The sequence below is a fragment of the Chlamydotis macqueenii genome, chromosome 2, assembly GCF_036417535.1.
Source record: "Chlamydotis macqueenii isolate bChlMac1 chromosome 2, bChlMac1.mat, whole genome shotgun sequence".
Lineage (NCBI taxonomy): Eukaryota > Metazoa > Chordata > Aves > Otidiformes > Otididae > Chlamydotis > Chlamydotis macqueenii.
This window is the reverse complement of record NC_141557.1, coordinates 135,364,278-135,432,603: the sequence shown is the minus strand read 5'-3', so window position 1 is coordinate 135,432,603 and position 68,326 is coordinate 135,364,278. Positions and strand designations below refer to the sequence as shown.

Below are 68,326 nucleotides of genomic sequence, written 5' to 3'. Positions count from 1 at the left end.
AAAATAGTACTGCCCATCAGCTTTCTTACATTCACGGGATAGTAGGTAGGAGAAAAATTAAAGCAGGGTTCAAAGGAGAAAGGTGACACAAAATGGATTGTTTGGAATAAGACAAATCAGCAAGATTACTGTACATATACATCATCATCATCATCATCATTACTATTACTATTACTATTACTATTATTCCTGCTAACAATTCTAGCTGTTCCTGAGGCAGAAACAATATATAGCATACGGCAATGAAACATCCACCAGCGTAGTTCTTTTTAAGGTGTGTTATTTTTCCCCTCTATAATTAAAAGACAAATACTGCTTTGGTATTCATGAAGGAAAGATTAACTAGAGGGAGTATTATTTACATGGAATTTGTTAAATTTAACAACAGTGTTACCTACAAAAATAATAATTTTGTAACCCCAAAGCCATGACTCATTTTCAGCCCTTTTCCAAAAAAATTACTAGGAAAAAAGGTATATGGACTGATGTAATCTTTTCAGACAGCTGACTACTGTATTTAAGTCTGCACAACATTCAAAAATGGTTTTCCAGAAATATCCAATGATGTTTCTTGATACTTCCAGTACAATAACAGTGTATTTGAAAATACTGAAACATTCTAACTTATGTTGAATATGTATAATAATACAAAAATGTCAGTTAGCAAGACTATTAATTAAATAAAGAACTATGTTTGAGGGAAGAGGGTTGACTTGCATTTCTCAAATGTAAGTCTTTTGTTTTCTCCCCTCTTTCCCAAGATATATTACATTAAATTTGTTAAATAGCATGCTAGTATTGCTGTATTCAGGGAAGGCACAGACCAATTTTCTTGATTTGTCTTGGGATACTAGTTTATTTTTTGAAAGGAAAATTCAAAGAGAATGAGAGAGAAGTTAACAAAAGTGGAACTCAATGAAACAAGAGTAAAAGATTCATATAGCAACAAAGTGAGACTCATGATTTTGGGCACATTATTTTAATAGTAACTTGCCTTGCATCGGAATGATTTTATACACTTGTGAAAGTTCAAGGTCAGCCTCTATCTGAAAGGGAAACAGTAAGAAAAGCAGGAGGAAGTGTAGATATTTCTGTGTAAGTAATATCTCTTCTAAGGGAGAGATAATCCAGAGTTATTCTGAAACAGTTCGCTCATAGCAAACAACTCTTTGGGCTTTCTGCAAAGCCACAGCAATCTGTTCTTGTTCAATTACATTAGCCTCTTGGTAGTAATTGAATCAGATTTCTTTCCTAAAATGTTATACATAAGAGTGATCCATATACTTAGCCTTTGCTGTTTCCAAGGTATTACTTTTATGTTTTCAGCCACTGTGCTTGCTGCAGTACCAGTGGCCAAACAGCAAACACAAGACTTGGACAACAGCTAAGATGTTGTAATTGCATCTTCAGTCAATCTGGATTACATTGTAATGGAGATGAGAAGGCATTTACTTTTAGAAAGCAAAGCTTGAGCATACAGGTTTAGTGTAAAAGTTACAATTTTTTTTATATATTTAAAAGAATTCTAAAATTTCACTATAATTTTTAATGTACTGAAATACCTGCAAATAAATAGTTGATAACAAGATTGAACTGTAAGCAATATGGTGTTGTATTGCAACCAACATAACTGACAAATCTGGATAGGCTCCAGTCAGAAGACTCAAGTCAAATTATTTTTGTGAAGGAGTTTAATTTTGTAATCATTAGTTAGTGGCGTTGACTCTTTGTCTCATTATGATCAGTAATTATAATCTCTTTTGGTCTTTAGCATTGTCAGTATTTCAGTTGTGAAAGTATTGTTTTCTTGTACTGTTGGCCTGGAAGGTCTATGTGAGTTTAATACATTCTTTTTCTGCATATTTTAATGAAAAATCTGCTATTTAAAATTCCAAAATATTTAATTTTTTTATTGTTGTTTTTCCCTTATAACTAGAAAAAACTGAAAGTCACTGTTAGGAGATTGTAGAGTAAGTGAAGGGGGTCAGGGAAAGTCACTATATGGGGAGTTTTTCCGTTGAGTTCAGTCATTCTCATACTGAGGAAAAGAACTGACTTAGACCTAATAGTCTAAGTAAACTAAGTAAATAGCCTAGTAAACTGACTGGTTGTAATTTCTCTGATGGATGTAATCCACTCCATGGCAGGAAATGGTGACAATTTTATGAAGACTTCTGTGAGGAATTATCAAGATGCGCAGCAATAGTGGGCTTTTTAGATTTTGCTTTTAAGACAAAATTAGTTTCTTCTGGTTTGTTTTATTTTTTTCCCTTCTGTGTTTTTGCCAGAGGACTCATTTTCTAACTAATGCAGTTCTGTATGGCAAGGTAGTATAATTCCTGAACATCTAGTTTTCAAAAGCCAGAAAGATTAGTTTAGTTTAAATTAATCAAGTGTTATGCCTTCATTGTTTTACATACATTTCTAAGTTCATTTTTACGCAATGGTCTCTTTGAGAGAATAAGGGCATGAAGTATGATAATTTAAATTTTTCATTGCTTTTGGATAGGAGTAAGACACTTACAGCTTGGAAGCAGCTCATTAATTTATTTCATGTGGCTTGCAGCCTGGAAGAAAGTGGGAACAAGATATTGTATTAATATGGCAAAAAGCAACCCTAATTGTGCTTGTTATTCTTGATAATTATATTCTTATTCGTGTCTTTGTATAGGCCTTAAATACCTGAATATCTTACATAGGGAGGAGGTAAAAATTTTTTGCTATTGTTTTAAGAAGACAAAGTGGTTTGCTTCAAAACTTAAGTTTCATCTTGACAAAAGGGGTTTTTTTTTTGCCACAAGATGAGGGGTTTTTTTCAGCTTAGTAATAAATTTACTGTTTTCTTGTCTTCTTTCTGAGATAAGATCATTTCATTATTGATTATTTTCTTATATTAAGGATATAAGACAATGCCTGACTGTGGAGGGCAGGAGTGCAGCTATATCATGCACCATGAAAGTATACACAGATACATGACCCTTTCAAATTGTCAAAATGCCAATTAAGTTGGTGGATCCCATTTGTAACAGGGAAGTGATAGACTATTTTATGAAATTTTGGTATTAGTTATGTTAGGATTCATCAGTTGCTGTGTTACAGGTAAAGAAGCCATTGAGTTGAATGTGAGCATAATTTTCCTTAGCCAAGGAGAAACTGCACCCAAACACATTTGGACAAAATATGATTTGGTCTGCGTTACTGCTTATGTTGTAAAGGTCATCCTACTGCAGCTAGTATTAACTTTGTATATGTTGGCAAATACCTCCTGGAAAACAGCTTGCTTTTTTTTTTTTTTTTTTTTTTTCCTCAGATTCAGACATATTACTTGAGATAAATACAGTACTATCTTAAAGTGAAATTTCCATAAAGTTGGACAGTTCAGAACTGGTGTCAGAGTACCATTAGATTATGTCATTGTACTTTTTCAGTAAGAAGTTTTGGTATTGGTCTCTGTATTTCTGAATTTCTGATTTCATAGGGACAGATTGTCTAACTCTTTTTCTTTCAGTGGAATTAGATCATTATCCCCATTCTGGATGCTGTGTGACTCTGCCAGAATATGTCAGTTATTTACTCTTTCTGTAACTTCCAGTACTGTCTGAGTAATAATCTGACTTTGTTTACCAGCATCCTTGAGTAGGTGATAGAACTCTTCTGGGAGACTTAAATTTCCAAAAAGTTTTATTTATTTTTCTTTTCATTTATATTGTATACTTCATAAGTGCACAAACTGAAATGTTTTGAGAGAGTTTTTGGTAATCATCATTCTCATTAATGTGCCTGGTGCTGTGCCAAAACTAATCTTAATTGGTGCACTTCAGAAGATGTGTACTAATTGGAAAGAGTCCAGAGCAAACGAACAGATTTTATCGGACATCTAGAAAATGTGATCTACAAGGGAAGACTGAGTTTGTTTAGGTTGTTTAGCACAATGAAAGAGCAAACAGAGCGTCTTTTCAGGGTAGTTATTCTTTGGTGATAATTTGACCTACGCTTAGGGGGGTGAACTAGGCATTATTGGTAAGATTATTTGGGAAATAAATCCTCTAAAAATAATCTGCTAATGGAAATGCTGGGCTAGGACTTGAGAAATGTGTGCTCAGTTCTTGTCTCTTGCCAGAGCGGCCTTGGGAAATCACTCTGTTCTTTGATCCACCAGCACTAACGTGTTAATATTTTTCCACTCTGTGTTGTTTATAGGACTTAAACCAATTAGGACTTTGGCACTGAAAACAGAACTCTGGCATGCTTGGAGCTTTTGATTCTAAAATTGCTCCAAGCAAACCTTGTTCAGCCTCTGACTCTTCAAAGTGTCTAAATTCACCTGTCATTTGATTCAAAGTTTTCCAGTTGGTTTGCTGGATTTTTGCCTGTCTTTTGCCCAGCATTGTCTCAGTCTGAACAAGTTAGTGACTAAGTCTTGCTTAAATTTGCTTAGGAGCAGGAACTGGTGCAACTCCAAGTTATTTCCTGTCATGCAGACTCACTCTGTACGCGTGCAAGAAGTCTAGAGACCTAAAATCTGTTGGTTTCTGGGCCCGCTTTCATCTGGGTTCCCCTGTCTCAGACTTGCAAGTTCATGCCTTAAAATTATGCTGGTTAGGACATTTAATTGAGCCTGGGTTATTCAGCAGCCAGCCAAAACTATTTCAGCCTTTCACTGTTGGCTATAGATAAAGAAGTGGTTCTGGCAGCAGAGACCCATCCCAAGGTCTCCCTGCTGAGGGGTTTAATTGATAAGTTAATGCAGTTGTTGGCATGTATACCTAGGAAGAGCCTCCTTTTCCAGCATTGAATAGCCCACTTATGCTCCTGAGAAGTACAGCTGTGCCCTGCGCTTAGCATTTGCTGTAGGTCTGCAATATATCTCTCTTTGCTCAGTGTGCAGGATCCACTTTGAGTTGGTTAAGCTGTCCAGACAGTACATGGGAAAAAATAAATCTTAATGTCAGGGCACCCTGTGAGGTGGCCATGTATCTGGCAGTCTTTCAGTATTTAGCTCTTAGATTGTGTACTCTCATGGTGGGTAAAGGGACTCGTTATCTAGATTAAGAACTATAGGGATTGTAATACAAATTAAAACATACCTACTTACCTACCTACCTACCTACCTCACCTATTTTCTTAGTAAAATCAAAGAGTAGAACATATTTGAAAGCTCCTACATTTTAATTGCTATCACTTTATTAGAATACAAGTGAGTATTGTTTGGTAAATCTGTTTTGTCTGCAGCATTTCAGAGGCTTATTGCTCATAAGGAACTGTAATATCACTTTTATTCCCTAAGAGCACAAAGGCTAAGTAGAAGAAAAAGTGTTGTAGTAGTTTAAACCTGGTAGAAGGCAGAGAGCTGGGTCAACTTTGTCGTCTGTCGTTCTCCTCAGAAGGTACATTCCCCTTTTTATCAATCTCAGCATTTAAACACAAGCAGCAGCTGGCTAAAACTGAACCTAACCGTGATTAAGGTAATGCTGATTATAGTTGTACATGCATGGATCCTGTACCTCCTTGGTTGTTGTTGCTGCTTTAAACTCCTCTTTCCACCCTTCCCAGTGTGTATAGCTACAGTTACGACTAACTGCAGTAAACTCTTCAGCATTGGGGGTTTTGCTTAAAAATATTCCAGTCAATACTGCCCATTAGTAAACCACTCTTCCCACCTTCAGCTGGCTTTGTGTTTGATTCTAGTATTTGCAGTGGTTTTATAACCCTAGAGTTTAAATATCCCACTCCTAAAAATGCATATGCCATCCATAAAGTTGTTCCAGTGGATATGGAATACAGCAGTTTGCATCCTGAGTAATAGTTATAAGAAAATAACTTTCTAGTTTATTGATTTTCTGTTCACTATCCTGTTTTCCTGCTAGGTCTCAAATCCAGTTCTGAGCTGTACAGCTCAAAGTGCTCTGAGTTCTTGAATGAATGCTTGCAATCTGGTTTAGTAACTTTTTTTTTGGAGTTGGTTCCAAGAAATGTGGAGTTGCCCACTTCAAGGACAAGACTGGACAGCCAGATGGAATGTTTGTTCAAGGTCTGGCCCACACCTTTTGAAGACTTGTGCAGTGAAACGTTTGATTTGCTGAGAAACACTTAGGTAGAATAGCATGTCGTGCACATGTGATTAGAATGAGTAGGTCTGATTGGAAAGGCCGGCATTTTGATCAGTGAGCTAATACTTTTGGCAAGGGTTTATTTCAATGCAAAAGTTGGCTTGTGCTTTGGTAAGGATAAAATCCTGAGAGATAAAGATAAACTGCAAACTATAACTTACTTGTCACGATTCAATAGCAAGGCCTGATCTAAAAACCATAGGAGGAAAAACCTACACTGATACAGTTACATTTAGACTGGGAGCCTCTGTTTCGTGGTGGAGGTTGTAAATTGTTACTGCTCTTTTTAAGACAAAAACATTAAAGCTCACACTTTTAAATGACAGACTCTTTGCATTAAAATGATAGAAATAAGGCTTTGATATGTAAGTCATGACAATTTAATGCAGTCACTTCTACTAGCATGCTTTAATAGCAATGGCTTTCACTGGTCTCAGTGGCTTTCACTGGTTTCAGTGGCTTTTGCTGTTTGGTTTCTGCATGCTTATATTGGGCAAAATGAGGTTCCCAATATACTAAATTGAGTAGGTCTGTTTAATTAGTGAGATGGTCAAACCTCTGAACTTGAACTGAAATGCACCTACTCAGAAATGCTCTGATTGTAGACCATGAAGACCAGAGAGGGAAGCAGTGATAGTAGTGTTGGCAGAACTTCTCAGTTATTGTCTCCTGCCAGCGGGAAGTGGTAGAGAAATGTGCTCAAAGAAATCGATAGCATCAGCCATCAATACTAATGCATCTAAGGGTTCTAAGAAAATGTTATCTTTTTCAGTCAACTGCTCAGTGCTTTGTGACCTGTGCTGGGCACAGTGACAATGCTGGTTAATTCCCTGGCACAACAGTTCTTCAGCGTCCTGACTGCTGCAGGACACTGTACAGCAGTCTACCACACTGGGCTCTAAGGACAGGTTCAGGTTTTTCTCATAAATCTTGTGTATACAGCTCACACAAACACAGCAACTTATTCACTGCAGGCGTTCTAACCCTGCTTCCACTGAATTCAGTAGGAGCTTTGTCATTTTTTTTTCCGTAAGAGCAGGTTAGAGGGCTGTTACCCACAGTAGCTTTTACTGTATGTGTTTATATGCTTTTGTTAAATAATTTGTTTATTTTTTTTTGCCGTGAAATGATTTTATAACATACTGTTTAGAGTAATTTGAAATTTGGTTTTGGTTTTCATACATCTCCAAAAGTCATAATATTTGCTATAAATAAACTTCATCTGTTTTATTTTGCCTTCTGCACATTTGCAACAGTGTTAGTACTCCCTCTTTGTGTAACAGATGATAGATAAAACACTTTGGTTTTGTAATGGTTCAATCCTATCTTTTGCTAAAATATATATATATATATTATTAAGCCATTTCTGTTGACGCTCCGGTTGAGAGGGGGAGATTTTTTAAAAGAATAATTCCAACTTTTTGAATTTTTAAAATTTCCTTACTAAGAGCAGAGAATATGTGGCCTCCTTGTCTTTGTTTCTTGGTTTGTCCAGATAAGGGACAGCTTTTGTCCCCAAACTTTGCCATACTCAAGCTTGTTTGGGTTTTTTGGTTAACAGAGTCAGAGGTTGTAAACAACACTAGTGTAGGGCTCGGCTGAACTTGACTGAAGTACTGTTAAGGGTGTAAAGAATTTTTACGAGCTTAGATCAGGCCTGTAATTATTTGAGTGCTCTCATTTGCCTCTTGTGCTGTGTGGCATGAAGAGAATGCGGTGCTTTTCCCAAAGAACTGATGAGCTAAATCAGTTTACTTGAAAATGCAAATAGACTTTCCTTTGCTTTATTTAACTTTAATGGGTTTTATTACAGATCTTTCAAATGTTTTAATTGTTCTTTACATTTTCACTGGAAAAAAAGTGTTGTGAAGCAACTTTTTTAAATTTGTTCTAGATTGATTTAGCCACTGTTGGCTTTTTCAAATTCCAGCTGGTGTGTGACTCAGTAGAAAATTTTGTAGTGGATGCACGTGTGTCCGTGTACACACACATGTGCATATAACAAAACAAGTTTAAGAGAACAAGATGACACAAATGAAAAACAATATTAAATTCAATCTAATGAGATGAGAATACCTAGTTTTTCTAGATTGGAGAACAAGAAAATATGGCCATTATCTCATCAGGGACCTCGCAACTTCTACTTGCTCCTTTTCATGCTCGGTCTGAGTTGCTGTTACATGTTGTAAGTAGCAAGTTAGAACACATAATGAACTTCCATAGATTATATTTTTGTTAAATAATTAATTAAGTAACATTGCCGAGTTCCCTGTATCCCTGTGCCTGCACAACAGAACTCAGTGAGAGTTTCACTGGCTGCCGGGATGCTGGCAGAGATGAACATGTAGCAAATTGAGCTGAGTGTGAAAGGGACAAAGTTATAAGGTCCTTTGTGTGGAAATGACAATTTTCTTCCATTTCAAAAATATATCAATTAACAATTAGTTTCACCTTGTTAGTATTTTCTTGATAATAAATAACCCATACTGTTTTGTAGGGCATTTTCCTCTTAAATTTCACTGCATTCTGCCATTGCTACATGTCAGTATTAAGATAGCAAAAAAAAAGATTTCAGCAAACTTTTTAGAATGCTGGTGACAACAGATTCCATCATGCCCAAGAGTGAGAGCCACCCCTGGGTATGTCATTTGATGGCAGACAATAATTGCAAAGACGGAGTAAAAAAAAATTTAAACAGAAATCCTACAATATTCACCTCCTTACGAGACTGTACTTTTAAATCATTTTTAATGTTAGTTCTTCAGGCCTGTATCTTCCAAGAGACTCAGAACTTGAAAATTACTTTTTAGCAGATGAGTTATGCTATAAGAATGAAGCCTGCCAGTAGGCTTGTGACTTATATTTATTGCGGTTATCTGTTGCATAGTTTCGGAGCAATTAGTTTTTCTTCTTTTTACTCCTGGAGAACTCCAAACTAACAGAAAACAGGATGTTCATTTTTCTGGCTTGCACACCAAGGTGGGATTGTCAGTGACTGTGATCCACATCTGGAGTGTTTGCATTAACATTGCCAGCTGAGTTTCGTGGATTGGAATTTTTTTTTTTTGATTGAAAGTCCCAATAAATATGGATTCCAAATAGTCAATGTTTCTCACTGTGTGTCGTCAATATGAAAACTTTTACATGAGTTCTTTGAGAAGTTTGTCTTGCTGTTTCTTGAATCCCATTTCTTATTTTCCCTTTATCATTTGGGCTGTATCCCAGTATATTGAATGATTTTCTGTGTGTTTGAGATTAGTTTTTGTGTCACTAAAACTTTTAACTACCTGGCAGATATTACTGCCGTTTATCACATCTTTTCTGTGATTTGCATTACGCCATTTCTCCACACTCTTTGGTAAAGCAATCCAGGTGTTCAGCACATCATTGGACTTTATCTTATCTCTTCTTTAAACCATTATAGGGAAGTGCTTCAAACACTGCAGCCCAGTCCATCCCTAGTTCAGTGCTGCTCAGCTGTTTGTGAGCAGACGGCAAGTACTTCAAGCCTGAGCTACAGCAAATTATGGGAAAGAAAGATTCACAGAGCTCAGCAGAAGCTCGTTGCTGGTCCTGCTTTTCATCTCTCACTGAAGACACAGATGGAGGGGCATAGTCAGCATAATCATATTGAATAAATTTGTCTGGATATAGGCCTAGCCATTTCAGAGTGTGAACACAAGATCCTGTTGTTTGAGAGGTATAAGGAAGGACAAGAAAATAAGCTCATTTCCTCATGTTCCCCTATAGTACAAACTGACATTATCATTAAGAAGTTAATGATACTCGTAGTAGTGATTCTGTGATCTGAACTTTCACTATCTTGTTCGAGATCTTGTTAGAGATTATATTTGACCATATTTTTGTGTGTGTATATATATATACAGACCAGCATGCAGACTAATTTACTAACAAGAAAGGGATGTAAATTATATTCTTTATAGAAAAATGCTAACTGGCTTAGGACTTAAAACTTTAAAGTCCTAATTCTTCTCTTAGTCTGTTTCTTCTCTTGCTTATTTTGAAATTGAACATATTCAACGCCTAGTACATCCTGTTCTTACTTAGCAAATATCTAGAAACTTGTTTTGAAAAAAGCATCAATCAACTTTGGTGCTGTCCTTTGCATAGTCTGAAGACTAGTTCTGCTGACAACACAATCATGTAAGCTGGAATTCCTGCTCATTTCTTTCTGAGCCAACAGTATCTGCAGACTGTAGCAATAGCAGCTGCATATCTTCCCTGGCACAGAATGGTTTAGGGTGGAGAGCAGATTCTTTCCCCTTCAAATCACTTCAGAAAATTCTTGGCAGAAAGCCAGCTGATTTGTTTTGTTCAAATAGGGAGGTTTGATTTATCAGTACAGAAAAAGTACTCATGCACTGTGCTGAATTGTATTCATTCAGTTTCTGTGTCCCAGACCAGCTGACTTTGTTCTTGTTCTGCTCACAAAAATTTTTTTTCATGCAATTACTAAAAATTATAGAAAAATGCAAATTTGAGAAAATGTAGCCCTATTACTTTCTTCATTGCAGTTTGTGGTATAGTTTGTGACACAGTCTGTGATACAGATGTGAACTGGAAAGTGTTGGTCACAGGTTAGACTGGGAAATACAAATTAAGACATGCAAGATAGTAAATGGAGTGCAGGGAATCAACTACACATGCCAAAATGAAGTTGCAATCCACAAATCTTTCAGTTCAATTTCTTTTTTCTTTTTTTTTTTCTTCTGGATTACTAGATCTACTAGATCTACTAAACAGAGAAGCCTCAACATAGAAAAAAGATTTGTGTTATTTTCTTATACACTAACTTCTTTTTAGTCCATTTTTTTTCTAAATTCCTGCTAAATTATTTCTAAAGGAAACTCTCTGAAAGTATCTTTAAAGTAATAATGTAAGATTCTCTGTGATAAAGCAAAATATTCAAAATCGTCTCAATTCTCTGTTCTTCTTTGAAGAATCTTCTCAGTTCTCTCAAATCTCTGTTGAGATGTTCTGGGATATAACCCTTTGGTTACATTTACAAATTCAGAACTGCACTTTTAGCTATAAAAATGGTAACTTTTTCTGTTTTTCATGTATGTATCCATGTGCACTTGTGTGTATTATAGAGAGTTCTTAAAACCATGATGCCTGAATGTTTTCTATAACTCTGAGGTGTTGACATCAGATATATTTTATTTTTCTGTCTATTCAGCAGGAAATGGATTTTATTTCTGTATCGTATTACTGGAGGCATAGTCAGCTGAGGACTGAGATTTGCTGTTGTGCAGCTTGAAACTAAGGAGTCAAGCAGAAAATCAAGGTATGGCCTGTTTCAAAGATAAGAGGGCAAATATTTTGAATTAAGTAGGAAGGCAGAATGTTGATATGGTTTTCAAAATCCTTCCTTTTTCTTCAGCAGAATTAATCTTGTCCTGCTACAATCTGGCATCAACAGTTCACTCTATTTTTGGCTACTGATCTTAGCCAGGTCCTCAAATAACTCAGAGCTGGTGTTGTTTGTGTCTGATGTAAAACTGATACAGACTTGGCTGGTATTTTCATTCATGTTTCATAATCTTCCCTAGTGCATACATGAAGACAGTGTCTTTGGTGTGCTGGGAGGAGATATTTGTATTGCTGTGGAGTAGATCAGACACTCATTGCATGACATTTACAGTGCTCCTCGTGTGACCATAAAGGAACAAGTGAAAACATTTTCATGAAAATTAATTTACTTGTTTACATTTAGCTGCAGAGAGGTCTCACAGTTAGAAAGGTTAGGAAGCTCTCTCCTAAGGGCAATCTCAGAGTAACCCTCAAGTTTCTCTCTTATTTGTGAGTTAAGTCTTTTCTACAATCTTGTATGCCATGAAGAAACCATAAGTGTAAAGCAGAAGTAGTGGTTTAGTTGACCCTTCAAGAAAGCCATTAATTCAAAATTAAGCCATTAAAGAGCTTTTCAAATGCCACTGATAGAAATTTTGCTTCCACAAAAGACAAAGAATATGTATATATTGATCAATCAAATTAAAATGGGCACAGTGGGGAACAAATCTACCAACAAAAACTATGAATGAACCCATTAATATTTCCTTATAAAGGACTCAAATCTCTAATTACATTACTTTTTCTTATACTGCTCTATATAAGGAGGATCACTTATACAATTTAAACCATCTGTTAGGAGTTAACTTTTGAAATATTTTTCTCCTTTCCTATGAAATAATGCATCTTTTCAGGCATTGTAGGATTGTGAATTCTCAGATTTAGAAAATTGGAATATAGTTGTTAATTTTGGTTCTGTGCCGCTGAGAAATGCATTCAGCAATCCATACAATATTCCTGCATTCTTGTTCCTTTAACTTTACATAGGCATAGAATACTCCAAAATGAAACTGGTTGTTGAATGCAAGCACATTCAGCTTTACCTGTGGAAAAGATGAAACACGTGTTATGATAAAATCTTTAAAAAGGCAAATGTGATTTTTATATGGTAGCTTCTATAATCAAGATTTCTATGTAAGTTTACAACCATGACTGTATTTAGGAGTCTCTTGAGTATAAGTATAATTGAAATGTCATCTCTAGATTAATTTTGGTGATAGACTGCAGCAACGTTACAGGTAAGTAAAGGACAGTGATGAAATACTTTCCTCAGTATACTGTTCAAAAGAAATTTCATTAAGCAGTTTATATGAGATGGCTTTTGGATCGGCTATCAGAGTTGACAATTCTATAACCAGTCTTCAGAAGAATGTCTGGGCATTTATTGTGTTTAAAAAGGTAAATCCTTCTGTTTTAATTCAGCCAAACGTTGACAGCCATAGAAGTAGTGTTCTTGAATACAAAGTTGAATAATGCAGTACAGTAGAATCAAAAGCCTAGTATCTCATTCTTGTTTTAAATGTTATTCCAGGTAAATAACTTTCATTTTGATCTTCTCTTACCTCATGTTCAAAAAATGCATCTTCCAGTGTCTTTTCTCCAGTGCCACTCCCTACACCTTCAAACACAGCTTTGTATTCCTAGAAGCATAGACAACCACTCGATGAAAATAAGGTACTTTTGTATTCTGTGCAGCACAGACACCTTACGTTACTTTATTAATTAGTCTATGTTAAGTAATCTTTATGTATAGAAGAGCTCATGTATAGGTTAGAGTTCTGCATAAATCAAAAGTTAAAAGCATATAGTCAGCAAAAGAACGAAAAATCACCTTCTTGTATTTCTTACCATCATTTCCTACAACTTAAAGTAATTTACTGGAGGCATTAAAAGAGACTTATTGTAGAAGGACACATGACCTTTCACTCCTTTGGACAGAGAGCACTGAACTTCTTGTACAAATAGTATCCATCAGAGCCAGAGCTGTAAATGGAGCCAAAACCCTGAACTCTGATCCTCATGTGGCTGCTCATTTTATTTCCAGTAGTCAGCTGAATTTGCTTTATCTGCGCTAGTACTGTATCTAAATCCATTAGTCTGATATGTCATCCTGGAATATTCTGCACAGATATATTTGACTTCATTTCTTACGTATTACATTTCTGTGTAATTTGCTTCTCTGTGTATTTGTTTTGTTTTTTCCTATAAAGTAGCAGTGCAGTATAGGTCTAGTACAATGGTTCCCAAATTCGTCTATGTAGCCCACCATCACATAAATAAACTTCATCTGTACCACATTGCCATGGTGACACATGCTTCTGACATTTTGCTTATGCACAGGAACAATGTGCATCTCCAGCTTTGTTTCTTCTCTGGAAAAAGCAGTAGACTAGACATCATTTTTTTTTTTTATTTGGATGTAGCTTAAATATTATAGGGGGTTAGAGTAACACAGTTAATTCATAGAGTAAGTGTTGCATATTGATTAATCTTTAAAGATCCTCCTGGAAACTATGCTAAGGCACATGGAAAATAAGGAGGTGATTTGTGACAGCAAACATGGCTTCACTGAAAGCAAATCATGCCTGACCAATTTGATGGTGTTCTACGATGGGATTACTGAATTGGTGGATAAGGGAAAAGCAACTGCTATCATCTACCTGGACTTGTGCAAAGCACTTGACACTGTCCCACACAACATTCTTGTCTCTAAACTGGAGAGACATGGATTTGAAGGACAGACCACTCAGTGGATAAGGAATTGGCTGGATGGCCACTCAAAGAGTTGCATTCAATGGCTCAATGTCCAAGTGGAGACCAGTGATGAGTGGTGTTCCTCAGTATTGGCACCAGCCCTGGTTAACATCTTTGTCAGTGACATGGACAGTGGAACAAAGTGCACTCTTGGCAGGTTTGCCATTGAAACAAAGCTATGTGGTGCAGTCAACACGCTGGAGGGAAGGGATGCCATCCAGAGGGACCTTAACTGGCTTGGGAGGTGGGCCAATGCAAACCTCATGAAGTTCAACAAGGCCAAGTGCAAGGTCCTGCACATGGGCAAAGGCAATCCCAAGCACAAATACAGGCTGGGTGGAGAATGGATTGAGACCAGCCCTGAGGAGAGGGACTTGGGAGTGCTGGTGGATGGGAAGCTCAACATGAGCCAGTAATGTAAGCTTGCAGCCCAGAAAGCCAATCATATCCTATGCTCCATACAAAGAAGCATGACCAGCAGGTTGACAGAGGTGATTCTGCCCCTCTGTCTTCTCTCATGAGACCCCACCTGGAGTACTGTGTCTAGTTGTGGAGCCCTCAACATAAGAAGGACATGGGCCTGTTGGAGCAAGTCCAGAGGAGGGCTACAAAGATTATCAGAGGGCTGCACGTCAGAGGAGCACCTGTCCTATGAAGATAGGCTGAAAGAGCTGGGGCTGTTCAGCCTGGGAAAAAGAAGGCTTTGAAGAGGCCTTATAGCAGCCTTCTCGTACCTAAAGGGACTCTACAAGAAAGCTGGAGAGGAACTTTTGACAAGGCCATGTAGTGATAAGATAAGGGCTTTAAACTGGAAGATAGTAGATTTAAGTTAGATATAAGGCAGGAATTCTTTACTGTGAGGGTGGTGAGGCACTGGAACAGGTTGCCTGGAGAAGTTGTGGATGCCTCATCCCTGGAGGTGTTCAAGGCCAGGTTAGATGGGGCTTTGGGCGACCTGGTCTCGTGGAATATGTCCCTGCCCAGGGCAGGAAAGTTGGAACTAGATGATCTTTAAGGCCATTTCCAACCCAAACCATTCTGTCATTCTATGATTGTACTAACAGCACTAGTCACATCAGTATTAACAGCTTCGTGTACTTCTTTGATTCAATCAGTGATTTAGAGAAAAACTTTCAGAAGGGCATTTTTACGGTACACTAGCAATAAATCAGATTTGCACTCATCTGTGACATCAATTGTTTGGTCAACTAATTTTAAAATTACTTATGCTTTTGCTCCAAATTCTTCGAGGCAGCAGCTGTGAAGTGAAACTCAATTTGGGGAGAGTTAATGAAGTAGGAAGTATTTTGTTTACTAGAATGTGATTTGGTCTTATTTAAATGTCACTGTAAGAGGAACTTTGTATTTCACTAAAGTAATAATGTATATTACATCTTGACATCAAGTGTCTTTGGTCCCGTATAGTCTTTTTGCGATCTTTTGTATCTTGGCTGATTTTTTTCTCTCTCACAAATGCTTTTAATTTATGTGAATACTCTTTAAAATTTTGCTGACATCAAAAGATGTTAAGTATTTGTATTTTGGCTTTTTGTTTTAAGAAATTAGATTACGTACCGCATAGTAATCTGCAACACACTTCACTTGCTCGTAGTCATCTGCATTGGCTAACAGGTGTAAGCCTTCTGGATGCAGTTTTCCACAGGTTGGATACAGCTTCTCTCTGTCATCTTTACTCAGCTCAGTGCCAAATGAATTAATGGTGATGATAAAGGCACGTCTGTCTGCCTCAAACTTAACATACCAAACAAAGAATAAGGAGGTGTTATTAAGATATCTCATTCTAAATCAAGGCGGGGATATGGGGTTTTTCAGTAAGATAAACTATGGAAACTTAAAAAGAAAGAGGACTTCAGAGCATTAGAAACGTATCTTATTTTAAAAATTGTAAATCTTTGTTTGCAAATACTTGTTAAATTTTAACTGGAAAATCAAACAGTGTTTTGCAAGCACAGCTTTTATTCTGTGATTTTTGTACTGAAAATATCATCTCTGCTACTTCCTCATTTCCCTACTTAGTTACCCAGATGTTGACAACAAAAAAAATCTCCTCACACACCCTTCTGAAGTTATTGAATAACACTCTTAATAATAATATAGGAAAGGGCCAAGAATCAATAGTACTCTTTTGAGGTAACTTAGAGTGCTGTTGAGAGTAAACATTGAATGGAAATTCTGAAAGAAAAAAGTTTCTGAATGCACGTATTTGAAAGGATAATTTATTAAGGTGGAGGGGGCTGTTTACTTACCAAGTTAAAGTTTTCAAGTGTTTCAAATAACAGTTAATTTTTAACACATAAAATCAAGGGTTATATTTCTTCTGCCAGGTTTAGGTGCCTATAGTATCTGCATTTTCCCGGCAGCAGTAGACTGAAAGTCATTCTAATGTCTAGGTCTCAGGCTGTTCTTATGCACAAGGCAAAATTTCACTTGCCTTAATTCATATGAATTTAAAATGTAATGGTAAATACAAATAATCTTACTCAATTCTGTCTGATTTAAATCTATTCTTCTGTCTTGACATGTAAATTGACTATGGTTTTCTTTCTTTCCTTTGTTTATTGCTTTCATGTTGTAAGAACAACAGAGCCCTTGCTAATTGCAGGGATTACACAGGAGAATCTTCCAAGTGAAGCATATACGGTATACGCACATTCTAGGCAGCTTGCAAAATTTCTTGTGTTGTGAATTTTTGAACTGTTTTAAGCATAAAGATACTAGTTTCTATTGACTAATAAGGCTGCAGTTGCAACACAGTTCTACAAATTTAGTGGTTAAGTATATATTCATAGATACTGTTCCTGTGTACTGGGACACAGTGTAACAGGGACCTAGCTGCCCTCTGGCACTGACTTCAGAGTAAGGAAAACAAATAAACAATAGAGAAATAATGAGAAGAAAATAAGTGTGCTTGAAAAGATTTCTAGCTAATGAATAACAGGGCCAAATTTCACTTGCCTTATTAATATGAACAGGCATATCAGCCCTAGTGAAACTGTTTTAGAAGGACAAGTGCTTTGGTTTTTTAACTTGTTAAAGCCATGTAGAATTTAGCTATTAGGTTTGCAATATTTTGTTGGAAAAAAAAAAAAATCCTCAAATGCAATTGCAACTAATGCTAGCAGGTTTTGGGGCCTACTTCTGGTAGCTCCCAGTCTGGGAAAATTTGGAGGATCAGTGCCATCCATATGGACCTCTCAGTTCAACAAATTATTGGTACATGATGTTCTCTGTAGTGAGTAAGGCCATGAGGCAGTTACTTGGTGACTTAGGCCATTTGATTCCTGCACGCAGAGATGGAGTCACAGGGTGAACATTTCCTAAGTGCTTCAGTTGCCGTATGGGAAACTGATGTAGCATGTCTGCTACTTGAGAATTAGCGTGGGGCCCTGATAACAGGCATGGTACTAACTGCAGTGCAGTCGTGCAGTTTCTTCCAGATTCAGGGTTAAACATGCAACGTTTGTTGTCCATGGATGAAGAGTGATGGTCAATACTTTTAATGTGGAAGGTTGGCACCATGACTGGTGATCAAGGAGTTGGGGTCAAGGAGTTGTCAATCACCTTCAGCCTCATTCTGGTGGGGTCAGGCTGGTAGTCTTACATATAAGAATACAGAAAAAAATAGCAAGTATTATATTGAATGATTAAACTTTGGCTTTTTGTGAATTCAGCCATTGGCAGTCTGCCCTATGTGTGTCTTCAGATTATTAAAATGTTTTGGAAAGAGAAATATTCCACAGAAAAGTTTATCCTCCTATCTGATTAATATTAGATAGAGATTTTAAAGAAGATTATCACAGGCCAAACAGTTACAACTGGTTTAAAGAGAGTTTTACAACATGCTTAAACTAATGTCAATAAGTAATCTGCTCTCAGCATTAATTTCTAGCTAAAAATGAGCTTCATGAAAAATCTGAATTAGTTGTGGAAAATGTCTTTACCTTTGCCAGCGAATCTCTTTATTTTTATTTTTCAGAAAAGAATAGTCAAAATACTTAATTTCTGGTCAATTTAACTTGATTAAGAATATTTTCTTTAGAATATAAACTGAAACATTTTCATTTGGTTACATAAAATATGAAATTGCATTCTATTTTAGGTCATTTTTTTGTAAGATGTAATTTAGACTCATTCTTCCTTCAGGGGTGAGCTCCCAGGTTTATTATCCCTCTCCTATAGTGCAAACTTTTAGTGTGAAATCATCAGAGCTCAGTGAATTTTGTTCAGTCTATTTCCTGGGTGTAAGTTTTGCTTATCCAGAAAAAAAGACTCCCAGAAGCAAATGAATGATCTGGTGCTCAGACTCTGTGAAGAATTGTGATAAACCGTGTGAAAAAAAAAACCAAAAAACAGAGCTGAATGCCGAGAACTCAATTTTAGGAATTTCTGCATGTTTTATTACAATAACAGATATAAAAATATCATACATTATGCTGCAGGTGTGCTTGGGGGAGGAGGACATTAGGTATTTTGTATGTCATGGGAAAAAAAAAATTAAACTTTTCTGAGTTGAGACAACTTTCTGAGCATGAGTCCAACAGGTAATGTTGGACTTTTCTGTGTGGGACTAGTTCCAAAGGTCACTCAACTCTAACTTCAACCATCAGTTTTAATAGGAGAGTAAACAAACATAGTAGTGCCATGAATCTTAAAGATTATTGATTAGTAAATATACAGTAATGCCAGACCTTAGCTATCCTAAATTTAATTTTGATCTAGGAGGTGAAAGAATAATCCACTTTTTTAGTTTTTCTACATAATACAGAAAAATGTTAGGAGCAACAGTTTGAGATTAGTGAACCATTTATTCTGTTCTGCTCTCTGTTATAGAAAAATATTAACTGAGACTAACTCTTCCTGGGTAATGGACTAGCTGCTTCTCTAGTCAAGAGGTAAGAGTCATCCTAGAATAAAGTCTTCATTACATCTTAGAAAAACAGTTATTCAGAGGAGAAGCAAACATTTGACAAGTAACTTTGCAAATGGAGAAAGAAGGAACAGGAAAAACAGAGTAACCTAATGATGAAAACATTGTGGAGTACTTTCATGTACAAAGGCTGAATTTTTCTTACCTCAAGAATAGGTCTCATGATTTCTGCTGTAGTACCACCTTGTTTTTCACAAAACTTATAGAACGCTTCAAGATAAGACTACATGAAAGAAGAAGATAAATACTTTAAATGCTACTTAAGACCTGGACCAGCACAGCACACAGTCATAAACCTCATCTTTAAATACTTCTGTTAACTTTGATAATTCTGCTTAATTACTTTGCTGGATTGACAGTTGAAATATTAAAATGTAAATGTCTTATTACAGTATGGGTTCAAATATTTTAAAAAATTGTTATAGGACAAATACTATGTTTTCTCTGCTCTCTAAAGAAAAAACTTTCTTTCCCCTTAGCTTTCACTGCATAAAAAGCAGATGGCTGAAGGAAACTCTGCATTTATAGTGTGGAGGAGGGGATTTGGGAATATGCCACGGCTGTTGGGCCAGCACTAGGAGGATACACAAACTAATCCCTGTTGCTCTACCCTAAACCCTGGATTAGAACAAAACAGCGGACAAAGCTGCTGTAATACTGGTCTGCAGAGCTCTCTGGTCCATTAAGATTTTTGGCCTTTGCACCCATTTCAAAATACCTGTCCAGTAAGGACCCTAAATATCTCAAAGATGGTGTTCCATCTGCCTCTCCATCCTCCAAAATACTGTCTTAGGGAACATTTATGTTATGAAAATGCATTTGCTACAGCCTTACACAATCTTGTTAAAAGAAGCTGTCACTAACTATGCAATTAAGTTACTTTTAAGTAGAGACATCTCAAGGGTGATCTGCTGCATGGGATTATGCATTAGGTTCTGTATAGTGCTGATAGTAGAGCTGAAACATAAATGATCACATTGACAGCTGAAGCAGAGGAGACAGGATATATTAATAATTTAGAAGTGTTTGCAGAATGATCCCCTTGATACTTAGGACAATGAGAAGAAAAAAAAAAAAACAAAAAAAATTGATTTATTAAGTGTAAATGTATGATTATCCACTCGGGATATAAGAATCAAATTTGTGTGATATCAAATGGAGAGAGAGTGTCTAGTTTAGTAGTACTGTGAGAGAATTAAAATAGCTGGGCATAACTGATGTTTTCAATGAGAGGAAGTAGCAGAATATTTAAGAATCAAACATTGCCTTGGGAATTTATAAATATAATTTGTAAGACAAACAGAAGATTTTTTTTCTTTCCCCTTAGTGCAATCAGATCACTGTAATAATACTTCCTGCAGTCTGGGGCATCCACTGTGAAAGAAAGATAACAAAGAATTTGGAGATAATGTGCCATGAGGAACCATTAACAGAATGAAATATGCATAGCCTGTAAAGAGACCATCCTAAGAGTATTGACCTGTGTGCTGATATTTGTAAAGTACTTTGAAAATGCAAGGCACATGTTAGATGCATATCCTTACAGCAGCATGCTGTAGCAATGCTAAAGATAATTTTAGAAGGAAGAAAATTATACAAAACCCTTAAGTAAAAAAAAATGTTAGCTAGACTCAAAGCAATTAAACCTTTTCAGATCACATTTACCTTTTCTAAATAAAAATAAATGTTAGCCAAAAGCCCGTCTAGGCTCACTTAGGAGCTAACAGTTCTGTGGCATTTGGTGGATAACTGAGTTATTAATAAACAAATGGATCTGGATATTAGTCTGGCATCTAAAGCATTTTCATTAGTGAGATATTAAATTAGAATTTGGATGCAGACCTAAAATTTGAAAACTCTCCAAACAGTGAAGTAGAAAGGAAAGGAGCTGGATTTGATTCCTGGACTTGTCATCAACCAGGTGACTTTAGACAGCTTGCTTTATCTCACCATGCTTCTGTTTCCCCATCCGTAAGACAGGGTTAATGATACTGACCTCCTTTTCTGAGACACTTTGAAAAATCACAGTTATTATAGTTATATTGCAAGAACTTGCCTTGTACAGTTTGTTGCGCATTATTTCAATGTTCATTTCATCCAGGTCATTTTCAGACAAGCAGTCTTGAAAGAAAGCAGCTGAAAGCAGAGTTTATTATATTGCAGTATAAATCTACATGCTGATAATACACATATTTTCTATTACCATTCACCAATTTGTGCGCAAGGATCTGAGGTTTCTGTTGTACAAGAAAGAATGACACAACAGAAAGGAAGAGAAATCCTCTTGATTTTCCCCTTATCCTCCGGCTCCCTCCTTTTTAATGAGACACTGCTCTGAGGGGAATCAATCAGCGCCGCAGCCAGAGTCCACATCTCCAGAGAGAATCAGATGAGAAATGCTAATGAAAGCCCTAATCTTCCCTGAAGTATATAGTTTGGGCATTAGTGAGATTTTCTAGTGAGGAACATGAAAGACAGTTTTTGTCTTAAATCATGCAGCTATTCTACAATTGTTAAGGACAATCTTCTTTCCTATTTTCCCTCTTCCTCTTTGTGTATGTCTGTAGTCAGGGAAAGGCAACAGGTTACAACTGGTAAGGGGCACACTATTTCTGCTACAAGTCAGGATGCTGTTGGCCTTCTTGGCTTGTATCGGTTTGTTTGTTTCCCAATGCCTGAATCAGTAATTAAATATACTAGTATTAATCAACAATAAATCAAGTTAATTTTCCCCAAGTTGAACCTGTTTTGCCTACAAAGGTACTTGATAGGTCATCTCAACCCACAAACTCCTTTCCCCCCTGCCCTGTTTTCTCCCTCCGTTGTGCTGGGGGGCAGGGGTTGAGTGAGTGGCTGGATGGGAGTTTGGCTTCTCAAGATGGGTGGCCAACCCACCACACCTTGAGAAGCAAAACCCAAGTCCATTCACAGTACTCAAGATGAGAGCACACAGTGGTTTCATATATGTCCAAATCCCTCCAGTTACATCTTATTCTCCCTACTCTCCCCAGCAGTGCCCTACAGCTGGTTAGTTTTTGTTTGTTCATTTTGGCTGTTGCAGCATATTGAGCAGAGTTTCATCCCAGTTTCAGAATGCAGTGTTCACAAGGCTCACTCTGGTTTGCTTTTAGATTTAGTTCTTCAAAATAGGGATTTTCTCTGTGTCTGAATCATACCCAAATCCCAAGAGAAAATCTAGGTTCTGCCACAACGTCTGATATTTATTATGTCTGCTTCTTGATCATAAGTGAGGGATAGGCAAGATTTCATCTTACATTTTTTAATTATAGATGCAGGTGTTGAAATAAAAATCTAGATGCTCTAAATATCCAAGGCTACTTTGGGTATAAGAAATATCCATTACACTTCTTGAGTAGCCTGTTTTCTTTGTGTGTGCTACCCAAGGTTGATATAGAAGCTGTTAATAAATGTTAGCAGAAATGTCCTGAACACCACTTCAAAAGTGCTTGATCCACACTTCATCTTTTTTGTTACCTAAACACAGCATTTCCAGTAGAAAACATGATATGCCATCTGAGATATTCTTAAGAATACAGGATGAGTAGTTTCAAGAAGCAAATAAGAAATAATTTTGTGTTCCTACCTAATGGTGTGTCAACCAAAATTGCGTTGAACAGCTCAGTGGGGTTTGAGGCAATGCTGACTGCTTCCATTTGCTCAAAGCTCCCCAGTGGATGGCACTTGGGAACAAGTTCAGCTATGGGCCGCTGATGTAATGTGCCAGTTATTAGAAGAATTACATTGTCAATCATGTAGCTGTATCTGTATTTGAAAGAAAAAATAAAAGAAATGAACCTTATCTTTATAATTAATTTTCCTGTGAAAAAAATACAAAACCAATATTTTTGAAAATTATTAATAATACTGAAGTCAGAAACGACCACAGTATCTGCAGGTTTGTACCTTCACTCTGTATCAATGTCTCATTTATTAAAAACAAATAGAAGTTTTTAAATAGCAAGCAGGTAACACAGAGTATTAATTTTAAACATATGACTGAGTTTAGGAAAGAGGCACTTAGAGAAGGGGAAACCGAAACATGAATATAATAAGCGTAACAGCTGTGAAGTGTAGATTCACTACAAGAAGTGACAATGAGTGCTATCAAAAAGTAGATCACCTGAGCTGGCAGCTTCTCTACATTGGGATTTTGTTATTTAATATGGCCCATCTGGTCAAAGAAGAAGTGCATGGGAGTCTCAGCACTAAAACTGCAGAGTTCATGCAGATGGACCAGTCTTAGGGCTTTCATCATACTCAGCTTTAAACATTGTTACATGAGGAAACTAAGAACAGGTTCTCACAGATTTCTTCTTTATTGCTAAAAATCTTCTTTTCAGTGGAAGTTTTCTATCAGCTTCTTACTTGTTGTACTGTCAGAGAGGCTGACAAGAGTTTTGTCAGTGACTTGGGAATGTGAAAGCTATTCCCTTGGGATGCTTATAACAAGGATGCCAGTCTTCAGCTTGTGTTGCTGATTCGAAACACAACTAAAGACATACAGGGATTAATATGGTCTCACAAAATCTGGGAAGGGACTCAGGATCTGGCAAAATGTAGTTCAATGATTTAATAATTGTGTTAAATATCTTAAATGAGTGTCTCCATTATTGAAAAACAAGTGTGTGCAGAGATTTTGCATACATGTGTGCATATGCATGTTAATCAGTGTGAGAAAAGAGCTGCCATAATTTTAATATTTTCACTTTCATTTCTCTGAAGCAAAAGATAAACATTGTATGCCTCAGGTCACAGCTGTCCTGGGGCAGTCTTTAAGGTCTTGTTGATATATTCACCTAAAACTAGTCAGCTACACTTGACTCCCTAAAAAAAAAAAAAAAGAAAAACCCCCAAAAAACCCAATAATGATACTTTATTTTGCTGTTATGATAAAAATACTCCTTAAAAGTAAGCTGAACGGTCTAGTGTTCTTGTTATAATATGTTAAAAAGGTCAGATCAAGCGGAGTAAACAGTTAGGTAGACTGTCCTGCTAACATTACACTAATCCATGCTGTTATACTGTTATAAAGCAGATCCTTGTTCTTAATGTTGTTTAAGCTATTAATTGACAAGTTCTGTCTGTTTATAACTGTATTGAGATCAGAACTTTCTCTTCATCTGGCATCAAACAGCACTTGTACTTTTTAAAAAAGCTACTTGGATCTAAGTATCTTGCTATAAACACCATAAAATTTTCCTAGTTTTAATGTTCAAATGGTATGAGAAGTATGGCAGATGTATGATGTGTTGTTTTTCTCCTTTAAAAAAAAGTCTAGAATTTGCCACATGCCTAGGAATTAAATCACTGCCCTGTACCTCATGAAATTGCTAATCTTGCATGAGTCACCCCCACAAACTTCAGTTTTGCGAGTTCTCTGATTTAAATGATGTTAGAAAATTGCAACCATTTTTCTCAATTGCTGCCACTCCTCCTGCCACTGTACACAGAAAAAATGTGCTTGTGCTTGTGTTCTTCAAAATAAGTGCTTGCAAAGACAACAGCTCTTCATACACGTATTTTCAGAACTTATATTAGCAAATATGGTACGTAAATGTCACAGTGTTAAAGTAATTTTGCTATTTTTGAAACTTAATAGCAATTCGAATACCATGCATGTACACTGTTTTAACTTGTAGCTGTGCTTTTGCTTTGAGTCAATGTAATAAGCTATGTGCTAACATTACTTACGTGATAAAATTTAGAAAAGTGGCAAGTGGTTCAAAAGCGTGGTTTCTAAAGTAATGAAATTCTGTGAGTAGTTTTGCTTTCAGTTTATCATCGATGGTGGAAATTGTGAGAGGGCCAGTTTCGTTAGCTAGGAAGTTGCCATAGTCTGTGGTCTGTAGATGTAGCTTCAGATCTGAAACGAGATTCAAGGAAGATCATGAGAATAAAAGGTTGTTATATTGTCTACAAACCAAATTAAAAAAACTTTTAAAATGTTAATTTCTAACATTGTATTTTCATATTAAGGGTCTGATCATACTCTATTGAAAAGGTTTTGCCATAGAGTAAGTGCATAATTACTGCAAGTTTGTGCTGCCTTCTACCAGTAAGTCTTAACTGCATGCCGCAGGAAAGCACAAATAATTTATCCCTTTGTCAGAAGTTTCACTGACAACTTTATTTTCCAGCCACACCAGCCACAGTGTTAATTACTGCTGTCCCAAGCCCTTTACCAATCAGGTTTGTTCAATGTTTTGATTTCTCTGATTTATTCAGGGCACCACTCTTGCACCATTATAATACAGCAGTTGTTTTGTCTCCTGCATTCCTATGGACTGTTATGCATCAATAGGAATCATGCTTTAACTTTGTTAAGATCTTAAATTTTCATACCAAACTTCTGAATCTCAGGTAAGACTACAATCTGATGTTATTAGGCTGACCAAGGAAGAGGAGAGAACACATCTTGCCTGGCTCAGATTCTGGGCTCCAAATGCATTCTGTGGTGGAGCACTTGAAAGGGCACAGTTACATTCTCTTAGCATTTTTGGTCTGGCTTTGTTTGATTTATGGCTGCCACTACCAGATCCTAAGAAGCTGTTCCAGAAATTTGGGTTATCAGGACATGGTCTCTCTAAGCTCCTGACCCTGGTAACTGGGGAAAATGAGTTGATTAGACAACAAAGTTGAAAGAAGCTTTTGTAATATCAAAGAATTCTTTTGACAAATTTCCTCTGCTAGCCATTTTCCACCATGAGGCAAAAGTAAGGGTTTGAATCAGTGCTTAGTGTTCAAAGGGGTTTAACACATTTTCTAAAAGCCCCTGCTATATTGCATAATTATGTTCAAAGGTTGTATTAAAACTACTGTAAATTATACATTGAGATAATGTTATATGGTTTGGGCATTCGTCATAATTAGATTTCTGGATAAAATCTGAAGTGATATTTATGGAAAAGGACAGCAACACTCCCACTGACTGAAAAAAAAAATGTGTACTTCCCTGTAAGGGAAGTTAATGTGCAGTTAGCAAGGTGTGCATTTATCAGTATCGTAACTACTCTTTCCTAATTCCCTATGTCTGTACTTTCTTAGCATGCAATAAGGTTGCCTACACTGAGACTTAAAGCAAAAGAACTAGCACATTGCAAATTCAGACTCCTACGTCTAGCACTCTGGCTGACTGAGACAGATAACCCTCAGAGTTTTCTGTGCAGTTCAGCTGCCACTCAAGCTCATTTTAGCAATTGCATCAGCAGACTCTTGGATAGGACAGCCTTACTTGGCTGGCTCTCTGCAGCTGTTAGCAGTTCTATAGACTCTCCTGCAATAGGCTGAACTTATGCTAGCAGGGTAAACTAATTGCTTCTTGAAATTATACAGGTTGTCACAAAACTGTTGACAAAAGACGGCAGAGGTAATTGGTCTTTCAGTGGTTAGAGCCAGATACTAGGAAATAGTTATAGTTTCAGTACAGGCTTCCATGTAGGAAGAAGAAAGAGAATTCAAATATGAAACAAAGAAAACCACTTAATTCAAGGGAGAGAGAAAGGTAAGAAAGATTAAGAGATAAATAAAGATGCTGAATTATGTCCAGAAATAAGTTTGAATATGTAAGACCAGCTTTTCTTAAAAATCACTTAATATCACATCTATATTTCCTGTGAAAACTGATTTTTACTTTCTCTTTTTATTGCAAAGAAGGTAAAAATACTTGGCATATGGTGGGATTAGATAATACTACCTCATTACATGCAGAGAGCTGAATTCCAGCTTTTCTCGGTCCCTTTTCAGATGAACCAGTAATATCTACCTTGAGTCACACTCTGTAAATGCACTCTGAACATGGTAATTTTTAGAGGCTTTGTACCTAAAGGAGACTGCAAAACTCAAATATCAGCCCCAAGTATTGAGCATTCTGAAATGTGTTTAGCATTGTCACGAGATGAACAGAAACCAAACCCAACTGATTGAGAGTAGTTTGACAAAACGGTGCTACCTTCCTCAGTTCTCTTATTGACCAAGTGGCTCTGAAATTCTTACCCTAATGTAAGGCGTGAAAAATACCAGCTATATCACATTAAATAGTCCCACCTGGCTCTCAAAAGCTATGGAGGAAATACTATGCCCAGGAATAGACAATCGTAGAATCATAGAATGGTTAGGGTTGGAAGGGACCTTTAAAGGTCATCTAGTCCAACCCCCCTGCAAGAAGCAGGGACATCTCCAACCAGATCAGGTTGCTCGGAGCCCTGTCCAACCTGGCCTTGAATGTTTCCAGGGATGGGGCATCCACCACCTCTATGGGCAACCTATTCCAGTGTTCCACCACCCTCGTTGTAAATTTTTTTTTTCCTGATGTCCAATCTGAATCTACCTCCTTATATTTTAAACCATTATCCCTCATGGGATTTCTGACCCTGTCACTTCCACAGCCTGCTTGAGAGAAGTATTTCTTCTAAATGATTTAATAAATACCAGCATGCATACTGTATGTAAGAAGCAATATTCAACCCTGTCTCATGGCCTTGGCCAAAACAATTGAGAAAATAGTAATCCACAAGCTCCAATACCTTATGATATCAATCAGAAATGTCATAATCAGAGTTCACACCATGACAGAGTTCAGTGCAGCTCTGAGATTGCTCTGCTGGTCTTAAATGATAAATGATATTCTCTTAGCTGTTGGCATAAACAAGACCTGGGGACTAACACAGTCAGACACTTGTATTAGTAATGTGACCTGATGACCTGGAAGGAGTAGATGATTGAGCATTACAGGGACTTCAGACATTCCTGTTCACCAAAACCTTTTAGTGACGGTAGCTGCTCCTTTTCTTAGGGGCTCTTGGAAATCTACACAACACCCCGGGCTTTTCAGCATGTCCGCAAGATCCCTGGGAAAGAAAATTCCTGTATTTCAGCTGTCCATATTATTGCCATCCATCTGCATCATGTTTTTCCTCATACAATTATATGCAGGAAAATTGTATGTGGGAAATGTATGACTTTAAATAATGTGATTTTAAATTACATTATTTTATTCACAATTGAACAGCAACTGAACACAAGTAACGATATGTCTAAAGGGAATTAATGCACAGAGGGAGACTAGTTTAAGATAAGTGCAGGTAAGACAAGAGTAATGCTGATCAGAAAGGAGTATTGTGAGAACTTGAACAAAGCGTTAACCTGGTCTCTCTGCATCAAGCACATGGAGCCTTGTCTGACTCCTCATTTTGATAGCCAGCTACCCTCAGATTTCATTTACACTGTTATTTCAGCCACCGCATGCTGGCTCTGGCCAGGGAACTTATTTCAGGAATGTTGGTGGGAGCAGAGCTGGGTTGCCTGTCCTTCTGTGACCTAGTCTCCCTTCTAGAGAGCAGTAATCTTTCATAAATAAGCAAGGAAAGAATAAAACACAGAATTTAACCCCACTCATATTCTACTTCAAAGATTGTCAGTAGAGTTTCTCTGAGGATCCCATTCCCCTGAAACAGATGATGACAACTAGTAACACACCGTGTTGTGGAGGTTCCATACAGTGTTGCAGCACACAAGGTAGCTCCGTGGAAATTACAGTAATTCAAACAAGCCCAAAAGGATGTGCAAATTAAGGTGAAAGCCTCTTCTCCTCTCTGTGTGGCCCTGAATTGAGAGGACACAGTGGTATCATAAGTCAATTAGCATCCTCTTTTTTTTCTTTCCCTTTCACTGCTATACTTACTCTGTGATTATCAAGCAGATGTAAGGCACTAACCTAGTTTTTCTTGTGGTTCTTCTGTGCTGACATTATGGTTTCCCCTCTAGAGATATCAAAACCACTTTGAAATTAAAAGATCTTTTTGATTCTATTTATGTGTTACTTGGGGTTGGTTTGATTTTGTTTCTGCTTGTTTGTTTTAGCATATTTACAATATTTTTAGCGTAGGCCAGTTTTGTGGTATGGTACTATGCCGCAGAATGCAGAATGGGGTAAATTTATTACCTTTTAATGTGAAGACATGAACTGAAGGCGCTATTGGACGAGCACAATAGTACTACAGTACAAATCCACATGCTGAATCTTTTAATTGGAAACAAAATACAACACATGCGTAAAACTCCATGATTTTCTTTAGAAGTAGAGGTCTGTGGTTTTGGTGTGCTGTCCTCTGATGGTGCAATTTCAATATTACATCATCTTATATGTGCAGAGAGATGAGTGTATTTAGCCTCGTGTACAAATCCAGTACGTCCCATATTTTTGTGATAAATAATACATTTGGTAGATAACTGATAGGAATCTGTTAGCTGTCTAAAAGAAGTAGAAAATGTTGCAATAGAGAAAGAGATGTAGCTGAATAGAGAAAAAAGGAAAGTGATAGTGGGTAGTAGAGATGTGCTTGTAGGTGGGTTGATGAAGGCTGCTGCTTCTGTTGTTGAAATAATTTGCATTCTAAAATTGAATGAACATTAGAAAGAGGAAGGTTTGAAAATAAAAAGGCATTGTTCTTTCTACTATAAATCTTACTTTTAAAATGATTTTATCTCTCCATTGTGATCTGTTGCGTACTCTTAATAATGTTGAAGGTTTATATATCTCAGAAATATTCAAAAATTACTTCCTAGTTGTAAATAACTGTCTTGTAGCATGACTTAAAATTTAGATAGTTTTTCTTAACTATTCTTAGCTTAAACATGAGCAAGTATTCTTCTGGGAAGGATGAGGGAAATCCTTTTTACTTGCATGTTTTAAAATATTTAAATGTGTATATTTTTATCTTATTCAGAAGTAACCAGGATTTTATCTTTTCTTTTTTTTTTTTTTTTTCTTCATGGACCCATTTACTGAGCTCTTCTGCAGAGATAAGTGGAGTAAGAGCAAGGTTTAATAATCCCATCATTCTGTCCTCTAAAAGCTCTATTAGCTTTTTCTGAAGTCTCTATATTCATGGAGCAGGACTTTTTGACTTAAACAATTAAATATAGTATGAAGAGTGTCTGTAGAATCTTTAAGTTGCATAGATCACAAATGCTGGTACAAATAGGCTACGGAAACTGTTAATTTTGTCCAGCTGACATAAGGAACAGATTTCAGTTCTCAGAGTAAGTGTATACATGTGTTCCGTGTGTCTGAATTGCCATTGTATGAAACAGAGACCTGATACAGCTCTCCAGCTTATCAACTGAAGTAAGTACGTGCGTGTGGTCAGCGGAATAGTCTCTGGATCCAGTTGACTGTACTGACAATCTCTTCTTCAGCTATCAGAGGAAGTTTATCCTGCTGACAGATAAACACCACCATGTATCTATCTAGATGTAGTTGTTTTAATATGCAAGATGCATGGCAAGCAACCCTCCCAGACTTATGTTTTTATTGTATTAATAGTTTAGACAATCTCAAAACTCTGTTGTATATGGGAATCACCAGGTTCTGCACTTCTCATTTCGCCGATTCATTACTGCATACACAAAGCAATCAATGCTTAAAAAAAAGTGAGCTGCTTATTTCTCCTTGTTCCTTTTTCAAATTAATTTGATATATTGTTTGTTATTGAAATTATTTCAGTGTACAGTCATAGGTGTTATTTTGGAGTTAATAATTTATGTTCCTTTAAAAAGATGGGTTTTTTCTGTTGCATTTTTTTCCTGCCAAGTGTCTATAGGTGTGTCATATGATTCTTTGTACAAGCCTGTCTTCATCAGGCTGTGACCAGTCTTGGCCACAGAAAGCTGTTTTGGAAACTAGTATGTGTTCTCTTTATTACTGTGGCAAAGTCACCTTGAAAAAACAGCTTTTTTTTTTTTTTTTTTTTTTTAATGCTTGTGAATAGTTCAGTCTTATCTTTGTGGAATCTAGTTTTCTCTCCCTGGTAAGCAGAATGTCCCCCACTGCCTAAAGCTCATGAAGTAATAAAGTACTAAAATTATATACTTTATCGAGAAACTTAGAGCCAAATGATAAGCTTTTAATAAGATTTTAGGAACTATTTTATCCAGCTGAAATGATATGGAACGTCTATACTTGAACAGTTCTATAGCATGGTTAAAATCTGTGGGAAGGTTACCAATCTCCGTAGGAACTCCATGGGTGAGATTTCCAAACCTTATCAGTAAACTAGAAAATCCCATCATCTGGACTGCTTTGCAAATCATAGCCTCTACAATTCTAGGGTAATTTCTATGGAAAGCTGTTAACTTAAGTATGAGAATGGTTCTTCAAAAGACATTGGGGTTATCTCTGGTTTTTAAGATAAGCCCTCAATACTTCAGTCGTTTACGTTCCCTTCTTCAAAGGTCTAAGCAGCAATATTTCTTCCTAAATAAAGTAAACGAGCAGACTTACCTTCTAGTGTCTCGCACTGTGCTAAATTGACATAGTCCGCACTTGTCAAGATCCCGGCTTTGAACCCTCGGACCAGACCCTCCAAGTAGCCATGGTCCACATTGAAGTAAAACTCTGAGTATCCTGGCATGGAGAACAGGAGATTTAATCTCTCTGCTGGATACTTGGTGGTACTGAATATCTGCCACTCGTTGTTTTCCTCCTCTTTGAAAGGAGTGACAAATAGTCACTGATTTCCTGCCAGCCTATGATTGTGTTTTACCAACTGGTTTCTTCCTGTTACTTGTTCCTAGTGTAGTTCCAGTATAGTTGATGCTTACACAACAGCCAGCCAGCAAATCCAACTCTCTCCTGTCAGAGCCAGAAAATGAACCTATTATTGTTGGAAGAGAAGCCAAAAAGGAAGTATAAGGTTTAACCATTGCTTACAAGAACGCTCTGTACTGGTTGGGGAATGAGAAAGCATATTACAAAGCTTGATAGCATTTTCAAATTTCTTAAATATATTCTAAACAGGAAGTTATCTGTGAATACCTATTGAAAAAATATTTCTGCACTGAAATGGTGGGCTGTGGTAAAACATAGCCTATTCAAGGAACTTAGATGGTTTTTTTGTGTCGCTATATACCTTTTGTTTTTAACATTTTTGATTGCTGGAAATTTTCTGCTGCTCATCTCTATCAATAAATATGTATACAAATTTTAAGATCCTTCTAATAATTACAGTGAACATTAGATCATACCCATAGGTGAAAGGTCTTGGAAGGGATTGACTTTCATTAGCCTTTAAAGTGAGTATCCAGAACTTACCTCAAAACTGCATTTTGTCCAAGTTCCACTCAAAATACTCTGTTCACTAGATGTGGAAACAACTCATATTTTTCCTCTTACAAAATGAAGATTATAAAAATAGGAATCTTCATTTCAATAATGCAGATTTAGAGCCTTTTTAGACTTCCGGATTTTGATTCAATTTAAACTCAAAACTGCAAAATCTATCGGTAGCTTTTATACTGAAGTGTTAAGCCTGCTGCCTTTCAGATTTAGGTGCCCCAAAGCTGCCAGTTCAAAGTTGCTGTGCTTCTGTAATCAACACAAAAATTCCTTTTTCTCCCTAAATTCACTAGTGTATGCAACGCATGTTTGCCAGTTTTGCTGGAAGGGAAAGTCTTTTCGCACACTAGGTGATGTTTAGATATGTCGTTAACTGGAGCTCGAGAAGGTTGCAGTGAGGTGTCTGAAGACTGCTGCGGGGTTGGAGGGTTACAGAAACTACAGCAGCTGTCTGCTGTCCACATCTCAACACTTAAGCTGAGCTTTTAGTGCTTTGAATGTTTGGTGTACTGTGTCAGATGAAGACAGGCAGCTTGACTTTTCCCTTATGCCGAAATGCGGCTGCAGCACGGTTGTGAGCCGGCAGCCACTGGGACAAGGCTGTGACTGTGAGACTTTTCACCCCTATCTTGGGAGCTGAGAGACTGATGCCAGCTTGGTCCTCACCAGGTGGTTCCTGCCTATAGCACTTTGCGGCTGGCGTGGCAAGGCTCCGCAGGCTGTGCAAGGAGGCACGAGGGACCTGGGTGTTTGCTGCCCAAGCAGCCACCCCCTATCTCCTCCAGGAAGAAGGTCACTAGCTAGCTGGCTTCTTGGCTGGCTGGCCAGGAGCCTCCAATGGGCAAGAAATGGCCATGAGCCACCTGGCAGGCCACGCTGCGCCAAGGGAGTCATACTACTGCACCTTGAGGGTCAAATTAAGGTTATTACCAGGCCTGTAACCAACTGCAAGGGAAATAGTGACAGCATTTACATATTTAAAAAATCACATGTTCAGATATGCAAACTGTAATTAGTGGAGAGTTCAAATGGTGCCTAGACTATTGAGGCTTGCTCCTTGTAAATTAGGCTTGCAGTTTTAAGTCTCTCAGTTCTTAGCATGGCAGAGTTAAGAATGAGACAGATTAGGCCTATTAGACAATAGAGATAAAGCTGCTCCCTCCCCTACACAAACAATTTGTTTTTGTCTCTGAAGTCTGCATACCGGCAGAGCTCAGAACCTCCTTGTGCAAGAAGTTGTCAGAAAAAGTTTGTTTCAAAAGCCAAGGAGATTTTTTTGGGATATGTGACCACTGTCAGTGCTTCCTTATTGACACATGAAGATAACCACGTTTTTATTTAAATGTGTGGTTTTTTTGTCACTGTTGTCATTGTTGTTCTTGCATGTTTCACTCAACAGTCTCTGGTAATAATTTTTTCAAGGCAAAAAAAATGAGAAGAGGTAACACTAGGGACTCATCATTGTGTACACTAAGAGCAGTGTTTGCTTTTAACCCCCACATCTCTGAAGTGTGTGTTACATAAACAAATTCGTGCCTCAAAGCAACTGAATCCAGGCCTCCCCCAGCTGCAATCACAGCGTATCACAACCTGGCACGTACCCAGCTGGTGGCCGCCCAAGGTTACGCTGCCGACGAGCTTCCAAAAAACTTCATACAGCAGAGCCGGTGCAGAAATGTCTTTGCAGTGGGTCCTAAATTTAGTAAGGTGCGGGGTCATGTGAATATGGCCTGGCAGGTGCAAATACCACCGCTGGTGATCCTCCAGTGAGAAAGTGCTAGCACGAGATCCATAAATACTGTTGGGACTATCACTTGAAGTGATGTCACTCTGCAAAGTTATTTCATGAAATCTGTGTATTCTTGAATGATTGAAAGAAATAGCAAAATTAGGCTAAAATCCTGAGTGCTTTTATCTGTTAGGGGACAAGGTCTCAGATGATGTGATCCAGGTTAATAAACTGCGTTCAACAACTTCTGGAAATGCTCATTTCTCTGATTTATTTGTTTCAAGAAAAATTGATGAAAGGAGACAGGTTTAGCAGCTATTTAGGCATGATGCATTTATTTAGCTAATGCACCAAATTTTATGTATAAAAGACCCAGTTCAGTATCTATTGTTGTAATTTCTTATAATGAGTGGCTAGTGCTGTATAACTTCTTTGACATTTTGTAGTGAGTAAGGTTTTATTAAAAAAAAAAACATAGTTCTTTATATTAATGAACTTATTCATATAGAGCTGTGAATTAGCTTTAACAAATTACCACATGAGAAAATACGATACTCTCACCTGTTAAGTTTGTGGAGTGCAAAGGTTGAGATATTTATAAAACAATTTTTTTAGCAGTGAGCTAAATGAATGCTGGGAGCATGTTTGGGAAGAGAAGTTAATTCAGGTTAAGCAGAATGAGCAACACAAAACTGTTCAGATCTTAAGAGCAGGATTTAACATTTGATATTGACAGTTTTTGGGAAACTGTGAAACAAAATACATATATTATTTAACCACAAGAGGTCATCATAGCACTGCTGTAAACCCTCTTTCTTCAGTTTTTTTCACCTCCACTGAAATAAATACATTTGGATAGAAATGTGAAAAAAGTTCAGGCTTTTAAAGTTTGTTTTCCACTAATCTGAAGTTTAAAATAGTTTATATATATATACTGATTATTTAGTCAGAAGTGACAAACAAAATATTTCCATTTTACCTGTATTTTTGCTACATGCTCTGAGCGTCCTCTTTTTTTTTTTTTTCTTTTTTTAACAGCGTTGACAGCTCCTAGCCACGAGGTTAACACTGAAGAACAAATGACAAAGAATCAGCAGAAGAGTGAGTAAGTGGTGTTATACCAGTGGAATGTTGACTAAATCACATGAATTCAAAGATACTCTTTTTTTTTTTTTCATTACAAGTACTTGAAGATGCTATAATTTTCATCTTGGAATATAATTTAGAAGTCTTTTTATAACAGCTTTAACTAAGCAGATATGTGCTTAAATTGTGATTTTGCTTATCCAGAAACAAAATTCACTTAAGTTTTGACTGTGCAATTGCTTACACATATAATTAGTGTTATGTGTGCCAGATTCGCTGTTATCAGTATATAGTACTGCTTCAATGTGTGAGTGAGAGATTTTTTTCATCTGTGTCTATATTGACTTTTTTTTTCTGTTTTCATTGGTGAGATTTTTTTACCTAACACTGACTCTATACTTCCCATCCTGTCAGTGGAAAATGCACCTCCCTTACTTACAAATCAGAAGTGTTTTTAAAACATAACCTGTTCTTTCAGCTGTTTCCCGCCTGAAAGAAATGGATTTTTTTTAGATCACCTAGGTAGAAATTGTTATGAGCTGTGCACTATTCAAAATGAAACAATTTTACTTTTCTAACACAAATTAATAATATTTAAACTGATCTAAAGACTTTTAGAATGCAATGTTTCCAGCAATTTTTTTTTTTTGTTACATATCTTTGCACTGGTGTTGAAGGCCAACTACATCAAAACTACTTAAACTTTGTAAATTCTAGAATGTTCTGCGTAGATTTCTGATTGATGTGACCCATTCCTAAAAACTCTTCCAAAATATGATCTGTTGAAATCCCTTATTTTCTGAAGTAACAGCAGAACAATTCTGATGGCAATATGTAGACTGAGATTCAGCCTTTCTGAAGTGCTGAGTACCTGCAGCTCTTGTAGGATGAGTATCAAACAAAATTAGATACCCTTGTACCCCAGCATTCTAAGTAGCTAGAAATGTGCTACCATGAGCAGCAGAAGCATAGCTTAGCTACAGCTAACACAATTATGTTGGTCCCAGACTCTGAGCTTTGCTGAACTGCTCTCAGCCCTGAAGAAACAGCTCAAATGCATTTGCAACTGTAACTGCTAATAAAATAAAATAAATAAAATAATAAGTTTATTATACTTTCATAAAATATATGAAAATTGAGAATTATTATGAGCTATACCTGTATGAACACAATCCAGCTGCCATGCTTTTTAAAGCATGATAAAGGTGCATTCCCATGCAGATCTCATGGATAGCTATGCCCTTATCCACAGGAGGCAATATTCTTGTGCCAACAAAAATGTTGTACCTAGCTGACACACCCCGTGCTAACCTGCCCCCCAGCCAACTTACACTGTCTTTGCTGAGAATCTTCACAGTAATTATGCACCCACAACTTTCCTGTCACTTGATTAGCTTTTAATTGAATTAACATAAAATGCATCTTTTATTCCTACTCCTTGTTATTTTGATATTGGGTTCACAAACAGCACTCACTGATGTTATAAAATATCAAAGAGCTTCCTTTCTCCCCTCCCTTACCTTCAAAAGATAATCTAGCAGCTTTGTAGGTCAGCAAGCCTTTTGCAATTTTGGTCTTTGTTAAAGGAATTACATGCCAGTGTAATAAGAAGGATTTTATCAGAGACTTAAAGTGGTAAGTCTGTGGAGAGAAGCCAGGAGAAAATCATCAGTAGAAGTAAACCTAGAGAAAGCCAGATTTGAGAGAATTAACAAAGCTCTGGATTGCTTTCAGAAGTGAAGCTGGGATTTTACAAAATTTGTACACTCACATACAAAATTGAGGTACTTTGGTGTGAATAATTTGTACTTTTAGGGGCTGACATTCACATGAACTCAGCAGCCTTCTCCTGATGACTCAGGCTCTGGCTAATTCTAATAAGGATAGCGAGAATTCAGATCTTGTGTTTATCTTTAAGGCGCTTTAGCCTTTCTCTGCACAGTGTCAGTTCTTTTTTCTGTTATCTTAACTTTTAATCCTCTTCCTGAGAAGATTTTATGCAGATGAGCAGCTTTTTGTCTTCTTGGTGGGCTAATTATTCATTAACTCTCAAAAAAATTCACAATCAACCGGTAGTATCTTCAAATTCCTTAAGGTATCATGAAGGTTTTATGCCTCACATATCCTGAAAGCAAAAGAAGGATGATAAAACTTTAAAATATGAATTGCAGCAATCTCAATGTGAAGTGCAAATGGTTGGTTCCTTCCCTAAGTTACAGTTCTCTGCTGTACCAGCTCGCCCACTCCATGACTCAAGTGGTTTCATTTTCTCTGTAACAATTTCTAACACAGGTAAAAATTCTTACAGCTTTTTCTTTCTGATAGACCGATTGGCCATTAATATATCTGTTTGACTATCAACTTTATCCACTTCAAAAAACAGCTGGAAGATGTACATGGATGCAAAATATATCATTGTGTTAAGGTAGCATTGGGTTGATTATAGATTACAGAAGGATCTTTTATTTCTTGCTCTATAAACATAGTAGTTAAGCACTCTGAAGCAATGAACATGACTGTGAGTGCACTGGTGTTACCCCATGTATCTTACCAGATGTCTACTAGCTGTCTTTTTATGGCATATAATTGTAAACCTCATAAGAAGAAAAAAATGGAATTGAGAATTTGTTTTTGTGCTTTGAAATGGTAGTACCTTGAAGGACAGAGTTGTAAAATATTTTTTGCATATCATTTAATTAATACATTATATCAAAATATATTGTTTCAGATAAAGTAGTAGCAGATAAAGTCAAAATTCAACTTTAAGCATTGAAAATATGGATAATCACTTTTAGTGACATAATGGTCTTTGGTGTTTCTGATCTTCAGTTTTAAACATTGATAGAAGGAATTTAATAAATGCAGAACATTCTTGTTGTTATTATGGTTTGTTGTTTTCCTTTGGTTAGCTGCCACCACCACCTATCTAGATTCTTATTCTTGAAAATGGATTCCAGAAAACAGGATAAAAATGCAAATTATAGTATGGATTTGATTTGATTGTGACTTGAGAGAAAAGCTGCAAGTGTGAAACCTGTTAAATACTCAGATCCATAATGAAAGAGAATAAAATTAGAAGCATTAAATCCTTACTTTTGACTATCTCCATATTATGCTGTTGCTTTAAACTTGATTTCCAAACTACTGGTTTGTAACATGTTCCTAACTACATTGAGTCTCTATTAAATAATTATTGAATGGGAAAGAGCAGTTATATATTCCAGACAATGAAAAGAGACTTCCTATTATTTCTTGCCTTCCTTTATGAAACCTAGGCTGTTGCACCAGTTTTCACAGCATTTTATATTACTTATACAATTTATGTAACTTATATTACATTCTGCAAACATTATGTACAAATGGGCAGTGTACAAGGCATCATGTAGAAATAATAATGTGCACAAATGCAAGATGAGTCTCTTCACATCGGCTAACAAGGGCTGTGAAATAGCATGTGAAATACAAAAACCCCTTCCATTAATAGCAGATTCCAGAAAGGGTCCAGAATTAACATATTGGGTCTTTTTCATTGCAGTTTTCAATGTAGAACAAACAACATAAAAATTAATTTGAAAATCAACAAGCTCTGGAGATACTGTTTCCACTTTCCGACCTGACTGGAAATGGAAAAACTGAGGAAGAAAAAAACCATCTTTCTGGAGGGCATGGTTTTTCTAGTATTATTAGCTCTGTCGACTTTCCCACTGCTTAGTGAGTGAAGATGATATGAATGTGCATATCAAAATGAAAAATCACAGTTTAAGGAAATTAATATGGGGAAGAGGACACTGAGCAAGATAGCTGTTATTGAAAACTGTGAGTAGGGTCTGAAAAGGAAGAAGGGTCCTACCAAAGGATGGAAAGTTCATTAAAAATTCTCAAGAACAACTGCAAAAATAAGATAGAAAAACTAGATGAACAGTAGGGATCACAGAGGATTTTGCTGGACGAGGAAGCAAGCAGGGATGGGATGAATGCTGGGATGACTTCAGTAGTTTGGGACAGAGAGCATCTCCTACATCCTATTTTTTGTTATTGTTACACTTTGACTTTCCATTTATGGCTTCTATCTGAAAAGGTTATGAATAAAGTCTTAAATGTGATGCACTGCAAAATCAGAACTCTGTTTCAACAAAGGGATGAATAGGATTTAGCTCATTGATTAATACAATTTTTGTGGCTACCTGAATTGTGTAGAATCAAAAAGTATATAGTCCAGCTTCAGACTTGAAGCCTGATGTGTTACAAATTTTTCACTAGATGGAGCAATAGTATCCTTCTTAAAATGCTGGCAGCTCACTGAAGAGCTGTGCCAGGAACTTTAAACTTGCAAGGACATTCTGAGCCTCCTCAGTGTATATTGTAAATAGGGCATTTAAACTTGGAAATTGATTTTTGCTCACTTTGAATATTTCTTTTCAATTTCTGATAAGCATTTTGCTAGCACTGATACCTGTTAAGAATTATTAAAATGTAGGATTATAAACATTAGTTATGTTTTATCCTCATCTTCATGCATGGTATATAACTGATGGAAAAAATAACATAGAAAACAGTGCAGGTAACAACTTAGTATTTACATCTTTTTTTTTGTTTAACACATGTAATAAGAAAGAAAAACAAATTCTGGCTCATTTGTTACATAGATATTTGTGTGGTTACAATTATTCAAAATATATTTCAGAAGTATTTTCAGAAGAAGACTAAGATTTTACAAGAAAACATCAAGGTGATAGTTTTTAAATTTTTATTCTATGATTAATGATATTTTTTTTAATTTTATGTGTTAATCCACACATTTCGGTTCATAGCTTGATTTGCTCCTCTTATGTTATCCCAGTTCTTTGGCTTCAGGCCTAGAAAGTAATACCTGAACGTGTGTTATTCTAATGATTTATGAAATTACAGTTATTTTTCAATCTTGCATTTGTTTGTGTCGGATGTTTTTTTGAAAGAGCAGTTGGTTACACTAATGGCCAGAATTATTTTATAAAATGAAATCAATATATACTGATCTGCACTGAGGAGGAAATGTAGTCTGATAATATGTTTATTTAATTTCCTTCATATGTAGCAGAATTAAAATGGTGTTTGTTTAATTACAGAAAAGGATTAGAAAATAAATTGCCATCAGATATAATAAAGACAGCTGAGGACTGCTGCTGGAAAGGCTGATAAAAAAATTCTAAATTTAGAAAGAACGCACATAGAAATCATATTCTGTTACTAAGTGTCTTACTAACTGTGTAAACTCTTTTGTTGATAGACTAATCTCTCTCTGGCACAGAGGAATCTCATTCATAAATTCATTTCAGTGTTCAGTAAAATGGCAGACCTGGTTCTAAACAATTACTCTGTATTTTTGAAATCTGGAAGTAGAGTTCTTTGAGCCCCTTTGTTCGTTCCTGGTTAAGCACTCTGCAGCACAATGAGTGACTGAGCTGCCAGAACACACCGCCATAAGGACTCGAACTCTAGAAGAAATGCAAGGACTGTTCAGGACAAAAGTTCTTAATATGTCATTTTCCTACAAACCCAAATGAACACATGAATCATGGGAGTGGTGATTTTAGGACAGTGATTTCATTTTTATCTTTTCCAGTAGAGAGTCTTATACTTAGTAAAAAAATGCAAAAAAATTATTTAATAGTAATGGAATACAATGTAATGCAAGTGCAGCAAGTACTCTGGAGCTGCCTCCTTTACTGAAAAATACATGCTAAACCTTCTTCAGTGCCAGGATCAGATTACCACATGTAAACGGATCCATGGGATAGATGGATTTTTTTTTTACTCCACTACATGGGCAGTTAGGATCTGATTTAGCATTAAAAAGTACAAACTTGGATTTCTGTGGCTCAAATACCAAGAACAGGTAAAGAACTTCTTTAAAAATAATACTGTGAAATGGCTGGTTAACTCCCTAGTCTCCATGTGCTCTGTGTGTTATCTTGAACAAATTACCTTTACAGTTCCTTGCCTTTGATATTACGAACAAAAGCAAAGTACAGTGAAGGTTTAAGCTAGTACTGTACATACAGTCTTTTCACTTCATTTGTTGCATGTGTGAACAAATGATTAGATATGGAAAGAAATTCGATTATAGAGAAGATAATTTACCAGAAAAAAAAGTTAGGCTGGACTTCTTACAGTAAAAATTGCTTTAACTTGTACTTCTCTACATGTTCTGCTACTGCAATTTCAGTTAAATCTACCAGTTCCCATCAAGTTATGTGGAGTGCACAAATATGGAAATACGAAACTGGTATAACAGCAGCTGTTTATCATCTATTAATTTAAAATTAAGTTAATAAAAAATATGGATTTTTTTTAAGCATCATTTACTAAGTGATATATTAATAAGGTACACTTATTTTGATACTAGATTTTCAATCTAAGGAATTTAATTTAACCAGGAGACTTTCCAAGTGAAAAGATGATTCTTCTCAATGACTTTTAAATACTCATTACTATAAAACAAGACACCATGCCAGAAATTACCATTATTAGTTTTCATATAATTGTCATTTTTGCTTTGTTTTTGTAAAAGATTCACATTTCCCTTCCTTTTCCTTCCCTTGTCCTGCAGAGCAAATGAATCACAAACACATGTTGCTTCAGTACTTCACTCAGTCCATATTCTCTGGCAGGCTTCTGTGCACTGATTTTCTTCTAGTTCATGATGCTGTGCAATAATGCCTGCAAGGATTCTGCAGAGCTATCTTTTGATTCCTTCAATGATTATATCACATCTGAGCAAGTCTGTAATTGTGTTCATTTTTAAATGTTCTTAAACAGAAGGGAATTTATCCCACTTTGTCTGGCTTGTGTGGTGTTTGCTCATAGCTGCCAAAGACATCAGTTCTGTTCATTTTTAAGTTTATTTTTTAGTTTCCATGGACATAACTGTTCAGATTGGCCTTCCTACCAGTTCTTTGACTTCTTAACTCAGATTCACTTTGAAGTTTGCAACATTAACTGTAACTCAAAAGGCAAGTTGACAAAATATCCTTAACGATAAAAATATTTCTTTGTGCTTGTACTAAAATTCTGGGGAGATTTTGCTGCAGGGCTGAGATTTTAGATCAGATTAACCTGCTGGCAGGCTCTTTAAAAGTTAACTTTTTCCTCTTACAAGTTTTTATGAATGACAACTGCCAAGGAATGTACAATTAAAATTGTTCAGGCCAGCATGATATTAATTGGAATAAAACCACACCTTTTCATAAAGAAAGTTTTAGCATAACTATATATTTTGAATGAGTTACTTCATAATTTCATAATTTTGCTTTGCAGTTAAGACAAATAGCTTATTTACATTAAAGATACAAATAAACATTTCAAGGAATCCCTCTGAAGTCAGTAAGACTGTTCACTGTATCTTAGCAGTCAATTATTTGAACCTCATTATTTAGTCACTAAAAGAATTATTTCAGACTTTAAGGGCTGAATATAAATTTTTTTGTTAAACAATTAAAAGTTGAATGTAAAGGTGAGGATTTAAAATTGCAAATTGAAGGGGCTTGTAGCAATTTTAGGGGGAGAAACACATTCCTTTCTAACTTGTTATAATAAATAAACCATAGACTGTGTAACTATTTCAGAAATAAAGAAGACCCCAATGAAGGACAGAGAATCAAAACTTTGGGGAAGATAAACTGAATAATCCATTACGTACTTTACAACTTTAGTGTATATAACCCAAATTTTCCAAAATGATTGGTTATTTTTCCATTTCAGAAACCTAGTTTGTCTGTAGGTATTGAGAACTATAAATGCTAAGCATCTTTGAAAATCTGATACATAGAAGACAGTTCCTAGGCTAAAGGAGACTGTAATGCAACTGACTCCCAAATGACATTGGTGAGACTGGCGTCCTAATTTCTATTTGTCTCTGGAAAATGTGCCTCAGGGTGTTTGGCACAGAATAACCTCAAATTAGTGGCCTTTTCTGGAATTTTTTTGTGTGTGATTTTAAGGCTACATCTGCCTCACCAATCAAATCAAAATACAAGCTACTAAGTAAAACATAGAAAGACTATATTCAATGGACAGCATTTCGTATCACATAAGTTACTGCAAGTAGTATTGCCGAAAGTGCCTCAAAGGATAAAAATCAAATAATTAGATGAGAAGGAATGTTGGTTTTAATATGAATTCTGTGTGTTTGAGAATTAGCTGAATTGTCTCCTGAAAAGACAATTCCTGTTATAATAGCAGCACTCATTGTATGGAGGTCAAGCACGCCTTCCATGAGATAATAATACCTGTATACAAACACACACACACACAAATACATACATGAAGTACTTCTGTGGAGGGAATATATATACAAGTCCTGCAGGACTAGCACACAGGAAAGAATGGTTTATTTCTAGAGATCTCTTTCTGTTCTTATTGTTCTAGCTCTGGAGATGACGTCACATTTCCCCCCTTCCTATTAAGAAGTAGAAAAATGTTGACTTCAGTTAGCAAAAATGCCAGAAAGTTTCTTCTGTAAGGTCTTTAATTGTCATTATAAAAACTGTTTTGATTTTTTTTTAAAGATTTTAGCTTTTTATGGGAAAGTTACGTTTTCTGTTATTTAAATTGAATTTCAATAAGAATCTTAAATCTTTTTTCTGTCTTCCAAATGTAAATTGTTCTTTGAGGTATCTATTCTCTGTCATTTACACAAGCAGCATACACACCGAAGTTTCAATTTGCTGTATGAGTGAAATTATTCCCATTTCAGGATACTTACAGCCTGAAATAAAAGAAGGAAATAGCTATTATTAGAATTCATAATGATTTTATCTATAAAATATAAATTAAATCTAAATCCGTATGCCTTGCTTCAGATTACAAGTTACAGACCAACAGTCTGACATTATCCCTTGTGGACAGGTGACATTAAAATGTTTTGCATAGACAGATTCTGGCACTGCTGGAGAACTAGACAGGCCATAGAGGTCATTTGATTGCCATATTCCTGGAGAGATAAAAATAATTCTCTGAAATGTCATCTTTCTATTTCCAAAAGTTGAATAGACGATATTTCAGATTAATTTAAATATATTTCAGATTAGTTTATTTTCTTAATTATCTCCAGATAGTTATGGTCTTAATCATTGTCCACACACTCAATCATATTTGACAGCATAAGTTCGTTAAAATATATAATTTTATTGATTTAATTTATTGCAGCTACCAAACATGTTGATCCAAGACATAACTGCTTATGTATAACACTTTTGATCCAATGCAAAACTCTAGTGAAGCGTCTTTTTCCATGATCTTCTTATGGAAATCCTGTGGCTTATTAAGACTTGCCTTCAGAACTGTCTTTCCAGGTTAACTTGGCACATGAACTTGGCTTCATTAACTCAAGCAGAAGAATATTGTATTATTTCTTGCTGTCAACCTTATAGTTTAATGACAGAGATAGGGGAATATTAGGGTATTTTGCCTATAAATTTATACAAAGATGGACTTCATTGCAAAGAGGCTGAAAATTATTATATACTTAGCACTTAAATGGTGACTTGTGTTTTCAAAACTAGTAAATGCACTTTAATTATTTATTTTTCACAGTGCCGCAGTAAAGTAAGTAACTGTTAGCAACCCTTTTTTACAGTGAGGAAAAAATCCTTGTAGAAAGCTAAAGAACTTTATACGGTCACATGGGAACAGTTAGCCTATTAGGTGTAGATATATAGGGCTTCCCACGTGTAACCAATTTAGCATCGTCATTGATGATAAGCTTTAGCAACCAAAATAAGTTCCATTAAAAAGTAAATTTGAACACATCTGAAAAACGTGAGGGTTGCAGTATTCTACATTGCTGGCTCTAATTGACTGTTTCAGGCAGATGTCTCTGGGTTAATAATGCGTTCCACTGAAATTTCAGCTCTTAGCACTGCAGCAGCTGCTAAAATGAAATTGCCTCTTACTCAATCTTTAATGGAAATGCTTGTAGAAAGACTGTATATGTCTCTTCTCATGTACTGCATTATTTTAGATGGGTTCAATGGAATTCATACATTTGAGATTATCCATGCTTTTTCTCATTCTTGAAAGGTTTCTTAAATGCCTCCCATAGACTTCTGAGAATTTAATGTTCTCATGGATCTCCAAAGCAATTACATATATGATGAACAACAAAGAAGTTAAAAGAAACTTAAACCCTAAGTTAAAGTTTTATTTTTCATGTATTTTTTTAAGATCAAGTTTTGCTATGTACACAAATTGCCATTTTATCTCTGGAGAATGCAGAAATTTTTTTTGTAACCTCTTAGATTATTTTCTTTTACTTTCTTTTCTTTTCAAGCAAACTGTACATGAGTCAGCAGAGAAGGCCAACATGGTAAGGGGAAGCCATGTGCTGTCCTCAACTCTCTCATGGAAATTATTGAGAAAACAAAACAAAACTCTTCTCACAGGTGCACAATAAAAGGCAAGAGGAAGAGCTACAAATTACAGCAAGAGAAATTCTGCTTGGGTATAAAGAGAAAAAAACCAAAACAATTTACAATTATGACCAGAAGTACTGCAAAAGTAAATGAGACCTTGACTGAATGTGCCCAGCTCTGACTAGGTTAATTCAGTATGAGATGGAAAACAAAGAAGTACAGATGAACCTTGTTATGCAACTGCTTCACACTTTTTGTAATCTTTTGAGGGCAGGAGACCAGAGGGTAACAGAATCCCCAGGGACAATCAGTAATTGATCTTAGATAAGGACAAAGTCAGAGACTGGCCTGGGGCTGTGTGATTAGCGAGGCCATAGACAGTCTATGTTTCTAATCTAATTTAGAAAGCAATAAATAATTAAAACAATAGTCCCTAGTGGCTGGGAAGAGACGGAAACACTGTGAAACAATGTCCGGACACGTAAAAGTCAGAGCCTGAGGTGGAACAGTTTTGTGTTAGGACCAACCTGCCAGCCAGGACCGAACACTCTGACTGGTCGGCGTGAGTGCCTGTTCCCCCGGTTCGTGTCTATACTGGCTGGCCCAGAGAAGCTGGGATCTGATTTGCAAGTGATATTAGTACACGCAGCATAATAGAAATCTTGGAACAGAAGTCATTGCTCAGCTGCTACATCTATCCTGTTAACAGGAAAGTTAATAACTTATAGATTATATGTAAGGCTCTGGTTTTGTGGTTACCCTATCCAATTCCTCTGTAACACCACTGTAATCCACTCTGGATTCTTTCACAAGATGTTGGATGGAAATATAGGTACACATTTATGTCCTGTATATGTCAGACAAACTGCACTTGAAATGCAGGGAAAATCTGATATATTCTATCTGTGTCCAACTTAGTGCCTATATACAAGTGACAAATGCTCAGTGAGTCCAGAGAAATCTGAGCATGGGACACAGTGGCTGTTCATCTCAGATTTTCAGTAATTTTGTGGCACATAACAAGTGGCCTTTTTGTTTTATTTATATACAATAGTGAGAAGACAGTAAACATTTGGCAAGGAAGAACTAAGAAAGGAAAAAATAGGTGATTACTGTTCTTTTTTGGTCATAGCTGACCAGAAGATAAAGCAAGACATAAAAACTAGGAAACAGGAGTAATATGGATGATATAATTTTATTGTTAGTTAGACTAGTCTCTCTCTGTGTGAGGAGATCAGGAAACTCGTCAGGAGCCAATGTCGAGAAACTTGCATGAAGGACAATAAAAAAGGATGTGAAAACCATCTATGCAGATCAGGGTTTAAGACAACAGTGACCCTGTGTTCTTTTAGTATCATAATTTCCTTGGTCTTAAGAGACTGTGAGTGACCTGGGACATTTTTTTAGTAACTGCCACATTGCACCTCCTGCGGTGACATTATGTGACAAAACAAAAAAAAAAAGAAACAAAAGTCATATATCAGTGTCTGATGTAAGAATATTTCTAAATAGAGACAAGGTTACAAGATAATCTTGTGGGACACTGTGCAATGCCTTTAATGAAACCGTGACGAGGGAAGGGATTTAAAGGAAATTTCAAGGTGATTTGTACCTTATGAGTCTTGATGTGAATGAAGTTTTTGTGAAATGAAGTGAAAGGCTTGTGAGATGATAAAGCATAGTGATTGGTAACAGAAACGTAAAAATTTCGCAGCAAATTCAGTATATAGTTGTATGGTAGATTATGTACGTATTTCCTTCCTGTTTAAAAGAAAGAGGATTAGGAGACATACATTTTAGAGGGAAATGCTAACTTAGTCTTTCTTTGAAGTTTTTTACTGTCAAATGTTAATCCTAACTTCGACTTTCATATCAATTAATATATTTTACTTCTTATGTTTCTTTCACATTCCTATGGGCTTTTTATGGTACTCAGTTATTTTACTAAGAAAGCTAGCTTCCCACACTACCCTCCCCACAATTTAGGTCAAGATACGATTGTCTTCTGCATTAAAGATTCCAGTAGGTGATTACATTTTCCAAAATCCCAGAAGATAAATTTACTTCCACCACCAGTCAGCTAAGGGAATATGAATAACTATGATCCAGAGTCCAAAGGGGAAGTGACTGATTAGAAAACAAGACTTACCTTAGACTCTGTGCATGTTAATACTTCGCAAAGCAAAATGTCACGTAGCTGTGTGGAAATTTTCAAGTAAACAATCTGAGTCAATATTAAAGATTTTAACTGAAGTCTATTTTAAATAGTTTCTATTGTTCAGTCAGCTGCTTTACAGCAAAATTACCAATTTCTAGTCCTAATTATGCCCAAGTACTGACAACATTACTGCCTGTGAGATAAAAGTGTCTTATTATTAGATCTATCCACTGTGAATGATTTAATTTTCTGCTCCTGAAATCATCTTAAATTATGTTGTTCATAAGAAAATGACTGCAGACAGAGGGTTATTATTTGGACAAGCCTCTATGAATGAAAGCTCAGTGGCCAGACTCTCATTTGTCTGCCTAAAGATGCTGTTATATTTTAGGTTCACTTCATTTTGGGAAGTTTGATGGTAACAGAGGAAGACAGCCTTTGCTGGAGCTTGTCTGGTCTAAGGAGGTCCAGCTTCCACGTCCCTTGTCTAGGCTAACAAAAAAAAAAAAAAGTTAAATCCTGGTGAACAATGGCAATTTTGGGCTTCCTTGCAGAGAGACTTTAAATAGGATCTTCACAAAGTTTTAATGGAAGTGCCTTATGCCTGACCGGTGTTCAACTGCTTTGCAAGCTGCTAGCAGGCCCTTCACTAGCATACATCTGATTTTGGTTCCTGCGTGTTCCTTTTCTATTTTCACAAGGAAACCTTTATGAAAGGCTTGGCCTCTGGCTGTTTCTGCAGAGGTGAGTGCAGAACTCAGCATTGCAGAAAACAACATCTCTGGAAGCAGAGGAGGGCTTTCAAAAAGAGTTCACTAGGTTGCATGTTGGGAAGCTGTAGCGAATGTTTCTCCACTGGTGATAAACGTGGCCCTGCAAAGGGACGGTATTAGGAAAAAGTAGTTGAGACTGCACCTGTGCAGGCACCAGTTCTGCAAGCTGCACAGGAACTTATTAGGACACATGACTTCTCTACAGTTATATAAAACAACCATGCAAAGTTTTGAGCTACTGTTACAGCTAGAAACTAGTAGCTGTAGACTAATTCTTCCTAGATCTGCTCTGTGTGTGCTTGGTTTGTGTGTGGTGGGAACCATTTGTCTGCTAAAGGAGAGGAAGAAAAGATATCAAATGGTCCTCAAATGCTTGTCACAGAACATTTTCAAATGTGATTTATTAAAAAGCGTTAAGAAATGAGGAAATTATAACCTACTTTTCATGTCTTATACAAAAAAAAAATATAATTTGGAAAGCTTGGATTAAATTAATGCTTATGACATACATTACTTGGCAGCATATAGTTAGGCAGAAATAATACATGTGGAATAGCAATAACCTTTGTCTGTCTTTAACACACTCAGCCAGTTAAACATACTCAACCAGTTAAACATATAAGAAAGGATTACGTCTAACAATTCAATTTCTGAGCATCTTCAAAAAGCAGAGTTCTTTTTCTGTTCTTCCAGATTGCTGCAAAAAGGCAGATTGCTGCCTGAACCTGAACAGTAGGAAATCAGTGCTAGCAGTGATGGGTTATTGCTGAAGACAGTGGAAGTGGTTGATATCATTGACAATTTGCCTTCAGTTTGACCTTGTATTAAAAGCTGTGGGTGGCACTGAAGTATTTTTTGACAAGGAGTAATTCAAAATACTCTGCCTGAGAAACAATGCTTTTCCTGCATAATGCAGTTAGCAGTTTTATGTTGTCTGACATTAGGATGTTGCTGTTCCTTTTGTCTGTTAAAAAGTGCATGGCTATGTTTTTTCAGTATTTGAGATAGTCAAAGTACACCCATGTAATGGCAATATTATATTTCCTAGGTCGTCTTTTAAGAGACATTTTGAATCTTTCAGGGTTTTATATTAATTAATTTCTTTCTATTGAACATCACTGAGACATCACCCTTTGTTTTTTATTGAAGAGAAGCTTACAAACCAATCATACATACTTTAAAACAGGAAACAAGAACATTCATTCTTAGTGTGGCATCAGTTTAAGAAGTTTCATCAAATCTCCTTCATTCATCTATACTGGCACTCCAAAGCAGAATCTAATTGGGAATGTACGTGCTGCTCATCACACAGTGATGCAGATGCAGTATCTAGGTCTCCGAGACATGTGACTCCAGTGAACACTGTACGGGTCAGTTGCCATTTCATTTCTGTTTCACTAATAATCATAAAGAATGCCATAGGGGCTTTTAACAGACAGTAACAAAACAGTGGCTTTTGAAATACCAATCTCAAATCTGAATGAAAATGTCTGATAATTGAATTTAGCTATGTCAAATCTTGGCTTGACTTTCCTGTGTTTTCCTAGTGACATTCCTCCATGCTTCCAATAGCATGGCAATTTCTATAGAGTGTATTTGTGTGTGCAGGCAGGCAGCTCCCTGATGACACTTCTCTTTTGTCCCTGCAATACAAAGAGGGATATATTACTCTACAGAATACAAAGGCCTAATTCTACTAAATCAGCTTGTGGGCTCATTAGTGGACATAGCAGTTTGCAAAATTTAATTAGCAAAGATTTGCAGTCAACTTTGCTAAATATTATGAAGTATTGCTTTTCTTTATTGCATAGTAAGCCATTTTACATAATCTGTCCAACTGTTACAGACGCATGGGTATATGGAATATATGGTTTTCATTGTGATGACTTTAATATGAAGGACACAATGACGGTACAACTTTTTAGTAATTTTTCAAAATCACTTACTTGCATGTGAATTCACAAGGGTCGATATCACAATTCACAATTGATACCACTTTTACAAGCACAATACATAAAAATGGTATTAAGGATATGAGCATATACACAAACATTAATTATTAATATTTTAATAGATTCCCTTAAGAATATTAATAACTAATTTTAATAACTGCTTCATTACAAGCCTGTTAAGAGAAAACAGGCATATAATAAAAAATTATATTATCTCTAGTCCATCTAGTGAACTTACAAACTATTTAGGATTCATGATACATAGATTCCAGTTACTGTCTGGTACTTCAAAATAGCGGTGTACAAACTACATTGCATAAAAGCATTATTTGTTCTTCCATCAAAAGTGGGATAAAAGCTACTAAACATGCTACTCTTCAGCATACCAGTGGTCCCAACTCTGTATAGAACAAAGTACTTCAGATATTTTGAATATTTGAAAAAATCCTATTTGCAAGTGTTTAAAAACTACACCTGAGACAAGCATGGAATAGGCAAGGCAGAGCATTACTTTGAGATGGAGAAAAGTTCAAAATACAAATGTATTTGCAGTGTGTTTTGAAAAGATTTTTAAGTATGACAATTACTTAGAGAGTATGAGAAGTCCTCAGAGAGAGTTCTCACACTCCACTCTCTATATCCCATTTTGGAAACAACCTCATTACTTGAATTAGAAGTGGAGCTTCTAAGTAAGTTTTAGAATGGAAGCCCAAGCGCATTGCAGAATACGAGCTCCTCACCAAGGTGATTGCAGGATTTTCTTGTCTACAGCATGATGTTGCAGCTCATGCTGTTCTGTGAGTGTTTGGCTTTGCAAAGTGATGCCTATACATAGACAGAGCATATATTTAATATTTGTTAATTTTCATTATTAATGTAGTCTAGAGTAAACACCTTTGAATCCGTGATGACCAATGATAAAATTCTTGAATGAATTTTGAATATTTGAATTCTTTTGAATATATTCTCTTATCTATCAGTCTTCTTTCTTTATCATTTAATGCTGCACGTTAATTCATATCTCCTGAAACGGTTTTCTGTTAAGACAGTTGTGTGTCATTGCTTGCCTGATCATGCAGTTCAAAGTATAAACAGATCACTTTCATTAGAATAAGGCCCCCAATGTAGGCAGTAGGTTCAGTAATTGTACCTGAAGACTCAATGTTTACATTTATGGCTCAAAGCAGAGGGCACAGATGTGCAGAACCACTGAAGTCTGCACCTGGACATTGTCAGTTCCCAAATCTACATGGAAATCAAGATCCATGTCCAAATTGTTTTGATAAAAATAATTTTATCAAAATTCTTTTTCCTCCTACATAATATTTACATAAGTACAATAAATGTCCTTCATTCCCAGAGTAGACGTTAGGGCATGCTCATGTTACTGCAGCCAAATAATTTAGCATAATTCCAGCTTCTGTTTCTTGCTGCTGATATTTCCCATACTGCTCTCAACACAGGAGACTATATTTTTTCATCATGGAAACATTACTGCAACTTCCAAATTTTCCTCAGAAAATACTTCGTGGTACTTCAGTAAGTTTCTATAAAAGTATAAGGCCTCCTCAGTGGCCTTTCATTGACAGGAAACATTATTTTTCATGTAGCAAGAAAAGTAGATATTTACAGTAAGGGTTATTCTGTGTGTTCGTAATATTTTTATTTAAATTTCTTTTCATTTAAATTAAATTTAAATTAAATTTAAATTTCATTCTTTTCATTATATTAAAATTGTATTTCCTATTAAAATATTATACTTTCATACATGCTCAGCATTTCACTTAGTGTCCTTTTCACAGTGAAATAAGTCAATGAAACATAAATTCAAAATGAAATAAAATAAGGCCACTCCTGAAAACATTTTAAAACCTCAGCTATAATATCTGAACACTTTTATCTTTCTAATGTGAACAACTGGGTTAACTGACAGAATATGAGCTAGCAGTCAAAGAGTATTTTTTTAAACCTAAACTCATTTACCTTTCTCTGTTCAGATACAAATTGACTAAGGATTTCCAAAGTACCAGTCAGGTTTGTATCTGTGGTTTTATTTTATATTAGGAACTCTAGATTCCTCTCCTCTGCTTTTCTCCTCTTACCTGGCCTAGAAAATGTGATCATACTTCTTGGTACAAAGTTAGCACAAAGATTTGCTGCTGTGGGAAGGGCACTAAGATGATTCTTGGAGTACATTCAAATCAAATTAATTTAGTGAATCTAAAACATAAAATATGGGACGAAAAGAGCTGAGAATTTGCAAGTGTGAACCTCCTTTCCTACAGAAGTCCAGCCAGATGCTTGTGGTTAGTGTGAGATCATGGAGTGTGCAGTGCCACATCTCTTTTTTTTGTTATTGGAAGTGTTATGCATTTAAATGTAATGCATTCCAAAACTTGCTAACGTATCTGCTGCAAGCAAAATTTATTGTATAAAAATACATCTCCCAGTTTTGAATTCACACTCTTAAGCAAAGCAGCACATTGAAGGGATCCAGTAAAATGGTAAGAAGTGGGAATGTAAGTTTATCCTGTGGTTTTATGTTTCATTGTATTAAAAAAAGAAAAGGTGATTTACAAGAAAGTCATTGAAGTTTTAGTGTGTTGCACTAATATTTTAATGTGTAATTTCCATCAATTGTAATGTACTTAGTAACTTAGCAAATTAGACAGGCATGCCTGTGGAAGTTATTTTACATACATAATACAAGGTCCTTACCATGCAAATGAGAACTTGGAGTCTGTGTCCTCATTTTCTCAACAGCAGAAAAGCAGCACCTTCTTTAATATCACAGGGATGTACAAGATGTCATATACAAGTATTAAAATTTCACAATAACATAAATTTTCACCATTTTTTCATCCATAGTTACTAATACAATCACTTACCACAATAAATTATTTTTTAATAAAAGATAAAATTATTGCAATAATATTTCAAAGGATTCACTAGTTAAGACCAGGACTCACTCAGAAATATAGGTAGCCTTTTTGACTGATGTGAAATTCCTGACTGAGATTTACTATTCCTAAAGTATTAATTGCTCCTGGTTTGGAGGACCTAACTATTAAAGAGCTCTGCCCATTTAAGACTTTAGCTCCCCAGCCCTATGCTCAGCATTTGTCAGATGAGAGTTTTATTCCTCGGGCTCTGATAAAAAGTGTTTTTTGTCATTGCTGACAAAGGCTGACTCTATACCCTGATGAATAGAGCAGTCACTTGGCTGAGAAGTAACCAGCATTTGGGTTTGTTCTTTGATAAATAGCTATTTTTAGTTTTCTCACTTCTGAAAAAAAAAAAACTTTGAGCATATGTTTTTAAAGTCCACCACAAGAGCATGGTTCAATTCAGAATCGATCTCCAAGTAAGAAATGACTGAATTAATTTTGGAATAGTTTACAGACATTTGAAAGGATTCATGTCAGGTTTTAAACTTCTTTTGGAGATAAGAATACAGGGAATGAATTGTGAAGAAGAGTATGACTTTTTTTTTTTTATAATATTGTGATTTCTTTGATATGTTATGTCAGTGACTGTCCTTTCATCTGTATAAATTACTGAGAAACTGTGCCCCAACTGTGAATGAGTGCTACATCATGGACAGAAAATTAATGAAAATTCAGTTCCCCTCAGTAGCAACTCTTGTTGATCCAAGAAGTGCACCCTGAGTATTGCTTAAGGAGGAAGACATTGCCTAAGGGTACATATGCACAAATCCTCCTGCATGCTGCTCCACTTCTACTGGCATTTCTGCTGCCACAAGTGGCTGTCTGGAAAGGCAGCCAGCCTGTGTCTGTCTTTTTAAGCAGCCAGACAGAGAGGACTATGAAGAGCACACGGGAAAGCTGCTCATGCCTGGAAGGGACTGGGGGCAAGGGGAGATGGAGGGCATGACTCACTGCTACTCTGCATCTCTGCTCATTCTTCAAATTTAGGTAGAATGCTTTTGCTTTGATTGAATATGGTTTTGCATCCTACCTCCACTCTGTTGTAGTACAAAGGACTATATAGTGTCACTCAACTGTAAAAAAGGTTATTTCTACATGAAGTTTGCAATGAATAGACTACTCCACAAGCCATGCTAGTGAAAAAGTGTTGAAACATAATTAAATAATATTTTTTTTTAATTCTAGGCATGCTGCAAAATAGTTTTGTGTCCAGGCAATTTTTTTTTGTTCAAAAGAAATAATTCATTGGAACCAGATTTTAAACTCAGAGCTCTGTCTTTAATGAGCAGCACATAGTCTTATCAGCAGTGAGAGCTATTACTACAATGAAGTTAAAATGAAGTAATAACAATCTTGGAGAAAATTATCTGAGCATCAGTTATGGTGGTAGTAGGTGGGATGAGCTAAGTTGCAGAACGTGGATGGTGCTAATAAGTTCTGTCCATGATGGACAACAGTAGCAGTGGCATTGGTGGCAATTTTTTTTTTTGTTTTCTATGTCTTGTGATTTTTATACCATTCTTTTTATTTTGGCAATGGAAAAAGACATTGTTCTGGTGGTAAACTTTTGTAGTACTATGTTTGTGCCACTATAATAGAACAGTATGTTGCATATACATTCTGATTTTTATATCTCAGTTGTTAGTTCATGGACAAATACAAGAAGAAATCAGACTGCAGTACAAAACAAAATATCTGCCAAGGTGATCAGATACATGGGTTCTGCATTTGCTGCTGAAACAGGGGCTGTTCAGATCAGTCACAATAACCCTATTGTGCAGTGAAATTCTCTCACACTGTATTTGTATTTTGAATCAATAGCAGCCCTGTAGCCAAGGTTACTATGACGCATCACCAAAGCCAGGGGAGAAACAGAATCTCAGAGGTGAAGTTGGTCTGAAACTGGATAGATTTGTGGTGCATCACCTACCATGGGACATAATCTACAACTTGATGTATATGTCTATAAAAGGAAAGAGGGATGAAAACATGATGTGTTAGATTCATATATGGATAGGAAAGCGTAGGGCCAATCACATTGTTAGTTTTTATTTGTTTTTTCTTTCAGAATTTCTTTTTCTATTCATAGTTGTTCCCTGCCATTCTCTTAATCTTCTGTTCTTGGTCACTTTTCCCTTGCAGACTGGCAAGTCTGAGGCTTTCCTGCTTTCAGTATACTGTTGCTGAATTTCTCAGGATATTGCATTTCTGATGCCTTTTTTTTGGCAACTGAAACAAGAGTCAGTGTTCAGATTAACAGCTACTTCTTGATACGAACAGGTTGTTGCACAATCATTGTAGTTGCCAGAGTACCAGAGTGGACCCCTAAGTGGCCCTATTCCTCTTCCAGTCTTGGGACCACGAGAGCCAATGGTAGCATTCTTGTTAAAAAAAAGGTACCTACCATAAATGCCGGAAAACTTTCCACTTGTTTTTCTGTCTTCTCAGGAGGAAGTGCTGGAGCCTTTTGTGTGACCACTGAAATATGCTTTCCACAGGTTTCATTTTATGTTGAACATGGACTCAATAAATGCTTTTCAGGCTGGAATGTTCAAAATAGTTATTTGTAACTTTTCAATGTGACATTTCAATTTAGTTCTTACATTTTTTGGAAAGCAGAAGCAGATTTCTCTGGGGGTAGATCGTTATGTGTTAGAAAAGCCTGGAAGACACTTTTTTTTTACTACTAAAGAGGAACATGTGGTGCAGAACTATTCAGCAGCTTTTTAGAAACATGATGAAGATAGTTTTGCCTCTCCTTTTTCATCTGAGTTTTTGGAAGAACATCTTGTTTTCTATGAAACCACTTCTACATTAATTTTACACTAATTTTTCCCAGTCACTGTCGTTGTCTTTCACTTACAACGTGTTTTTTACCCAGTTCTTGAGGGATGCAGAGCGAAGAACAATACAAAAAGACCAATGTAGTTGTGTACCTCAGTAGTGTATAAGGCAGAAAGCCAGAATATATAAAAAGTCTGTGTCTTTGGGCTTAACTGAATGGATACTGTAATGACTGAGTATGTACCATTTCCTATACTCATCGGTGTATCAGGAACTTTTATGCAAAGAATTGTGGAGATAAGTAATTTGGCTTATCAGGTAATAGGGGAAAGTTCTTCATGTATCAAGAGCTGCTAACTGTTTTATGGCTGTAACAAATATCCTGCAGATAAATAAGAGAAAAAAAAATGGCTTGACACTTCATTGACATTCGTAGTTTATGTCTACATTTTTTATCGGTTTTAAAAGTTTTTTTCTTTTGCCACAAAGCAAACAAAAATTCTCTGTCAGTTAAGCTCATTCTGAGTTTGCTACTTTGAGCCAAGAAAAAATGTGTCCAGCTTGTTTTCAGATTAAACTGTATATGTATAAATTTTAATGGTGCGTTTTTTCCTTTTTTTCCCTGTTGTGAATTTTAATCACATTAAAGATACTTTTCAGGTTATTAAGAGAAATACTGAGTAGCTAAAAACATGTAAGAAAACAGAGTAGTGGTGGTGGGGAAATAAACAAAGTTGAACTTTGAAAGAGTTCACAGATTGAATTGTATCTTTTCATATACCATAAAACCTCCATCAGAAAGAGGAATCAGACAGATAATGCTGTATTTCTGTAACTTGAATGTAGCTATCACCTAAACTTCAAAACTTTTCTCTCATAGGACTTATCTGTCTTTTGGGTGTGCTGTTCCATTTAGTTGAAAGTGTGATTTTAAGTTAAGCAGGACAAATTGACTTAAAGTATTATCGTATCCTCAGATGGAAACTGCTGCTCCTTCAGAGACTGAATATTGAAGCTCAACCACAAGGCAGTAAATGACTGAGCACCTTTTTCCAAAATTAGGTAGGTCAGGTTCACTTCAGTTACTGTGAAGAAGCTGAACTGACTGACAGTGATGTCTCAAGTCCCTCTACCATGACAAGAAGTATTTGTCATATCATATGCAGCATAAGTAGCTTTATCTTTTACAGAATGAGAACTCTTTATTGATTTCAGCTGTGGTGCACAAATACAACACAAAATTTGGAAAATATCATTGGTTTAGTTCCTGTATTTGGCACATTTTGAAGAAAGTATGCAGTGTGTGAAGTATATAAAATAGCATATAGTGGGGTGAAGTGAAAAAGTTTTGTATTTTTTTTGGAACCGTCTGCCCAACATATTCGAGACTTTCAGGTTTTATTATGTGGGCCGTCCCATGCTCCTTCCATCTGAATATACATATGCTCTTGTAAGAAAAGTAATCCACTATTGAATGTCACCAAATTTTGGAGCAAGATCTAAGCAGTAGTTGATAATTCCCTACATATAAGAGCCAAAATTTCTCATTAAGTTGTTTCATATGGTCAGTTATCTTCAGACTATTTTCTTTATGTCCCATGATATATATGGTCCTTTTAGCAATTAACTGTCAACCATATCTCTCTGAGATTTAATATATGTTTAAAGTGGATAAAAATAAGCCATTGACAAAACACAAGTACAGAAATTTGGTGAATTTACGTCTGTTTCAACACTTTCATATCTAATTTGGTGTCTTCAGCTTCCTTCATTAGGTCCTGCAGCAGTGCTGCACCCAGCAACCTTTCCTTTGTTTCTTCTTTTGCTTCCCCCTCTTCTCATTATCATTCTTAGGAACTGGAAGGTGCTCCAGCTTTCAAGGAGCTGGGAAAGACTATTATAACTGCAGTGGTTTAGCGCGCTGACACCCAGCCTTCACAAAATATGCATGAAAAACTTCTTCTATTTTAGTTCTTCCTGGAATAAGAACGAAAAGTGAGTTTTTGCAGATTTAGGATGTCAGTACAGTAGTGGGAAAAGAGCAACAAAAGCAACCGCAGACAGAGATACTTTCAGAGTGATCTGGGATGGCCATACCAGGATAACTTCTCTGAAGTTCACAGGTATACAAGCTGAGGGTTTTTTTTTGTCTGCTGTGTATAAAAGGGGTCTGAAAGTCATTAGAGGTAAGGAGATCTAGAGCAAAAGAAATTAAAATATAGGTGTAGCAACCGGCATTATGTCCATGATTTTAGAATCATAGAATCATAGAATGGTTAGGGTTGAAGGGGACCTTCAAAGGTCATCTAGTCCAACCCCCCTGCAAGAAGCAGGGACATCCCCAACTCGATCAGGTTGCTCAGAGCCTCATCCAGCCTGGCCTTAAATGTTTCCAGGGATGGGGCTTCCACCACCTCTCTGGGCAACCTGTTCCAGTGTTCTACAACTCGCATTGTAAAAAAAATTTTCCTAATATCCAATCTAAATCTACCTCCCTCTATTTTAAAACCATTACCCCTCCTCCTATCACAACAGGCCCTACTGAACAGCCTCTCCCCATCTTTCTTGTAGGCCCCCTTGAGGTACTGGAAGACCGCTATCAGGTCTCCCCGGAGCCTCCTCTTCTCCAGGCTGAACAACCCCAACTCTCTCAGCCTGTCCTCATAGGAGAGGTGCTCCAGCCCTCTGATCATCTTCGTGGCCCTCCTCTGGACCCTCTCCAACTGGTCCATGTCCTTCTTGTGTTGGGGGCTCCAGAGCTGGATGCAGTACTCCAGGTGGGGTCTCACCAGAGCAGAGCAAAGAGGCAGAATCACCTCCCTCAACCTACTGGCCACGCTCCTCTTGATGCAACCCAGGATGCGGTTGGCCTTCTGGCCCACAAGGGCGCATTGCCAGCTCATGTTGACCTTCTCGTCCACCAGCACTCCCAAGTCCTTCTTCTCAGGGCTGCTCTCAATCCATTCCCCACTGTATTTTTGCCTTTTTCATGTCTAACGACTGACTTGAATCCAACTGTGCTGCTAAGGAAATGCATGTGAAATTATTTCCAGTATGTCAAGGCCAAAAAAGCAACATAGTGGATGCTCTTTGTATGTATACCAATACACAGATATCTATGTGCATACGAAATAGAGATGACTATATGCATTAGTGGTTTTTAAAGCTGTAGTCATGATGTACCAGGTATGTACTCTATGAAAAAGATCAGTGCTGCTGAAGTGCATTTCTCCAAGTGGAAAACATCTCATTGCTGCTACAGATAAAAAATTGTGTGTCTGATGTAGCACAAAAATTAAGGGAGAAAACTGTGTTTTCTCCTCCCAAGTTCCCAATATTTTCTGCAGTGGCCTGCGAAGGACCATGCCAGAAACCCCCAGTTCCATTGCCTGGCGCTATTCCTCCCGGAGGCAGTAGATGGCACTTTTCAGCCACTTTACTTGGCTCCTTCCCAGCTCAGAAACGGTGTAAGAAAAAAAATGCGTTGCTTATAGAAAACAAGTGCTAACATATCTATTAAAATACTTGACAAACAGAGGATTTAGAAGAAAATTATTCTGTACTTTACTTTCAAATTGGCATTGTCAATGAGAGACTGAGGTCTGGAGAGAAGATAAAAGCTTTATTTCAGGATTATTTTTCATCACAAGAAAAAATTTCTGCTCAAATGGAAGCAAAAAAAAAGTCCTCCAAAATATGCAAAAAATCTCCAATTCATCTGCTTTCATTAAACAAGTCATATAATTATTTAAACCTCATAAATTTTATTCTATTCGGTGTTTGACTGCAGTTCCGTACAAGAAACCTGCAGATGTTCATTTGCTACCAATGCTGTCACTTAGAAAATCACTTTAAAACATGGGGTAGCAAAGCAAATATTTACGCAATGTAAAGAGTAATAGCAACTCTTGGGGAAAGAAAAAGGGGAGTGAGAAGGGAGTTAAATGTTAGTTTTTATTTTTAGTAAGTCAGGAATAACGTGTTTTCAGATTAATTCAATTGTTGAAAGTGAGTAGCTTGCACCTAAACATGTTCTGTTTTACGTGTGTGTATGCAGGTTTAAATGCTTGTTAAAAATATACTTCTTGTGAAGGTAGTTGTAAGTAGCATTGGTTTCTCAATCCTTACTGTTATACTGGAAGGAATATTCTCTATTACATGCAGGTTAATTAGATCATTCCCTAAATGAAATGCTGTGCAGTACTGATGGTTCCCATGTAGCCCATTAGAAACATTCTCTGAGTCGCAGTATTTTGTAAAGGGTGACTCCAAGGTGAAGTCAAACAGACTTACTCTTCACCCTGTTTCTTCCAGACTCATCCTGCTTCTACAGGATATCTTCATTTTAGGATATCCGGCACTATATTGGAAAAATAACTTTGTAGTTCAGCAAGTGATGATGTTTCGTCTCAGAGAGTAGGGATTTCCTGAACTGAACTTGCAAAACCATGGAGAGAGGTACCACTCCATCCTTCCCTTCACAGTCAAATTGTTATCGCTGTTACCACTTCGGCGGTGACTTCCGTATGACTCAAGAACTGGTAGCTAAATACAGCTCCTACCCTTTTGTCCTAGGGTCACGTAGGACTGTCTCTCACAAGCTACTTTTGGAAATCGTGATCTATATTAACATTGTTTCAAGAGGGAATAGAAAATTTCTAACAAATGTGTGTTAGGCTAGGCAATGCTTCACAGATTTTGCTGGAATGTGAGTAAGGGTAAGCTAACTGTGGTGACTTCAGCCTGGCACTGCCATGCCCAGGCTAGGTTTTAACCAACGGTGTTGGGTACTCGTGATGAACTCTGTACAAGTATTTACCCAATAGTGAGTATCATGTAGACTGAAATATTGTATCACTGAGATATTGTGAAGTAACCTTCCAGCTGTAACACAGTAAATCATTTGCATTAATACATGAATCCTCAGGATCATCCAGTTTCAGGTTGCCTTTCATATTTGACTCAGTTCAGTATTTTTTTAACAGTGAATTTGATTTGATTTGATCAGGCGTTTGTCCAGTAGAAAAAGTTGAAAAGACTAATGTTTAATAAATACTGTGGCATAAAGTTTGGCATTTTTCCAGACAAAACACAGCATCTCTGAATTGCTTCTAGTCCTGAAGGAAGGCATGAAGCACCTTTCAGGGATGAATCTAGGAATAAAAAAAAAAAAAAATCATTATTCTGATAGGATTCAAAATCACAGAAGAGGGCTGCTGTTTTTATGTTTTTATGTTAGCCTCCCCTGTCTGCCTGCAAACACTTCAAGGTTCCACTGAAGATGATGATTTTTCTCTCTTTCTCTTTCTCTCTCTGATCTCTTCTTAAACATCCCTGTCCTCTACAGACATCAGAATCTTCTCTTTCATATTGTCTAGCTCATTAACAACCTAGTTAAACTCAGCACAGGTTTTTTTTTAATCTCTGCTAAACTGAAGGTTACAGTTTTTCTCTACGAGTACCTGTTTGGTTGGTTGGATTTTTTTTTCCCAGTTACATCAATTGATTAAAAGAAAGATATCTCCCTTCAAGTCATGCTTTGCTAATGTAGTCACAACAATCTGTGATCTTCTAATGGAATAACAGAAAATGATAGTGTTATTCTATTATGCCAATCTGCATTAACACCATACCTTCTTTTATTCTTGAGGGTTTACTCTGTGTTACCATACATTATTTAAAGAGCATTATGAACAAACATTCTCTGAGAAAAATTGTGCAGTTTCAATGAAAACTGTAAAACTATGTGACTTTGAGCTAATTAAATGGCAGATCTTCTTCTGGTTCTGTAGATGTGGCCAAACCTAAATACATCACAGAAATAGTCATTGTCTGCTCCGATAAACTGGGTCTGAGTTAATTTCTCTGTGTAAATTTTACTTACCTAGAATCAGATGTCAGCAGCATCCTCCCTTAAACCTAGACAACATCTAGGTTAAGTTTGGTTTTCTCAAAGATGAATGTTGCTATGGAACTTGGGTTTTATGGGATTTTGACCTATTCTTAGGAACACCGGGTATAAAATAGGATATATCTGTATTCTCTTCTGCAGATCTAGCTACTGTTCTTCCTGCTGTGAGAAGAAATTTTGAAAAGGACTACAGGGCAGCAAACTGGAGCTCACTGCCTCTTGAAGCCTTTTCCAGTTTGATATGAGAGGTCCTAGTGTTTGTTAGCCTGAGTTTCTCAGTCAGTGCTGGCTCCCAGCTGCACCGTGCTGCTCCCCACCCCAGCCCTTCCTCATCCCACTGCAAAGTTGTAGTATGGCATCGCTCTGCAAAGTGCATTGTGCCAATTTATAGCATCGGATGAATGTTTTGTATTTACCGTCGTCTTCTGTGCTTCAGCTTTTCTGTCTTCATAACTGAGAAAGTATCCTTGGTTAATTCTTTGGGTCTTCACAGCACGTAAGAGTAACTCATTGCTCTTAAGACTGCTGAGCATCTTTCATTACACTTGTCAGAGCATTTCCAGAGAGAGAGCAGGGAAAAGTGAGATGAGCAAATGTATAAGTATAATGTGGCCCATGGAACAGGTTATTACTGTCACCCTTTGTTCACTGTAGCCAAAACAAGGTGTGCAATAAACTTTTACAGGTATTTTGTTTGTTCTTCTGCTTTTACCACACTCTTACACCTTCAGCATACATGGGCCGAAGCCATGGACTTTGGAACAAGAACTAAGCCTCCCTCACTAAACACACTTGTGTGCCATGAGCCATGTTTTGACTCGTGGATTCAAGTATTTTTTATTTCATATGATTAAAAGGCGCATACGCCAGAAGAGTTTATTTCCTTTTTTCCATTGTTAACATCCGTCACCTATGAGCTAGTGAATATATATGAGCGAAGTCACTCATGCTTGATGTGGGGACATTTTTAATGACATTTTCATTTCTGGAAATATTTCTAGTTATCTATAGTGACTTACCAATAGGAAGGATAAACAAAAAATTATTCTATTCTGATCCACTGTACAGTCCTTCCTTCCTTCCTCTCTTCTTCCCTATGATTCTTGCCATTGATCTTTATTTTTAAGCAGCAATCACCTGGCAATGAGCTGTAGCTCCTTCTAAATGTTTAATACATTTGACAAAAATAGTGGGATTGGAGCTCTGGACATTCAGTAAATTGTCACCATTGCTTATATCTGGTATCTAGATACATGAAGATACATAAAGTATGGTAAGATACAGCTTAGTACCTTCTGTACTGCAGTATTGAGAAGTGTGTCTGCAGGAATATATCTGGAGCATGGCAGGCAATCTGTATTTTAATCTTCCAAGGCTATTGGTGAGCATTAGTGTTCAAACTGACAAAATTAATATTTCCTGGACACTAGATTGACCATTTCTTCAGAGACTTCAGGTCTTGGACTGATATTCCATTTCTCCCAATGAAACTGTGTGTGAACTGACTTAAACTGAACTTTAATGACTCCATGCAATATCACAGTTATCCAGGCAGGTAATTTCATGGGACACTGCTGAGAATAATGCAGGTTACGTAATATGCAAGAGTTTTGCTGTTAAAATTGATGTCTCCAGCATGCTGCCGTTTGATGAGGGGTCACTGTAGACAGATTGTGGCCAGAAGGCAAGGAGGAAGGTACTATTAAATAATATATTTTAAGCTCCAGAGACTACTGCATAATTATTTTAAGCCATAAAAATCTCATCATTGCTAAGAGAGCATTTGGTATGCTTTCGCTAGGGATAAAGAAAAATTAAAAAAAAATAAAGGGGGGTGGGGGGAAGAGCAGAGAGCCTGTGCTGGACTCTTGCAACTTAGAAAATCACCTGAATATATGTTTGGTGTGCAGTCATCATTGGATTTGGCTGGGCAATGCTGCCTGCTTTCACCATGAGGCGTACTGGGGAACATGGGAGCAAAGCATCGCCCCAGCTAGCTCTGCTGCTAGGGCAGCCAATGAATTACAAGCCCTTTGAGATATGGATTAAAAAAACAAACCTGATGTTCCGAGTGACCTTCAGGCTGTACCTGTGAGAGTGCGCATGGCTGACGGCGTGCATGTGTTGCCTGTTAATGTTTTCTTTAAAACCTTGTTGAATAATAGTTAAAGCCGCCATTAAGGAGAGCTGTGCAAGTTCATTGCCGTAATTAGAAGGCCAAATGCAAACCTCTTTGAGAGTTATCTTACATGTTTGTTATTTAAGTTCTGACTGCTTTTGCTAATTACAACTAAACCAGATTAATATTCCATTAGGGAGAAAGCCACGCAGCTTAGCCAAGTGATAGAAAGATTAGAAGGTGACCTGCACTTGCAGTAATGCAGTCAAACTAGTTATTTTTGTTCTGCTGAATTTGTCATTTGGCTTTGGGCTTATGTTTTAATCTAGACCTTTGTTCTGACTAACTTTTCACTCTTTATCACATACTCTTAAATCTTTTTCTTCTCCCTGGCTAACACTGGTGTGTCCAGTTCTCTCTTAAGGTTAGAATGTTTGCACCTGAGATGATTTTGTTTAATAAATGTATCCAAAGTAAATTCAGTTTAGTGAAAAGAGTGACAGAGCAAGGAATGAGTAGGTTAATTGATAACGAAGTCTACGACAGTACTATTGAAATTTGCAGCTGAACTGGACAACAAGGATATGACTGTTGGAAAAGCTCTACTACACTATTCTAGAAAGGAGTCTCTGAGCTCAGTATTTTGAAAATACCGTTTCAGTATTGTTTTGCTCATTAAAGCTTTCCAAGAACAGGCTTCTTGGAGGGAATCCTAGGTTGGAAGTCCTCCCTGATACTGAAGATCACCAAACTCAGCGCTAAAAATGCAAAGCTACTTTCTGGAATGACAAAGAAAATGCATCATTTATGGCTGGATGTGCTAATTTTCCTTTTGCTGAACACCAGAGTATCCATGTTCCAGCATCTGGTTTCCTGCTCTCTTTGGCAACTGGGAAGAGAGGAAAGCCGTGCCTGGACCCTGCAATGCCAGCTTCTAGGCACTACAGAACTCCATCTTAGGACTGTACTTTTGATAATAAATGTATTTAAACAGAATGGAGCCCTTCACATGACGATGAATCAGAGCAGTAAATTTCCATCAGTGAAAAATTTCCTTTTTCACAAAGTCACCGACACTTGTTAGAGAACTCACTGTGATAAGTGCTATGATCTTTGCAAGTTTCCTTCTATGCCCTAAATGACACACATAAGACCAAAAAGAACCTTATTTTTGTCGATTTTTTAAAAATTATCTTTTTTCATATTTAGACACATCCTTCTGTCTTTAACTGTTCACGGTTTTTGTTCTTAACTCTGCATTTCAAATACATTTTATGGAGATTTACATCCTTCTCCCTCCCCTTCACACACACACCCCCGTCCCTGGTATTTCATGGCACTAGTTTCTAGCCTTTATAGACCTTTATAGACAAATGAATGAAAGGCCACTGCAAGCCCAGTCAGACACCAAGGCGGGTCCAGAATCCATCTCATTCTGCTGCCTTCTAGCAAATTTAGCACGTTGAAAATCCAGTTGCATTTAAGAAATTCACAGCTTGCAAAAAAACTACAATAGTAAATTTTGCGAATGCAAGTACAAACTGGTGTCACTGTTGGCCAGAGGCTGAGTCCTCTAACAGTGGGGGTGAACCTGAGGAAGGGTGACATTGGAGTATCCTTTTGGAGTTCCCTTCCCTAACCAAAGGCTTTGGAGTTGCAGATGGGCTTCAGGAGAAGGAATGAAGACTGAGCTTTGAAGAAGAGAAGGAAAAAATGGCAGGACACAGCCATGTCATCTCATATTGCTTATAATTCATTAACACAGCTATTTGAACAGTAATGGGACCCTTGCCTAGCACTGGTTTTGATGAAAATCCAATGGGACATAAAGCTATCAAAGTCAAGCTTCTTTAAAGATCACAGTTCACTGAGCAACTTAAAAGCTTCAGTAAAACAAAGCACATGCAGCCCTCTATTCTGGTGTTCTGCACAAGATAGACTTCAAAGAGGCTTATTATAATAACTATTCACATCTAGTCACTGGACAATACTGTAGCTAAGGTAAAATGCAAAATCTTTTATTTGTGGAGAGGAAACTTAACAATTAGCTTTGTCAAGTCAGCTGGTTCAGAGTCTCATTGAAAGAAAGTTTGTGTCTGACGAAAAGCTCGGCTCCCACACGTAGATATTGAGGATGTATGTATGTTTGTCCTAACACCAAGCTGAATGCCAGAGTCTGGGAAGCATATGAGTCCTGGAATGGCATTACTTTTGCTTATGTAGGTGAAAATGCAAACTAAAAATATACAATTTCCAGAACATCTAGAACACAGAGCAGATGTTTGAATTCAGAGGACAATACATGCAGATTGTAATTAACTAGCAAATAGTTAAAGGCCCAAACATCTCCTAGAAATGTATGTTTTGCTGATTCACAATTAAACTGCTAGATAAAATGCAGTGTAGGGTAATATACGTGATAAACAGTGTTGTCTGTTTGTGACATGTGAGAAGTCACCTGAGCGATTGGGAGTTATTCATCTCCATTAGCTGGTGCTGTGGCTCGCAGCTGCATGGATTTTATCAAGGTCAGAATGAGATAATCGATTTACAACCTGGATTTTGAAAGGGCAAGTGTCCAAAAGCGTGTGTTTGGTACTTTGTAACTTTCAAACTTGTTCAGAATTCCAGCCAACAGAACTGAGTGAAGAATTAGATGAGAATGGTTGAACACAAATTGGTGCAAAGGTGAAATATGTGTGCAAGTACTTATTGGGGTGGAAGAGATCTGAATAATATTCTGTCAGGTTTAGGAGGAAGATACATCCATTTGAGCACCTCCAAAAAAGATAGGTAGGCATTAAAATACAAATGAGATTGGAAGACTCTTGTGTTTACGCTGCTTAGGAAACTGCACAGAAATGAGATCATGGTTCAAACAGGGGGGTCGTTGCTTAGCGCATCATACATGGGGTTAGATCTTGTAGGCATTGCCTTGGGCTCTGCTGCTGATTTCCTATATGACCGTATAACCTATTGGCATCTGTGTTCCTCTTGAGGAGTAAAACTTGCTTTTTGCATACTTGTAAGCCTAGTAGCAAATGAAAAAAATAAAAGAGTAAACCTGCCCTTTTGGTAAACAGAACCTGGAAAAATTTGAGTGATCCAGGGAAGCGAGAAAACTACATATACTTTTGCTTATGCTCCATCAGTCGGGATTCAGTTTATTTCTTTTGAAATCAAGGAAGTATTTCTGCACCGATGTACATGCATATAGCTAGGATCCACTACTTTTATTTAGAACTGCAACGTCTAATTTATCTCTCTTATATACAGCTGGAATCCAAAGAGTGTCAAATCTTATTGTTCTATAATTAATTTACTTTTGTGCTATTCTGTTATAGTTTTGTGTAATTTTGGGCGAAAGTGTTACATCAAAGTAATTGCCACTGGTGTGATAAATACGACCCTTTCTTTCTCTACATATGAACTTCAAAGTGTGTGCCATTGTAGCCAGAAGGGAATAACTGCTGTCTGAATGGATGGCCATATTAGCTATAAGGCAGAGAAATAAAAGGTCTTTTATGGACCCGCACGATTCTTTTCAAGCAGTTTTGTTGCATTACTACTTGATTTGACATTCGATTTAAAGTCCTCAGTCAGTCCTCATGTCGTCTTTTGACTATGTACGTTCAGAATCTACACTAATACCCTTGTAGTTTTGCCATCAGGTTAACAAATGTTTTAACCTTAACAACAGCTGATTATCTTCTAGTGCCCTATCATCAGTTACAATCCGGTAATACTGTTTCACTTTCCAGAAGGTATAATTTAAGTAGAAAATACAGAAAAATCACCAAAGTACTAGCAGACTTTACACTTTCTGGTAATCTTCCTGAAAGTCAAAGAAGAAAATACTAGATCAAAAGGCCTGGGAAACTAAATCACTCCTTTCTCTGGGCTGAGCTAATCTCTACAGGTCAGGGTTCAGCGCAGTGGTGCAGCAGGAAGGAGTTGGTGCTAACACGATAAGGCAGGCAGTCACACTGTGGGGTTTGAATGCACTAAGAAATGTGTGGTCAGTAATTGCAAACATCTAGCTGGAAAAAGAGGAATTATACTCACGCTCTTCAACATGAACAACACAAAGCTGTATTAAAAAGGGTCTTTCCTGGTCTTCATCCTCAGCCATTTTTGCTTCAGTATTACTTTTTT

At 36.8% G+C, this 68,326-nt stretch overlaps 1 protein-coding gene across 1 annotated transcript; it reads right to left on the bottom strand.

Annotated features, from left to right (window-relative positions):
- Positions 1-12,364: 12,364 nt before the first annotated feature.
- ATP6V0D2 (ATPase H+ transporting V0 subunit d2) lies at positions 12,365-31,616 on the bottom strand. The gene is made up of 8 exons (XM_086742449.1): positions 31,487-31,616; positions 24,898-25,069; positions 22,790-22,968; positions 21,242-21,321; positions 19,331-19,408; positions 15,813-15,989; positions 13,046-13,123; positions 12,365-12,526 (listed from the first exon to the last, which is right to left on the bottom strand). Exons 1-8 carry the CDS (start codon positions 31,614-31,616, stop codon positions 12,365-12,367), a joined length of 1,056 nt encoding a protein of 351 aa, XP_086598575.1.
- Between the last annotated feature and the right edge of the window lie 36,710 nt (positions 31,617-68,326).

Coding starts and splice junctions, on each gene's coding strand:
- ATP6V0D2 (XM_086742449.1), bottom strand. CDS start 31,616: ATGCCAGGATACTCAGAGTTTTACTTCAATGTGGACCATGGCTACTTG. Junction 15,990..19,330: donor TCATGAGACCTATTCTTGAG/GTAAGAAAAATT, acceptor TGGTATGTTAAG/TTTGAGGCAGACAGACGTGC. Junction 13,124..15,812: donor GTGTTGCAGATTACTATGCG/GTACGTAATCTA, acceptor CTATGCTTCTAG/GAATACAAAGCTGTGTTTGA.